The sequence below is a fragment of the Petromyzon marinus genome, chromosome 3 (genome assembly GCF_048934315.1).
Source record: "Petromyzon marinus isolate PM22_M1 ecotype Great Lakes invasive population chromosome 3, UKy_Petmar_22M1.pri1.0, whole genome shotgun sequence".
NCBI lineage: Eukaryota > Metazoa > Chordata > Hyperoartia > Petromyzontiformes > Petromyzontidae > Petromyzon > Petromyzon marinus.
The window spans coordinates 11,960,003-12,032,091 of record NC_133669.1 but is presented as its reverse complement, the minus strand read 5'-3'; the positions used below and the strand labels follow the sequence as shown (position 1 = coordinate 12,032,091).

Sequence of the window (72,089 nt, the reverse complement as noted above, 5' to 3'; positions counted from 1 at the left end):
ATAAACCAATTCTCACGACGTTTCGACGTTTTTCACACCTGATGATGACCGTTTGTGTTATGGTCGAAACGTCGTGAGAATTTGTATTGCTTTATATATTATTATTTTATTGTTTCCCTTCAACGTGACTTTACCGAAAGAGCTAAGAATACATTCTACGTTTAATAGCTGTGGCAAGGGGAGAACATACAAACTCATACTGTCGGGAGTCGAGCCGTGCTGGGAGGCACAATCCAGCTGTTTACTGCATTACAGCTGTTTACTAAACAAACTGATCGAATACATCCCGAATCGCCCCGATGCAAAGTATGTTTATCTCAGAGTCAATTTGTTGTAGTTTTGTTGCTCGGGAAATAGCAATTGTCGATAGAATCCAACTTGACAACACTGGCAAGAAACAAATTCCACCAGGGAAGTGTGGAAAGGCTAATGAAGATTAGTCCCCACACGAGACTCGATTGGTTAGGGAGACACGTGGAGATTAACAGAAATGACCGGCAATTGTTGCAATTATCACTTAAAGTCACTAGAGGGAGCGTTACGACTAGACCCTGCCTGATGCATTCAACCTGTTAAAACGGTGATATATATTATCTTTAACTTTCAAAAAATCGAAATTGACTGTTGTACAATACTTTATTGCATATAATGTGCAGCGGGATAATATATTCAGATATTTGAATGTATATATTTGTATGCTATTTTTGTTGCAGTCACATGGATTCTAACAAGGATGCACAACCAGCAAAGCAACAACCGATGATTTACATTTGTGGAGGTATGAAGTTAACAGCAGCAGTACTTTGTACCATTTTACCTGGTTTTGTAAGTGTTATTGTTTGCAACCAACTTGACTGTCTTGTCATTTTTACAGAGTGCCATACCGAAAATGAAATTAAGGCAAGGGATCCAATCCGATGCCGAGAGTGTGGATACAGGATAATGTACAAGAAAAGAACCAAAAGATGTATCCTTTTTAAACTGCTCAATGTATTTATGTTTGTGCAGTGGCTTTCAGAGTGGAGTAATTTACAATCCCAATGCAGTGTCGTACAGTGAGGGAAAAAAGTATTTGATCCCCTGCTGATTTTGTACGTTTGCCCACTGACAAAGAAATGATCAGTCTATAATTTTAATGGTAGGTTTATTTAAACAGTGAGAGACAGAATAACAACAAGAAAATCCAGAAAAACGCATGTCAAGAATGTTATAAATTGATTTGCATTTTAATGAGGGAAATAAGTATTTGACCCCCTCTCAATCAGAAAGATTTCTGGCTCCCAGATATCTTTTATACAGGTAACGAGCTGAGATTAGGAGCACACTCTTAAAGGGAGTGCTCCTAATCTCAGCTTGTTACCTGTATAAAAGCCACCTGTCCACAGAAGCAATCAATCAGATTCCAAACTCTCCACCATGGCCAAGACCAAAGAGCTCCCCAATGATGTCAGGGACAAGATTGTAGACCTACACAAGGCTGGAATGGGCTACAAGACCATTGCCAAGCAGCTTGGTGAGAAGGTGACAACAGTTGGTGCGATTATTCGCAAATGGAAGAAACACAAAAGAACTGTCAATCTCCCTCGGCCTGGGGCTCCATGCAAGATCTCACCGCGTGGAGTTGCAATGATCATGAGAACGGTGAGGAATCAGCCCAGAACTACACGGGAGGATCTTGTCAATGATCTCAAGGCAGCTGGGACCATAGTCACCAAGAAAACAATTCGTAACACACTACGCCGTGAAGGACTGAAATCCTGCAGCACCCGCAAGGTCCCCCTGCTCAAGAAAGCATATATACATGCCCGCCTGAAGTTTGCCAATGAACATCTGAATGATTCAGAGGACAACAGGGTGAAAGTGTTGTGGTCAGATGAGACCAAAATGGAGCTGTTTGGCATCAACTCAACTTGCTGTGTTTGGAGGAGGAATGCTGCCTATGACCCCAAGAACACCATCCCCACTGTCAAACATGGAGGTGGAAACATGCTTTGGGGGTGTTTTTCTGCTAAGGGGACAGGACAACTTCACCGCACCGAGGGGACGATGGACGGGGCCATGTACCATCAAATCTTGGGTGAGAACCTCCTTCCCTCAGCCAGGGCATTGAAAATGGGTCGTGGATGGGTATTCCGGCATGACAATGACCCAAAACACATGGCCAAGGCAACAAAGGAGTGGCTCAAGAAGAAGCACATTAAGGTCCTGGAGTGGCCTAGCCAGTCTCCAGACCTTATTCCCATAGAAAATCTGTGGAGGGAGCTGAAGGTTTGAGTTGCCAAACGTCAGCCTCAAAACCTTTGACTTGGAGAAGATCTGCAAAGAGGAGTGGGACAAAATCCCTCCTGAGATGTGTACAAACCTGGTGGCCAACTACAAGAAACGTCTGACCTCTGTGATTGCCAACAAGGGTTTTGCCACCAAGTACTAAGTCATGTTTTGCAGAGGGGTCAAATACTTATTTCCCTCATTAAAATGCAAATCAATTTATAACATTTTTTACATGCGTTTTTGTGGATTTTGTTGTTATTCTGTCTCTCACTGTTCAAATAAACCTACCATTAAAATTATAGACTGATCATTTCTTTGTCAGTGGGCAATGTACAAAATCAGCAGGGGATCAAATACTTTGTTCCCTCACTGTAAATGTGGCAGTGCTATATTGCAAATTCATGGCCCATGTGTTGACATCAGTACGAATGGCAAATATGAAATACATTTTCCTTGACTGCTTGTACAGTGGTTGTGTTTGATGCACGTTGAGCGCAATGTCAAGGAGACGTCTGGATTTCAATGGCTGTCGACAAGTTATGTTGTTTTTTTTGTGTATGCCAGATGCGGTCCGTTATTTTTCTTTCCTGTATTTGCGTGAATAAAATTTTTGTTGTAAATCTTGTACTTTGGTTTGATCGGTAATATTGAATGCGTATTCTCTCGTTTTACTACATTTTACAAAATAAGCAAACTTAGTTTTTCGGATGAAGATTACATGAAGATTTTCTCAGCAGGTTCAGGCTTTGTTTTAGGATTGGTTAATATGATAGTTGCAGTCTGCATTGTATATGAAACCACTGCTTTAAACCAGATGCCTTATAATAAACGTTTTGCAGAACATATTTTGCGCTTCTCACTTTTGTAGAACCCACTTTGTATGTTTTATTGTACAGTAAAACCTCTCAACCAGACAAAGTGGGGGGGGGGGGGGGGAGACACCCTTTGCAGCCATGGAAGATGTCCAGCACACTGCAATTATGTCGAGGAGGCTCACCCCCGTCTCCTCGCTCATGTGGGATCCACTGCTCCCCTCTTCCGTGTCCTGGGGAGGGTTACTGCTCACCGACTCCCCCCCCCCCCCCCCTTCGCTGCGGCCCCTCGGGGCATGATTCGGGCTGGCGCGTAGCCATCAAAATTCGACACGGCTACCTGCCCGACGCCACACCAATTGCACACGCGGGACCCGGGGTCGGGGGTCGGAGGGCAGGGGCGTCACTCGTACGCGGGCAGCTGTTTGGAGGAGGTGCCCCGTAGCAGGTTTAAAGGGCTGTGTGAACAACCTCGCGGGTACGCCGCCCGCTCGACTCCGAGGTGTAGGAAGCCGTGGAAAGGCGAGGCTGTTCGTAGTCCTTGCTGGGAACGGGGGGCCTGGCTGCGCTGCGACTCGTCTCACAGACGATCCAGTGGCAGGCACGATGACTCCCCCGATCCTTGACCCCAGAAGAACACGACTGACCACCCCTACCTTCCCTGCCCTTTTTATTGTCCCTACATCAAAGATAGCTTGCCGCTAATCCGCTGGCCTCTCGCCCAATCAGGAGCCCCGGATTTCCCGCTCCTCGCTAACCCGATCGGTGCTCTCACCGACGTCCGCTTTTTACTCTTTGAACAAGCGCACACGTTGTGCAAGGAGAGGGCCCCATGCCTTCACCCGCCACTCGCTACTCCGCCCCACCCCCTACCTGCCTGCTGACCCGTGTGTGTTGGGGGTGTGTCCTATCAGCAGTGGCTCAGCAGCCCCGTCGTGACCACGTGATTACACCCCAAGTCACGGCGCCGTGGTGCGAGTTAGCCTGGCGGGAGGTCACCCAATTCCCTGGTCGCAGGAAACCGTGAAGCTTGGTCCCATGAGAGGGCTTCTGGGTGAAAACCTGTCGGCCAGGTGACCTCCCCTCGGGGCCCTATGCGAGGGTGTGTGTTCATGTGGGGGCTCTATGTGGGGTGTGTGTGTGTTCATGTGGGGGCTCTATGTGGGGGTGTGTGTGTTCATGTGGGGGTGTGTGTGTGTTGATGTGGGGGGTGGTGAGGGAAGAGCAGCGTCGGCCCCGTCGCTCGGAGGTGGCGGCGTCGCGGCCACGGAGTCGGCCGGACGGCCTCGCTGCTGCGGCATCGCAGTGGCAGGCACGGCTCCGACGGAGCGGCTTCGCTGCTGTAGCACAATTACTCAATTGTAATCACATTTTATCATAATACCGAACACATATAACTGATTTATAATCTTAAGCTAATTATCAGGCATAATTTGTAAAATGAGACAGCGCTCATCCACATGCTTTTCTGGGGCTATGTTCATGTGCACGGGCTAATCGAATTCCATACAACACGAGTGCAGCACGTGTATATATCTTTAGAATTGCGAGTACACACACACCATCTACCACGTGGTGCTTAGCCATTATGCTTTACCCATAATCCTGGCTTCAGTTGAGCTTTGGAGGTTTTAACTGTACCGGATTACCATTCGACTAATTGCAGGCAATCTGTACGCCGTATACCAATTTAGCTATCGCGGGGGTTTTGGCCTTTCGCGGGTATATTGTACACGGAAGTACCGTCACTCGAGATCTTTCTCAAGCGATGGTGTATGTGTAGCTGATAACGTGGTGTGGGGCGGCCGGGGGAACGTCAGCCTTTGCCGTGCAAGCATCTCTGAACAGACTTGGGGCAAGTGCTATTAGCGAGCACCTACGAAGGACGGCACGGCACACAAGGGGTTGGGGTTGCCAGCACCACGCCCGGCCGCCTTTGTGTTTTTTTTAGTGAAGATATTTACACTGCACCAGGTGTCATTTAAGGCCGAGTCGACCTAGGGAAGACCCAGAACCGGTTCAGATAAGTCACTGGTGTTGGGCCTTGAGCGGGAATCGAACGCGGTTTCCGGTTTCGTAGCGCAGGGCACTAAATGCTGCACTACACAACATACACACGTGGGCGCACATACACTCCACGCGCGAGGCTGGCCCAACGTTTCCGCTGAAATAAATTGTTCTGTGGTTCAGTTTGCAAGTGCGAGTTTGTGTGTTAAGTCAATGTTACAAAAATAAATGTATGGTAGCTGGTTCGTAAGCCCGAGTGTTCGTAAGTCGAGTACCACCTGTATTTATACTCTATTGTCTAGGAATATTCTATCGAGTTTTTACATGTCTTTCAATTGTTTTGTTTTTAGTTTATTTGGCATACCGTACTTATTTCAATTGTGAAGTGTATTTTGAGTTGACCTAACCCCATTATTTAGGTAAAGCTTAAGTACGAAGAACATCACCCCCGCAATATCCAGTCTCCTGTATTTCCTTTACATTTTTCATAAGCTGATCAAAAGTACAAGAGTTACTCATTTATGATAATTGTATTACTGTATCCTAAGGCAGTACGATTTGTTTTAATGCATAGTGAATACGGCATGACCCCGGTGCTTGGGAAGAGATTCAGCATATCTCATATTTTACTCCATGTTTTTATTATCGTTGGTGGGCATATGGTATATGATGACAAATGCACCTGCAAGAGCAGTGAGCGTTTTATTATTTTGTCCTCTGAGAGTGTAAAGGTAAGGGAGATTTATAAAAAGAAGCCGCAGTATAGTTACAACTGCATTGTGGAAACATTTAAAAAGGGTTGAATTGCTGTACTTAGGATGTAAGCGTGTTTGTGATGGTAAGTGATAAGCCGCTTAATTATTTCATTCTAGCATATGGATTGTTGCGATAAGTTGATTTTGGGTGTCAGGCACGGTTGCCTACGTACGGTGCGAAAGAAGCTCTACATAAATAAGGGATATCAGCAGTCGTATAGATAATTGGAAAATTAGATAATTGTATAGAAATTAGATAATTGTATAGATAATTGGAAAATTATCTATACGATGAGTTTAATCATTTGAACAGTGTGGCTCTTGGGGCTAGAAAGCCTAATAGACGACCATCAAATGAAGATGTTTTTGCCATGACCTATTGGCTAGAGTCCTATGTGAAAGCAACACATTTTTTGACACCATCGCGACTAATTAAATTTTCATCCATCGATGTGGAAAGCGAGTGCGAGAGCACTGAATGGAGCCACTCAGGTTCTTCAGGAAAGAAAAAAGCATACCAACTTTCTAAACTCTTAAACTATTTTTTTTTAGAAGCCACGACTTAAAGAATGCCTCAAACCCTCACCACCCATGTTTCAGTCATGCCATGCAGAAATTCCTATTGCACCTGTACATGAGCCGATTGTAAACTATATTAACAAAAAAAACTTTTTTATTTTAGCAGGTAATGTCCACTGAACTATATAGCTCTTTTTGAGAAAGTGACCTGGCCACAAATGATAGCTCAACGAAGTGTCTTATATGGACATTTATAGCACCCATATACTCTAAACGCATCTTTTTAAATGTGGAGGGAAAAACTGGAGCACCCAGAGAAAAATCCACGCGACCATGGGCACATGCAAACTCGAAGTATACAGGCTTTAGGATCAGGATCGAACCTCAGTATAAATGGGTACACCACAGTTTGATCGTGAGGTTTGTATGTGATGGGGTAAAATGTGGGTATGCCCACCTCTCTCAGCACGTCTGGTCAACGTGGAAGAGAATACCAAATATCCCATAGAGGAGGCCTTCCACCAGCAGTGTGATAAGGCAATTGCAGGGCAGCACCTTTCTCTCTTCTACCCTGTACACTGCCGTAAATGTTGCAATAGCAACCTTCCGGTCATAAATGTTTACAAACTTATTGGGGGCAGTTGAAATAATCATAACACTTTCATGTAATGAGAATACTGGACATCTGTGAAAAATAGCTTCATAGCTCCTCGGATTCCTCCAGTTTAAATTAAGATTCTGATTTATTTCATTCGTTTAATATAAGAGCTGGTTGAAGGACAATACTTGCACTTCGATTATTCAATGAAATTCAATAGTTTAATTTAAAATACGACGACAAGCTGCAGTGCTTTGGAATAGCATAATATCTTGGCTACTTTTGAATCAAGACTGGTCAGCTATATGAATAACCTCTTTTAGCGGTATCACAGCTACATAAAAAAAAACAATGCAAATTCTTCCGTGAGTCTTATCACACACTGCGTCAACTACTGTCCCTCATCTAACCAAGGGTGCCCGAGTTACCCCAAGGCGGGTCGACAAACGTACGAGCATGCATTCTGGCCATTCCCAGACGTGCAAAGGTTACATGATAAGGCGACCCGTAATCCCAACGAGGCTTCTTGTGGGGTTTTCTGTCTGTTTCCCTAGAAACTTGTCTTTTTAACCTCACATCAGCCATTATATTAAGCAATCCCAAAACTGTATTACAAATATATATTATAGTTAAGCAAGCTCACAATCTTAAAGCACAGGAAAGAATGCCACTTTTGGAATTTGGCTCAGGTGTCAGTTGTTGTGCCAGTTAAAAGGGTAAAACCTATTCCTATATCTTGTTTCTGGCAAAGGAGGTCTCATAATGTTAATGTTCACCCCGAGCCCTCAATACTCTGATAGTGCGCTGTTTTTGAGTTGTACGCCTTTTGGCGTCTTCTGGTCCAACACCAATGGAGACTAGGCTCTAAGAAAAGCTGTCTCGGGTGTGGACCAATCAAATTCAAGGACAGTGCATATTATTATCAGAGTTGTCTTTTTTGTTTCCATTTTGACTGCTTGTGTTGTGGTCATTGCAAACATGATGCCTTGAATAAAGGTGTCAGTTTTTGTGCCAGTTAAAAGGGTAAAACCTATTCCTATATCTTGGCTCAACTTATATATAGAGCACGCGCTTTTTGAGCACATGCATTATACCTTATGCTAGGAGATGAGCTCGGTTTAACCAAATCGGGCCCTTTTCCCACATTAAACCATTGAATTATATTTATGGACACCAATTCACAGCGGCAGGTTGCAGAGTAATTCTCAGGAAGAGTCAATGGCGAAAATACGTTGTGTCCCGGAGTGTTTTTTTCCTTCACATTCGAGATGATTTCTAATAAACACTTGTAACACTTTGGAGATGGTTATTCTGCATGAACTTTGTGACAGATGTCTTGTGTGTTGATGGTTGTTTGCCCACTTTCCCCCATTCCCCTAGCTCCTTAACAGAATGGCTCGGACTCGGTGTGCTTTTTACGAGTCGATGTTTACAACAAAAATATACAATTCATATGCACTTGGAACAAGTGAAGTGCTGCTCAGATGTATGTATGCACTGTATGTAGCCAAGCGTGCTAATCAGAGGTGCGATTAAACAGTTATCGTTTTAATTGCCAAAAAATCAACAATTTTGTATCTGTTGAGTACCAAAGCTAATGATTTAAATATTTATTTCAAGCGCTGCAAGGTTTACACACATTACGGCTTTTCTGACGTGGTTTATCTACACTCCATAAACTTTAGACTCTATAAAGTACCAGGCTGTGCCAGGGTCACTCCCCTGTGTTATGCTGGTACATTTTGAAAGGGCGCATTGTATAAGGGTTATCTGCTCTAAAAAAAAACTATTGATTTCCATTCCCAGTCCCACTTTACTCAATGTATGCTTGCTTGTTAAACTCGGCTTAAGTTTATTTTACATAGTTTATAAACTTATGTTTCTGAATATAAATAAGTGTATGTACACTGTCAATCCACTGCTGGATGAAGGCCTCCCCACACCATGCTGGTCAGTGCTGGTTAATAAAGGCAGGGAGCATAGACATTGATGCAGAGTACAGTATACTTTTAAGTTTATGATGCTTCAACTATAACTATGCTAATGCTGTAGATTATGACAAAGCAGTACTAATACGTACAGTATTGTACATTGTGTTTTTTAATGTTTTTTTTAAGAACTGCATAATTTGACTCAATGATATGGGACAACATTTTACACAACCTGTCTGTAGAGGTAATATGCAGGCCGCAGGGCATTTTAGCCTCATGAGAGCTCAGCTAACTGCCAAGATATGCTAATGGTACTTGCCCATTAAGGATGCAACTAAATTCTATTCTAGTAGATACTAGGATCAGGGCTTTAATTAACTGGCATTTGTAAGTTACAATTAACTTTTTTCAAGCAAAAAAGTTAATTTTGTTAAAATTGCTTTACTTGCGTAGCAAGGCCATAGCCATGGAGTCAACATTGGGGGGGACCAAATCTTCCAGGGTGTCTGGGGGTCCCAACCCCCCAAAAAATAACTAAATGTGAAAACTCATTTTCTGCCTAAAATATTTTAAAATTCACGAACACATGGGATGGACTTTTTATTTATTTTTTACAATAATGTCTAATAGTGAATTGCTTTACATTGCTCTGTTTTTACTTTTTTACCATTTCTTGTTTCATTGTATGTAATGGCAGAGATTAGGGATTAATAAAGTACAACCATAACCACAATCATATAAACAGAAATCTATGCATTGATTTATATGAAGACAAGTCCAGATATTGTGGCCAAGGTTTAGCAAATTGTTGTTTTTATTTACATAGCATAGCAATTTTTTTTGCATAATATTGGGGGAGGGGACATTTTGAGCATATTTGAATATTTGGGGGGATGTGTCCCGTAATTATACTATATATTGGGGGGGGGGGACACATCCCCCCCCCCCAATATATATTATAATTACGGCCTCGTTGTGTAGTGACATCGGAGATGGCACAATACAGTGACATCTGGGATGTCAAGAGGTACGTGGATGACACTTTTGTCATCTGGCCACATGGCCGGCCTGCTCTAGACCAATTCCTCAACCACATCAATTCCATACATCCAGCCATCAGATTTACCATGGAAGTCGAAAAAGATGGCACGCTACCTTTTTTAGATGTCCTAATAAAAAAGAGACCTGATGGTTCAATGAGCCACTCTGTCTACAGGAAAGCTACCCATACGGATGCTTACCTGAAACCAGATTCCCACCACCATCCATCCCAGAAGAATTCCCTCATCTAGACTCTGCACCATAGAGCCCAATGCATATCCGACCAGGAACACATAGCCAGTGATCTCAAGCACGTACACCAAGCTCTTAAGGCTAATGGTTACTCCGACTACACAATCCGCAAAGCTATCACTCCAACCATGAAAAGGACTCTCTTGAGGAGCCTTTCAAAACCATCACTTTACCCTACATTGCGGGGATCACAAAAAAGATCTCCAAAATCTTGAATAAGATCCAGGTCGGATTCAACACATTACATAAAATCCGTGATCTGGTTCCGTCTGTAAAAGATGTGATTCCGGACATACAGTACCCTGGCGTCTACAAACTAAGTTGCCTCTGTGGTAGTAGTTACATTGGAGAAACCAAACGACATGTCTCGGGCCGCATTCGTGAACAAAAAGCAGACCTAAAACACGGTAGGACCAACACCTCGGCCATGGCAGATCACTGTTATAATTCAGTAGGCTCACATGACATTGACTTCTCCAAGACAGAGGTTATTTACAAGTCATCTGACTACCATGAAAGATTCGTTCATGAGGCTATCCACATATACAAACACAGACAATTTCAACCGAGAAGATGGATTCTGGCTTAGCAATCATTGGAAGGATTTGATAAACCATTTTGGGTCTTAATTTATTGTTCATGCTTATGGTGGCTTTCAGACCGCAGCCATTATTTTCGTCTCCCCCCTCCTCTTTTCCGAACATAGATGGACTCGTCCATTTGAATAACTGCCAAAGCGCTCTCCGTGGTGCTAACGTTAAAAAAAACGCCAACTTTTTTCAAAATTTCTTGCTGTGGTTTTCACACCTGATGATGATTGCTTGTGTTGCAGTCGAAACGTCGTGAGAATTGTATTGTTTTATATTTTCATTATTTTATTTTTTTCACTTCTACGTGACTTTACCGAAAGAACCAAGAATATGAATCCCTGCAGTCACGAAAGCTTTAAATCAAAATTTAAGCTTAAAGTAATAGACATTTAGATGTACCTAGCACAGACTCTTTACCATCACTCACCGTTGACTTAAAAAACTTTTTTGATTGGGGATGACAAAAATCGGGTCACGTTCAGCTAAAAACCCAATTCAATAATATTAATATCCTGCAACTGTCAATATCACAGATTACATCATAATATTTAACCATGATTTTCTTATCCATCATCAAACAAGTCATCTGCTTGGCACAACAATTGCATGTGACATCTGTTATGAAGTGGCTATATTACTCATTTGGCTCAGGGAGCATCGAAATTCCTTGTTTAGTTTCATTGCCAAAGCCTCTTACCTCTAAAAAATTATTACTCATTTACAAATCACAAATTTGGATAAAGTTGGATGGTTGTCATCTGGGGTGGTGCACTCAGTTTTTGCCTCACTGTATATTGTAGATATTCAACATAAAGGGATAAGGTTGGATGATGATTCATCACTCACTGGCGGTCATTCACCTTATCACTCTTCGATCTGTGTACTACCATGCTTACTGTTCTGGTAAACTTCAATCATTGATTCCTTCCACCCTTGTTGAGGACTCTGGACTAACATACTGACTTTTATCTCATTCATAATCCAGATCAAAACACTGCTCTTTCTCCTTTTTTCTCAAGCATTGCTCGACTTTGAAATTCCCTCCCATTGTCTCTTTTCCAAAGGTTGCAGAAAAATAATAATCACGACATTTCGATCGCAACACAAGAAATCGTCTTCAGGTGAAACAATACAGCAGGCGAATTGCTGAGGCAGGATAAATATAGCGAGAGAACTACTGCAGCAAGAGGTTATATAGGTTTGAGATGGGTACAACCCAAGGGTAAGTGGCCGGGGCTAGAGATGGAATTTACAAGTTATATACCTCGGCCATTGTATTGCTGGAGATTAGCATGTCAATCTGTTAATGTAACCCCACGACTACGGTGCTGAAGAAGCCATTGTATTGCTAGAGATTAGAGATTAGCATGTCATTGTGAGATGGCTCCCGCAGCAGCGGCTGTGTTAATGAGACACATTCAGCCTATTAAACAACGAGCACCACCGCCGCATCGAGGAAAATAGAAGCAGCGGCTATGTAAGTGAGACATTTAGCCTGTTAATGTAAAGACATTTTACAAGGTAATGTGACTCAGAGAGTCGAAAATAACTTAACATCGGCAGGTAGGATGGAAGCATCACAGCCAGTTATGACTTTACATGGTTGATAACATCCTTCCAATGATTGCTCAGTTTGTATCCATCTTCTCGGTTGAAATTGTCTGTGTTTATATATCTGGATGGCTTCATGAACAAATCTTTGTTGATAGCCAGTGGGTTTGCATAGTACCTTTGTCTTGGAGAAATCAATGTCACGTGTGCCCACAGAGTTAAAACAATGATCAGCCACGGCAGAGGTATTAGTCCTACCGTGTTTGAGATCCGCCTTGTGTTCACGAAAACGGTCTGTGACATGTCGCTGTGTTTCTCCAATGTAACTACTGCCGCAGGCACAGCTTAGTTTGTAGACACCGGGGTATTGCATGTCAGGAATCACATCCTTCACAGATGGGATCAGATCGCGAATTGTATGTACAGTGTTGAATCGAACCTGGATCTTGTGTTTGCTCATGAGTTTGGAAATCTTTTTGGTGACCCCTGCTATGTATGGCAAGGTGATGGTTTTGATTGGGTCCTCAGGTGGTTCCCTCCCAGCGATTGGGGTGACAGCTTTACGGATTGTGCAATCCGAATATCCATTCATCTTGAGGGCTTGGTGTACGTGCTCCAGTTCACTGGCTAGGTGGTGATGGTCGGAAATGCAACGAGCCCTGTGGTTAAAGAGTTTTGATGAGGGAATTCTTCTGGGCTGGATAGTGGTGGAAGTCAGGTTTTTGATAGGCATCCGTGTGGGTGGCTTTCCTGTAGACAGTGTCCCAATGAGCCATCTGGTCTATTTTCAATTAAAACTTCCAAGAATGGTAACTTGCCATCCTTTTCCACCTCCATGGCGAATTTGATGGCTGGGTGTATGGAATTGATGTGATTGAAGAATTGGTTCAGAGCTGGCAGGGCATGTGGCCAGATGACAAACGTGTCATCCACGGATCTCTTCCACAAGGAAGGACGTAGGATGGATGTCTGGATGGCATCTGTCTCAAATTTCTCCTTGAAAACATTGGCTATCACTGGAGATAAGGGAGAACCCATTGGGGTACGTTCAACTTGTTTGTAGAATGTACCATTCCAGGTAAAGTAAGTGTTGGTGGGGCAGTGTCTCACCAGGGCCGGTACATCAGCATTTAGTCCTTGTTGGACCAAATCTTCAATGATTGCCATGGTGTCAGGCACAGGAACTTTGGTAAACAAAGAAACTACATCGAAACTGACAAGCAAATCACCTAGAGATAGTGAGATGTCTTTAATTAGAGATACCAAGTGAGCTGAATTAACACTCAAAATGGCACAAAATATTAATTAAGTAATTAATTAATCAACTAAGCAAAAAATTAATTGTTGAAGTAATCAATCAATTAATTAATTAAGTGTGCGTTGCCTTTTTATGGGAAATACTATAAACGGTTTCGAGTTTTCTTGCATAAGAGGGCATACCATTAATGCAGATGCTTTGTACCAACTTGCAGAGTTGTCACCCCTGAATGTGGAGTAGTGCATCAGCACTGTCTCATATTCTCGCCGCTTGTCAAAGTAACCGTAAAGTGTCCTCCTGTAGTAGTTTAAAAATACGCACCATAGTGTGCATAATGTCCATACCTTCCTGCGTGCTCACTGTTGGTCATTACACATTTACTTTGCATTTGTGCAAATAATAGCTGTTGTTTGCATTTCTCAGTAGTTAGATGACTGGTAATGTGCCTATCACCTGCTTTGCCTGGCACGCCTTGTTATCAGTGACGTTGTGGGGTTGGAGGAGGTGGGGGACATTGGTCGGGGGGGTGGTGGATGGTACGGATTGTGCAAACAATGGGCACCTCTATTTAAGTGGCTCCTCAGATGAACTCGAATCTCCGAGGACACGTGTTTTTACCAGAAGGCAGTTGCTACCAAACAAGATGGGAAACGTACAGGTGAGAATAAGAACTCGTGTTAATGATAACATTTGCACCAAATCGTGCATACACCCTCTTAACTGCATTGTGTTCTAGAGACTGCTGTGCTCTATGTCGAAAATAATGGGCATGTTTTTGGCTCGTAATACACAAATCTTTCCCACTTCAAATTACTCAGAGGACCACTGACAATAGGAATAAAAAAACTCAACACATTGCCTTAAAAATGCAAAATTATATATGCGACTTTTTGGGAAAAGGCCCTTCACAGTGTATAGAGAAATGCCATTGTTTAAAACTTCACCTATTTTTTTAGTCAGTGTTATTCACGAATGTGTTGAGTTTTTTTCTGTTAATGCAGTATCACCAAATATTTATTTTTACAAATGCGTGGTTTTGTTTACTGTTGTAAATTTTAAATTAATGATTTTGCCGCGACAAATCGTTAACGATTGAGACGTTCTTGCAAAGAAAAACATGCGATCTCCAAAAGCATACTTAAATGTATACTCATTACAGTTAAGATAATATGCTGTAATTTAATTATCTCACTGCATACGTACAGTCTCAACGTCTGAATGTAAAATGGTAATACAATCTTAGTGCTCTGGACCCTCAGTTACCCTATGAATCTGAAGTCCAGAAAATATTCTCATGGGATATTTTTTCCATATTTCAAAAAACAACGAGAACAGTAAATCAAATGTAACCTTTTTTTAAACGGTCACAATGTGCAGAATGTTTTAATGGACAACAATAATTTCAGATCCTCTCTACTCGTAATGTGTCTCCACCTGAGTAGCTCAGCCTGATTTTTTTAAATCTCATTTACACATCGTAGGGTGGATGAAGGAGTGCTGGTTTTGTTCAAGTCTAAGAGCCATTATAATTAACTTCGTTGCTTTCGTGTACGAGGGAGGCACTGCTGCCCATGATGAACCAGAAACATTTCATCCACAAAATTGTCATTTTTATTCATTAACATTTAAAATATTGTATATTTAGAATATGTGTCTTAATAAAATTGAAGGTCAGAGGTTCTTTTTTTCTCCAAGTAAAGTCAATGTTTAAAGCAGGTGAAACTTTTTTTGAAAAACAATACATACAATGCTTTTGTTTAATGTCCAGTGTAACCTCAAAAAGAAACAAAAAATCAAGCCGAAGAAACTTCTGCTGGCCGTATGATCTTTTTTTAAACTTAGAAGTGACGATGATCGAATTAATATTAAGTGTATTAATTTCATTTATGGTATCTAAATATCATAAATCTAAAAATGCATTCTTCCTCTATAGTTTACAATGAAGTCACATTTTCACTGAAAGTCTCTGATTTGCGTTTCCAGAAGCTTGTGTGTGCTGCTTTCATTTTTTGCGGGTAAATGTTCCATTTGCTACATTTTTAGTTGAGAGTGTGAATGTTCTCTTAATCATTTACTTTGATAAATGATTGTGATTTGTTGTTATATTCAGCTTTAAGCAGCTTGAAACCTGCTTAATGTCGCATGATTGTAGTTTGAAATAAACGGTGTGATTTACGAGCTGAGTTTTATAGAATGGGCATCCACGTTGGAAGAATCACCTGCATTCCATGGGATGGTACAAACCACGAGCAGCTTTAAGCCTGTTTCAAATTGCTGCTTTTCATGCAGTAGTTGCTTGCTCTTAATTGCAGTGTGTCTGGAGTGGGTAATTATTGGCGCTGGATTTGTAAAGGCAAACTCGTGTTCGATGCTTGCCAACAATATTCCGTTTTGTGTTCTGCTTTAATAATTTTACAACAAATGATGCAACTGATTTGGTGTTAAAATGGATGTGTCTTCATGTGTGCGTGTGTGTGCGCCCACCTATCTTATCTTGATACACACACACACCTGCCTTTCTCTCGTGCGTATCGCAGCATGTTTGCCCTTTTTAAAATTGCGTGACTGTTTTTAAGGGAACATCGATCGACCACGTTACCGTAGATACAATTCAAATGCATATATGCTCGTTGAGCAAAAAAAATAATGACATTAAAAAAGTATAATTAATGATGTGGTCCCTAAGTGATTGACCTTTTATAACTTAAAGCTGTTAAAAGTTTGTAAAAACATTTTGTAACTGCTGTAGTCGTAGACTTTTTAATAGCACCAACTTTTAAAGATGGGAGTTGATTGTGTTTTGATTGAAGTCGTTTGCACGTTTGTATTCTTTGTCTTTTATAACAGTTTGTGTTTTGTTACTGAACAAATCAATTTGTAAAATATTTTATTTGGCTTCGGTCCTATTTTTATTTTATCTGGTGAGTTTGTTTTATCTGAGAGTCACTTCGTGTAAAAAGTTATCGCACTCCTTTAAAAAAAATGCATACCTGTTGTGAAAACATGCAATCACAACATAGTCATAACCCATGAGACTATTTAAGCTTCGAAGAATTTGAGCAGTGGGTCGTTTAAGTCCCTGCCCTTTGGGTGCAGTGACTGTTTGATCAGCACGCACGATATCGATTCATGAAAGCCCTGATGGTTTAAGCATTTTACCATGGTTTGACTAAATTAAATAAAGCACATTTTAGGCAATTTTCTTTTTTCACCATCCGCACAATTCAACCTACAGATTACACGACTGTAAATTGACTTCAAAGTATCCTGTAATAAAAATCCAGTCAACTCTCTGCTTTATTACAAGGTTAGGCAAAGGTATAAATCGCATGTCCTGATTTAGTGCGTGAATGACTGCATGTGGATGTGTGCACCCATTTGCTTTCTTTGTCTGCAGCCTACAATTCACCCCTATGCTGACTTCGATGCAGCCAAGGATGCTAAAGACCTTAGGAAGGCATGCAAAGGACTAGGTAAAGTATTTTCCCCACTTGTGTACATTTTAACTTGTAGTAAAAAAAAACACCATTTATTACAGTCATTGTGACAGCCAATATATCCTTTTTTTATTTCATCAATGTTTTAAAAGGTTTTTTTTTGCATTTTAGGCACAGATGAAGATAAAATAATTGAGATTTTGGCAAATCGCACTGCCAAGCAACGTCACCAGATCAAGGAAGAGTACAAGCGTTCATATGGAGATGTAAGTTGCTACTGTGACGCCTTGTGTTCAAATCATGATGCCATTCATATTGACTGTGTATGTTTAACAATAAGATATTTATAGTGAACCTGGCAATGCAGGTTTAATACCTGGCCACGGATAACTTCAGTGGCAAGTCATAAATATCATCTGAACTGGTCCTGGGTTCCGCCTTCACCAACTAGCACTGAACAGCGTGGTGCATTTTGTATTTTTAAATAACCCCCCATTACCAAAATGGTGTGAGAAGGCCTTAGCAGTGGGTTGACACATGGATTAATTTCACATAGAATATTGTCAGGGTCGTTGGTAGACTGGACTAGGCACATGAAGAGTAGCCACAGCCATAGCTAGATGTGGCATGCCAAGTTCATAAATATGTTGTACTCGATCACTCATTAGAGAAGCATTGGTTGGTAATGGCCCTACCACCAACTGATGCTGTTCCTTTAAATGTGTTCTATAAAACCATTGAATAGCGATGGTAAAATCAGACAGCCATGGTCAACTCCAGTTGCTGTCTAGAACCATTTCCCCAGATGTCCACCGATGAGTACTGTACTTTGCTTCTACACTGGTGACCGGTTTAATTCCAAAGACAGAATTAAGAACAGAAGGATTAGACAACATGACACGGTTCATGACATCATTCAAACAGCTCAGGAAAGTAATGTGCTTGGGCAAAACAGCGTGAGAAGGCCGATAAAGAACCATATTGCCGTGGCAGCCAAGGAATAGAATGCACCACCGAGAAGTAGTGGAGCGAGAAGAAGTTGAGCAAGGAGATGGTGCGATGACATCAGTGCATTATGAGGTAGCAGTGACTTTGGGACACTTTTAAACAAATGCATGATAAGGTTGCATTCATTGCACACAAAGTGCTTTCCACAAATGAACCACAATACCTTGCTGATCCCGTCAAGGAGCATTAACTATCACGCATACTCTGGGCATCCTCCCATCTGATTTTGGATAGCCATCGAATGATGACGGTCACTGCATTGCGCGCTTTCAGATGCGCTTCTGTGGCCGTCTGGCACGCTCTTCCTTCCCTTATTATGAAATCACTGGATCTATGCACTTTTAAATATAGATTGAAAACTAATTTCTTTAGAACTGCTTTTTTCTGTTTAGTTTGTTGTCCTTCCCCCGCACCTCCGATTTGCCAGGTCGGTTACAAGCGAAAGAAGTTCAAACATACATAGATACGAATTATGTCTGATGATGATTGCTATTAACTTTGTACATTGTTTTAGCCATGAATTTGTAGGTCTCATAAACTATGCTTCCATGAACCAGCGTCCCCCATCTCTTTCTAAGCAAACATTGCATTGAGCTCTTAGCGATATGACGACCACATTAACAAACGGACGCATCCGCTGTTTAAGCCGTTGCTGCGATACACCTGCTGACAGGCGTGATATGGAGAATGTTGCTAGGCTTGACGCAATGCCTTGTGATAGGGGTAACAAGCACTAGGTGGAGCCAAGGTAATACGGTGAGTCATTTGTGATTCCAAAGCAGTCGCTGCATGTATCGTGTTTACATGATCAATATTGGAAATACCCAATGTGAATATTTGCTCAGCTGAAGTTAATTAAACGCAGGTATGCAATTAAATAGAACTAACATTATTTTTCTTGTCAAATAATCACACGGTGGATTCTACGTTGATCTAACACTAACGAATTGATTTGTCTGCTTGAATGTCTATTATAAACAGGGTGGTGGTCCAGATGCCTGGTCATCCCCAATTCATTGACTCCTCATATGTTGTTGGCTTATTCATTACTGTTTTAACACCCATTTGTATATATATAAAAAAAAACACATATTAACATGTATAGAATAAAATGGGAACCACACGGCATCTGGACCACCCTGTACATAGTTGGGATGCATTTTATGAAGACGAAAATACGCAGTAGGATCAAAGTGGCACGTTACATTATTCATATAAAAAAATACACACGTATGTTTTTATTTCCTTCTGAAATGATCCCTGCATGTTTGTGTAGTTTGGTAAATAAATGAAGGGATAACAATGAAAAATGCATCCAGCTATATCAGCAACCTGAATGTCGTACTACTATACACTGGCCGCATATGGAAAGTCATTACATGCTGTAACTTGAATGGTATTAAATCGAATAGCTCCACTTATATACTGATCTTGTTTTTTATCTTGTTTTTTTTGGTTCCTATGTGTCATTCACTAAAAGCAGCGATTGTCCTCTATTGTTGGACTGTTGACAAGGCCAAACTAACATTGGCCAAGTTACGCCATTTATTAGCACTGTTGTGCCTTCAAATGCTTATAGCAACGAAATATGTCATGCAGTCATGATGGAGCGACAACATAAGCGATTGTGTTAGCGAGCTGCAGAGCTGTAATGGGAAGCCCAAGCAACAATTGCTCTATTATCACTACGTAAAAAAATCATTACCATAGAGTCGTGGTGCAATGCTCAGTGTACTGTCATATGATCCTGAAGATTTGAGTTCGAATCCCAGCCATGGGTAATATCAGTGGCTAGTTATGGCTGAAACGATCCTTGCCCCTCCGTTACCAAACCACGCTGACTAACGTGGTGATGTCGTGGAGATGTGGGCCAGGGTTGTTTTAGTTTTAGGGGGTCTTGTTTTTTTATATTCGAATTCCTTACCCTTATTTTATTACCACTACTCATACCCGATGCCAAATTACCTATATTATTGTTCACAGTACTACAGTATTGGTTTTGTTGCCATTATAAAAAAAAGTCTATATTTGGGGGTCTCTACAAATCTGATGCCCCTGCATTAATCTGGTGCTGCGTGTGGGACCAGGCTTTTTTGGTGCATTGTATCTCATTTACCTTGGCACACCTGAGCTGATCCATCATTGTGCAATTGACCATTACGGTTGGTTTACCACTGGCACCGTTATTGCTTGACATGGCCCCGGCATAGGTCGGATGCACTGTGGAAAAAAGAGGCATTCCCTTTGCTGTGACGTTGCTGTCCAGGACCTGGTCGAGGTGCTCAAGGGTGAGCTGAAGGGCGACTTCGAGAAGGTGGTGCTGGCGCTCATGGACCTGCCGGCTGTGTACGATGCCAAGGAGCTGCGCAAGGCCATGAAGGGCGCTGGCACGGACGAGGACGTGCTCGTGGAGATCCTGTGCACCCGCACCAACAAGGTCTCTCCCCGCAGTCAGCCAACCACAGTACACCGCGCCACTCGCAGTGGACACATCCACTTTACCAACTTTACCAACTGCCTTTTGGTTTTGTATATCGATTTCATTCCCGTGTGCTATCGGTATCACATCATGGTCATTATTTGGAAAACTCGCAGGGAAGTGTGACCCCCGTTTGTCCGAATATTGCTATGCAAGTTTCACAGAACTTCTGAAAAATCCTTTAAGTGGCTTTTTTTATCTTCACAAGACAAACAGCAATATCGTGATTCGATGTGTTATATGTAGTTTAGTCACATGCCCGCTGCAGCCATTCGAGGTGCCATAGACACTAAATTGTAAAAAAAACACAACACATATTGCCGAAGTGAAATTGCAAGGGGGTTGTGGAGGGCGGACGTGAGGTGGGGGGGGGGTCATTATATGCTGTATTCCATCGATGGTGCCAATTTACTGTTATTGATTACACATCAAGTTATTTTCATTTTAAGAACTACAGACGGATATTAGGCTCCGTAAAACAACAATAACAGTTGAACAATACAACAGAATAAATCTGAAATTAATAGGCCATAGCTTCCGGCATAGGAATGTGGACTTTCCTGCACTGGGCAAGACACCAATGGAGACACATTGACATGTTTTCATCCAGTTAAATATTGAGATAATGCCCAGTTTACGTCTACGAATGTATATTGGAACCACATTTAGAATGCAATGTTTTGTATCACACAAGCTCAAGAGAGTCATTTAAAAACCTTGTATGCTGCAGTAGGCTTGCTAAAACATGGGCTGGCTGTTTATCACAAATGTTTTCAATTCCTTTGTTCAGAACCTTTAACATTCAACACTCGGCTTTATGCAATTTATGTTCGTATATAATTAAATATAGGTTGTTGTTTTCTCTTATTACAAATATGTACAATATGTACAGATACTGTGCAACGTTATGCTTTATAAATTATCTTAGTGGTGTTTAACGAAGGGATTTTTGGGAAAATGGGATGTGGAAACGGGTACAAATGTAATCTAAATATATAAAAGGGAAATTTGTGAATGTGTGTCTGTTCGAAATGTTTAGCATACTTCCCGACATGCAACAAACTTCAAATTTGGCATGTGGTTAGCTTCCAGACTGTACACAATGCAAAAGTATAAAAAGACTTAAACATTTTGGGGGGGGGCTCAATAATGGATATATTTTGCACGGCAAGTGAGCGGTGACGTCACATCTGTGATGTCACCCGCATGCGGCAGCGTCACGCAGTGTGCCTGCTGACGTCACGCACCCCCCCCCACCCTCCGCGTGTGCCGTGTATTAATCCAAGACAAGAATCCAAGTCCCGGGCGAAGCCGGGTAGTAAAGCTAGTCAAAATATAAAAATAAATCGTGGAACAGTGTCACATACTGCGCTATGAACCCATCTCTCTTAATTAAATTCCCCACTATGGCTGATGTAGCTCGTTCGCCCTGTCCCCGCTCCTCCCGTCATGAATCCTTGCGAGGGGGACAGGTGGGGCAAATAGACAGCAACAATACATAATATATATTTAGTAAAGTTCGGAAACGATTAGAAAGTAGGTCCTCTGCGTTGTGTTCTGCCTTCTGGAGAAGTGGGCTACTTCAAAACAACCCCAATAATATATATTTAGTAAAGTTCGGAAACGATTAGAAAGTAGGTCCTCTGCGTTGTGTTCTGCCTTCTGGAGAAGTGGGCTACTCCACAACAGCTGAGCACCAAGAGGCTTTGTGAAACGGCGAAACTTTATTTCGAAGTGTTCCTCAGAAGGGCAAATTGCGTATCTGCAATAGCGATCAGAGACTCCCTCCACGTCACAACATCGCAGCTGAAATCCTCACGCACCAAGTGCGGGAGTATGCCTCGTACTCAACTGGGTGCGAGTTGGGCTGGGGGTCCAATCAATGATCAACATTTCCTTCTCCTATAATAACCGCACCTGGATACCCGTAGCGATTAGCAGAGTGCGCAATTATACGTGTGATTAATCACAGGCGAGCTCACACCGACTACATTGACATCAATATGCGAGTGACATCAGAAGTACAGTCAAACAACCCCACATGACTGACATGGCATGGGAAGGCCTTCATGCAGTAGTAGATTGACCATTTTTTTATATTATTACTACTACTTTAGTACTGTATTATAAAATTTAAACGTTCGTAAAGAAATGATTTAAATTATATTTTTGGAATAGTTAAGAGACAGGATTTAGTCATGAATCAAATGATGGAATAATAATAAAAAAGTTAGAAAATGTATGTTTACCACTTTACCATGACCTTAGTATGAATATTTGTCTGAACTTGCAAATTTCAAATAGCGAATCACATTTCATACACTGGTGTTGATTAGCGAGCAATGGAAAGGAATGCAAATACTTTTTCCAATTATCCAATTCTTGACCTCATCAAAACCCAATCATTTATTCATGAGTGTAATAATTCAGTGATCCTTAACATTTCAACATCCATATTGAAAACATCCAACATAAATGTAAAGCGTATATTATTCGTAATTTTATGAGATTAAAACATTTGTTCCGGCTATTCTCAATGCACGAATGGATGAAGGCCTCCAAATGCCATGTCCTTAATGTGGGATTGTTGTACCATACTTCACAATGCTGGTTAGTGCGTGTCGGTGATGGACGAAGAACTTAAGCAGTTATGATATAGCTCATCACCGATGTTAGCCGTGGCAGGCATTCGAATTTCAGTAGCAGCAATATAACCACTGCACCACTGGATTAAATGTCGTATTATTGCTTTCTATCTTCATTCAGTAGACAATGTTACGTTGAAATTTCTCACCGTACGTAGCCAACCGTGCTCATCGAAGATGTATGAAATAAATTGGTGTTGTACGAGCAATGGCGTCTTCTTTCCACGCTTGCCTTTGACTAACTGTCATCAGAAAATCAGATCCTGCGAACACAAGAATCAAACCATTTTGTTACATGCATATCTCATTGTCGTGGGGTATCTGGTTGTTGGTGTGGGAACCACCTTCAACGTCTTATCATTCAAGGTTATCACATTGTAACATTTATTAGCACTGTTAGCTATGGTAAACATAGGATTGTTACTGACCCCATCAAGGCTATCAACCCAAGGCTGCAAAATGTGTGTCCACAGCAGAAACAACTGCCATTCTGCCAACTTCCTATCAATCTATGGTCCAAACTCTGCTGTGACCATAATATATGTCAATAGTGTATTATAGAACGTAAATATATCGTTGCAAGTCAAACAAGTAAATTGTTAATGGTTTTGGCTTTAAGACATTTGAGTTATTTTTTTCTGCTTGGTTTATGTAAGATATTTTTTAAAAATCTCATTGCACTGCAATTCAGTTTTGTTTTACTTGGTGGCGAAATACCAGATGTGCTACAAGGCATTCGACAGTTTTGTGACAAACTATGGATAACAATAATAATTTGCAATGAGTCAAAATGTGATGGAATTTATGACGAATAAAAATGTTATATGTAAACATTCAATGCTAAAATACTTTCACATCTCAGCCATTTGTATACACTGTACAGCACTCTTTATAAGAATACACTGCTGGATGAGGGCCTCTCCTGAGCCAGAGCCAGTGGTGGAAATTCCACATTTCTGTGGTGGGGTTCAGATTGTCCATTAGAAAACCACAGTTGACTTCACAAATTGTCACTCATTTGATTGACTCTGGAGGGATTAAGGCACCACGTTGGCCCGAAACTGGATTTCCTTCCCAAGCCACACACTCCACCCACAGACTTCCATGTATCTGATAGATAATAATGAAAACAAGTTTGCAGTTAAGCTAACAATGAAGCTAACACTTTATTCTTTGTCTCTGCTTCCAGCAAATCCAAAAAATGCGCTTCGTTTACAATGAACGTGAGTATGAGATACGCAACACGGTTAATGTTTGTGTAATAAAACACTGATTTTTGGCATTGACAATTTGTGACAAATGAAAAAAACACACCACGCGACGTACTTATTTCAGACTGAATCGACTCAGGGAGAGGCCCAGGACCGATTCAGATAACCGTCACTGGTGGTGGCCGTAATTAGGAATCAATCTCGGGTCGCCAGGTTTGTAGCGTAGCACGCTCAAGATTATACTGGCGCTTCTCACAAAATAGCATACACACACATGCACACTGTACATTAGACTAATGTTTGTGAACCTCCGTTTAGTTTTTGACAGGGACCTTGAGTCAGACCTGAAGAGTGAGACCAGCGGTGCGGTGGAGAAGCTTTTGATCGCCCTGGTACAGGTGAGGGCTTGACTCGCACGCAGGTGACAGGGCACGATGACTAAAATAGACTTCCATGGATCATAACAATGGATTATTCATGCACCGGTATATTGGAAGGTAAACCCACAACATTTCCAATTCGAGTTTGCTAAAGTAGTAACTAATTGGCACGTTTTGTTTACGTAACAAATCTAACGAATTGGCTGTCTCGGGTGGTGGCGGGTTTAATGACATCTTTGTGTTTACGCGATTTAACCCAAAAAACATCGGTTGTAAAAGCCTACGTGTTCAACTGATTCAACTATTATGTATATCTGTCATTATGGAAATGTAACATGTTGAATTTGCATATGAATGGATACATGTTTTATACATAAAAAATAATGTCCAAATTAATAGCAATTGTGCTGATGGCATCATGCAATGAGATGGAGAATCCCAAAAATATATATTCTTGAGTTTTTCGGTCAAGTCACGTAGTTAGTTTCAGAGAAAAGAATACAAAATAACAGAAAAGTACGTTTCTATCGCAACGCAAGCGGTCGTCTTTCTGAAGCTTGCTTTGCGATCGATACGTCGTAGTTGTCTGTTATTTTTTATTATTTTCTTTGAACCTATCTACGTGACTTTACCGAAAGACCCAAGAATATGAGTTCCTGCAGTCACGAAAGCTTTAAGTCAAGAATCCCAAAAATCTTGCACAATTGTGTGCCCTGTCTCACAGTGGACGACTCCAGATGAGATTTTTGACAGGATTAAAGAAAAAAACTTCAAGTATCTTTTTTGATCCTAAAACGTTTCTGTTCACCTTGCTATGAGGTTGCCACATAACAGTCAAGTTGATCTATTTGTATTCCTTAATTAGCATGGCTTGAATTGATCAAAATAAAGTGTGAAACCAAATGTGCCTTAAGGGGGTATTTGTATTATCTTTCGTGACTGGGCTTAGACCTATCAACTTGCTATGCTTGAGAACCTGATGTAATTATGCATTGCATTCTGGATTCAAACCCAGGTTTCATCAGCATTGTGAGCCATGTGCTCTGACCTCTGAGCCACCGAGCCACCTGTGAAGAGAAACATTTGGTAGACATAAACAAAAACTCCACCATTGGAGAGGAAATGGAGATGAATATATTTAAATCTGTTCAGTAACTGCTGGGTTACAACCCTTAGATTTTACACAGCACAAGTTCTCCAATTATCACGTTATAGTAAAACAATGGTATACGCATTACAAGAGAGCATTAAAAAAGTTAAATTACTTCAGTAGCACCGCTTCATTGGGAGAGGAAGAAACGTCACCTGAGACAGAGATGCACGGTGGGGAGAAGAAGAGTGTGTCGCTGAAACTTTTAGTCGGCTGTTGAATGTCGCAAATGTGAAAATATTCAATGCTGTAGTTTCCAACAAACAGGAACAAGTCACCAATACGTTTTCCCGATTGTTTTTTTTTCTTCAATGAAAACCCATTACTGAATAGCCTTGCGATTGCCATATGGAATGCAACAAATACGTGTTCAGTAATTGGTATTTCATCTGAAATAGCAACAGAGTTTGCAAAAACGTATGTCTGCCGTCCTTTTGGCAGGAAAACAATTTACCCTTCTGAAATGTTTTAGCTGGGTGCGACTATATGGCTCGTGAGTATTTTATCCATTTATGTAACACATTTTTTTACGAATGGCTAATACATCAACTTGTAAAGGTTTGATATTTGTGTTCCATAAATGTTTGGTTCTGTCTCTATAGGGGAATCGTGATGAAACCACCGATGTGAACATGTCGTTGGCCAACAGTGATGCCAAGGAGCTTCACGAGGTATGCACAAGGCAAAAGCAAACGTGGTCCGGCATGGCATGCTATACATTTAAACAGCCTATTGTGCTGCAAGTTATCTGTTTTAATTCTTCACAAATATATTCCATTATTATTTAAAGGTCAGATTTGACACACAGTGGCATAATTAATGTCCCTGTTGCAAGGAAACTGCTAGTTTCTTCATAATTAGCTCTTACATTCACTAATTACTTCCCATAGATGTAATTGATTGTCCACAAATGAGTGATATGGGACATTTAAGATCGACAATGTGTTGTAACTCCAACCTCCTCATCGGTCCACTCGTGCAGAGCCAGACGTGTGCTCAGGAGCGCTCGTCATCATTTGCTGCAGATGTGCTATGGGAGCGATGTTTCGCGGTGGCCGCGCGTGTTGGTGGAGTTTCTCACTTTGGACCTGTGTTGCAGGCAGGAAAAGGGCACTGGGGAACGGACGAGCTGGCATTCAACTCGGTGCTGGCAACGAGAAACATGATGCAGCTGCGTGCCACCTTTAAGGCTTACAAAACGGTGCCTCACATAATCATGGCACCTCACCTCTTTTGCCGTGACGTTTCCTAGCGTGTGCTCTCATTGGGATATTTTTTTTTTACGGTCGTATTTCTCTGATGGTTTTCATGGTTGTACTGTGTGTTGTTTAGCACGGTGTCTGACATTTAGCCCCACGTTCTGGGAGTTTCTTCTGGAACTGAATATACTCCCAGCTCCCGGCACACGGAGCGACATCAAACATCTTGCTGAACATATACATACACATCTCTGTGTCCTGGGTTTGATATCAAACTGCATTTATCGATGATGTCACCTGAAAAATTCCAAGGAGGAAGACAGCGAAAAACCATCTCAACTCTTTGGTTCATGGACCAAAGCATAAATCGGTACCACCTAAAATAGCAACACTTTAGTTGTACCAAAATATGTATATGGTTTATAAGAGTTAATTACTTGAAAACTCTTTACTTTTCAGTGGTTATCACATAATTCACATAGATAAATTGGAAACACGCGGTACTGTCAAGTGAGAATATTTGGTTTTGGGGCTCATGGACTAGTTCATCTCTTTGGCTCAAGTAGTGTGGTTACGCAGATTTGCGTTGCCAGGTGAAGATTTGCGAGGTATGGTTGGGAGTGATAGAGCAGCTGCCCTTGGTCAGAGAGCTTAATAGAAGATACGTCACCATATATATAAAAAAAGCCTTTTTTATATTATATCATGACTGTATTAATTTATCATTCACAGCCATGTGTCAGTTCCTTGAAGGGTGTAATAACTTATGTTTTCCCGTGTTATTTTGCACATATGTCTTTGCGTGTTCTGGAAACTCTGCTATATTGACCATATTTTAGTATTAAGATACATTTTCTGAACAAGGAAACTTTCTAAATTACAGGTATAATGATATATTGATTCATACTATCCATGTTTAAAGCTCATGATGCATGCACTGAATTACAAGAGTAATCATCAATGTGTTTTTACAATCCGTTTACATAACCCCGACGGGCACGGGATGAGAAAAACGGAAAATTATTATTGAACTCAATGGATTCTGAATCGTTAAAATCTCCATTAAATGATGCATTATTTCAGATATGGCAGCCGATTATGTAATGTACAGGTAATATGAGATATAGTCTTGCGTAACATGTATCTTTCTAATTCATATTCTGGGTTCTTTCCGTAAAGTCAAGAAAATGAATCCCTGCAGTCACGCAAGCTTTGAATAAAAATGTATCTTTCTATTGTTTTGTAGAACTATGGAGAGGACATTGAAGATGTCGTCAAGAGTGAAACATCTGGGATGCTCCAAGATGCCTACCTAGCTATTGGTATTGTGTTACCTGCTGTTAATTCCAAACTATGTCATTGTTGATGTTTAAAACGCCAGACTTAACATTCACTCCTTTGGCATGGTGAATAGTATGTTTGTATACCAGTAGATTACGCCAACTTTTTGAAGTATGCGCTATATTTTCACACGGATAATTTACAAAGCTTTGATGTCCTTCCAGTCCACTGTGCAATGGATGCGCAGGAATACTTTGCAAAGAAGCTATACAAGTCGATGAAAGGGACTGGCACAGATGATGACACACTCATCCGTTGCATTGTCAGCCGCTCCCAGGTAAGTGGCCCTGGGGGATAGTGGTGCATAAGTGCAATGACAACATTGTTTAAGGGCAGCGGCTTTTGGCCAGCCGTCAAGCAAAGACGGTCACTGCATTGCGCGCTTTCAGATGCGCTTCTGTGGCCTTCTGATATGCTCTTCATTCCCTTAGAAGGGAAATCACTGGAGCTATGCACTTTAAAATATAGATTGAAAACTCATTTCTTTAGAACTGATTTTTCTGTTCAGTTTGTTGTTCTTCCCCCGCACCTCCGATTAGCACGGTTGGTTATGTTCGGTGTGAAAGACGTTCTACATATATTCTCGTGTCATCATACCACAAACAGCACTGAATTGGTAATGGCCAAAGCCTTTTGCTTGGATGGAGGGATGGAGGGATGGGGCTGGGGCAAAGTACAGACTCCCTCGTGATAGGCGTTATGTACGGAACATTTCATAATCGGAGCAGTCACCAAGAAAGGAACAAAATGACACGTGAAATGTGTTCTGTTCACAATTCATCAGGGGTGTAATGGAGGTGGGGGGGGGGGGTATCTTGGGACTAGAAACTCTGTTAAGAATCCAGTGAGATTTTTTTTCGTGTAAAGTAGGCGCTTTAGCAAGTCATTGCTTAGGCCGCTGCTCGTTGAATACTATGACATTTGCAGCAGCTAATGTCGGGAAAGTATTAACGAGGGGTCATTTCTATTCAAATCTCACTCGTCGGGACCATCGGCATACGTGCAGAGTATCATTAATCGATTGCCTGTGAATCTATGTCTGCATGGCAAATTTTGCTGCGTGCCATTTTATTAATGAAACTCGTGCCGAAGGGTTTCATACAAGGGCTGTTCAAACTCCAGCCCAAGGGCCCCATCCTGGCCCGCCGAGAGCTTTATTCCAACTCACGACGTAACTCCAATTTGCTATTAAATACGGTCCACCTTCACTTTGGAATTGCATGAGTCAATTATTTCACACAAAAGTGTGGAGAATATTTAAGTGAACCATTGTGGTAGGCCCTGTAGTGACGTAGGGGGGCTGAAGGTGGGGGGGGGGGGGTGGTGCGGGGGGGGGGGGTCAGCTTGGAGACTGTGGACTGCAATTTGATGGCACAAAGTGTTGTAAAATACTCTTCGCCTCTTTCTCTTCTCTCACAGCACTGCGCATCACATTTTCTTACCCTCTCATCTCTCTTCTGGATACACATCTTATATCTCGTATGCATACATCTCTTATCTTTATTTACTTATTATATGCCTGTGGCCTACCGCTGGGTTTTACACGTTTACATTTTCCATGGCCTGTTATGAGATAATGTTTTTGGTCCAGTAACACGTTGTAATTGTTACCCCTGTTTCTAAGCCATTACAATATTTGCCAGCGTGTTCAAACGAAATGCATGTCAAATTGTTGCAGATTGACTTGGGCACCATCAAAGAAACCTTCCAGCAAAAATATGAGAAGACACTTGCCTCCTTTGTTGCTGGCGACTGCAGTGGAGACTACAAGAAGATACTGCTGGCTGTCATACATTAAACCTTGCACCGAATGTTTAACCTGCAGACCGAATGACAATACATCCATTCAACATGTTTTTTTTACAAATGGCACAGGGCCAATTTCCATAGCTCCCCAGTTAATTCTCTTGGCCGTTTTTAGTGCACTGAGATGATAAAGCAGAAGACGAGTATTGATTGTCAGTCAAACGTTTGACGATAAACTGATTTGAGTGTGATTTTTTTAAAAGCATTAAATGTATTCTGCATATGAGTTCCAATAAAATGCTCAAGCCCCCATAAGCCGTTGATGTCATTTATCGCTAATTTCTCAGGACATTTTACAGGTTGACACATTTGATTATGTGCATTTGGCCAATTACGTGGGGCTACAGGAACACGTGTGTGTATATATATCATAAAAAAACCCTTTTTAATGCACTGCTGGATGAAGGCCTCCTCACCATTCCGTGTCAGTAATGAGGGTCGTTTGACCATTCTTAACCATGGTGGTAAGTGTGAGTTGGTGAAGTAGAAGGGTCCAGCATCAGTTGGGCAGGTGCATAGCGCAGTGTGCCACTACTCCACCGCACTCTTACATAGTAGCATCTTCTTACCTCAAAGCTTTAATCACAGTGCACAAGATATGTCAACTACTTTGGTGAGCTTTAAAACGTTTTCATTGTGGTACTCACTTAAAGAATGTTATTTGTGTGCAGTAGCTCTTTGTTGACGGGTCTCCACCGGTTGTGAATGTATAAAGGAAATAACAGATGTACAGATTTAAAAGTTTATTTTATTCATTCACAAAAAAAAGCTAAGCAAAATGTAACACTGTCATTGCTATCATTTTCACAGAAAATTCACCAAGAGAGAACATACTACTATTTTCACAATGTAGTTCAGAAAACAACCCTAACGCAACAAAAACTGTGCAAAAAATATGTAATTGTATTATCATACCCAACAAATGCAATGTTTTGGCAACTTAGATTGGTATTATGGTCACATTTATATATTTGAAAATATGTTTACTAATAATGTCACAGTTTCATACACTTATATAAACATACTGTATTACTGTACAGGCGTGTCTCGCTTAACAAGCGTTGTTTCCACCAGCATTTGCTCAAACGACCAGCTTTCATTTAGACAAATTTGTTCTCAAAACGAGCAAATGTTTGCATAACGATTGGAGACCGATCGATCGAGTGCGTTCCGTGGCAGCAGGGGGCGCACTGCGGCCCGAAGCTGTTTGTTTACCAGCTGCGCTGTGTGCACGAATTTCATGGTGTGGGGGAGGAGGGCCTCATGGTGCCACTGCAATGGGTCGGTGGGGGAGCCGTTGGATGGAGAGGAGGGGTGGATGGCACCGCTAATTAATTAACCGCAGACGCTGAGGACAGGCACCTGCAAGCACTGTGGTTATTCAAGTGTGGTAAGTGTTACATTTTATGTTGTATTACTTTATTTTAATATAATTTCTATTTCTCACGTTTATAAGTTGTCCAAGAGCAGGAACATTTTGGGGCTGAAACTCAGCTTTTCAACATGGGAGTCAATGGGAAAACGATGCTCATTTGAATAATTTTCACTGAACGAGCAATTTTCGCGGAACGTATCTCGTTAAACGAAACACGCCTGTATTTCCATTAATTAAAAACTGAATTCGTGGTATGGACAACATGACATTTAAGCTTACTCGAATTGTATGTTTGAAAACGGTTACACGTAATATTTTAGATACATATGTTAGATTTTCCCATATATTACAATATAAATAAATTTTGACTTTACTTTCGTGACTGCAGGAATTCATATTCTTGGTTCTTTCGGTAAAGTCACGCCTGATGAAGACCGCTTGTGTTACGATCGAAACGTCGTGGTTTTTTGCTTTTATTTAAAATTGTATTTTTTTTCCTATCTACGTGACTTTACCGAAATAACCAAGAATATAATATAAATAAAGTGAATGTGCACGTACATTACCACTTCAAACCATTTTTCAACGATTTATCACACGTGAAAAACTATTAAAATATCAGCATGCGATCAACATGTGTGAAAAATAGTCACTGAAAGTCATTCAAATTACGTATGAGTTGTGCTAAATAAACAAATGACATTTACAATATTACAAATGTCTGGTTAGAACCGTAACATATGAGATGTGCATCTACATTCTCAAAAATACTTGGATGCAACTACAGACGATCCAACCTCATCACCACCGTCTTCTATGCACAGGTGTCCAGATGCCGTAGAAATGTAAGATATATTTAAATATTTAAAATTCTAATCTTCATTTCCATTTTTGCACATGCATCGATAGTATATAGCTATTTACAATGTAAGAAACGGTTACACTTCACAAACGCTAGTATTCGAATATATCTAAAATTATACATATCAAAACACATATAGTGTCTCTTTTCTACACAATAGTACAATATCTGAGCTGCTACCTCTTAATAATGAACATTCATATGTCTCCAATTTCACAAATTACATGTATACGTTTAATTAGAGAATCTGGTAGCAAATATAAAGTAAGTGGCTTTTCCACTCTGGCCATAGTTCTTTAAAAAATAATAAAGCAACCCCTTAGATAACCATTTGCATGAGAATGAATGAGAAGCCAGTACAATTTGAAATTTCAATGTCGTGGTGCAATCTGGGATCTGTATGCGATGCATGAACTGTAAGCATTATTTTAAACGGTGCTGTAAAACATGCAATCAAATCAGCCTTAAGTGTCAGATCTCGGATGGGTGTTCCCAACCAGTCCATAGCAGGTATTGTATGCAAGGGTCTGCGAGATAGCCGGGAGATGGCAGTATAGGAATGGGCTCGGTTCACATATAGATTTCATGAATTAGGTCCAGTCTTTACATTTGATTTATCTGTGTGGAGTTTTGACGGTATTCACCTAGTATGTACGGTGAGTTTTCTCTTGGTATTCTGGTTTTCTCCCACACAGAGCTAAGCTAATTAATTGCATTGACCAAATATCCTAATTATGGACCCTCCTGTAAATGAGTTTTGAGAGTGTGAGGATTTCTTGGCTAAATATATGGCATGGTTCATATTATTTATATTGACGTTTTCTACATTTGCTAGTTTCAAATAAATGAATTTTTTTACATTTCCAAATTGAGTCTGTAATTTATATTTTAAAGGCCACAAACTAACTATTTTTTAAAATAAATGTTTCCACATTGTATCAATTTCTAAACAGTAATTATGTTTTAGAAAAGCAATCAGTATGCACCACGAATGATTATGCGCCCATAGTAAATGTATTTGTGAGCTTATTTTCTTTGGAATGGAGTGTTAATGAGAAAAAAGGTAAATAAAAAACCAAATGAACCACATTCACATCTGGGGAAAACTTAAAAAAATAATAAATAACAGAAAAACTAAACAAAACTTAAGAACCTTCAAAAGAAAATATAAAATAAAATTAGATAAACCATTTGTGTGGCATGTGCAAGTAGTAGAGCTCTCTATTCCTCAAAGTGATGGGATTTGCATGCACTAAGGACATGTGCAGGCAGACATGGAGAGCAAGCTTGTAATGAAACTGAAGATGTCTCTGGTTTCATAAGGTGAGCAGATTGGTTCCTTTTAGTAACCTGCCATGTGAAGCTTTAATAGTTCAACTCCCCCTGCAGAGTCCATTAATTGTGACGATTCTGGATTTTCAGTTCTTCAGTTCAAGAATAGAGTCTTATTTTTAGAAGGTGGTGCATTGTAGCACCTCCAATGGCTACTGAGGTCATGCGAACCAATTCCATACATGCATGTACTGACAATAATCAATTCTTACCCGCCTGAGTCGATACACATATCGTGAATGTTAGAATATTTTAATCAAAAGGTCAATGATGCATTGTTGTACATGCAGGTTTCACTGCAGAATATCTGAATCCTATGAAAAAAGTGCTGAATAATCATTAATTCAGAAAGGTAGATTCATAACTGCTTCTGATATTTCATGGTTATTTCAAGTAAGTCACTTTATGGGTAAATTCCAATCTATGAAATGATCATTTGATTATCAAAAGGGTACGTTTTTCAAAGGGTTAATGTTAAAATGTTCCATGAAATACTTAAAATACCGGTCGAGTAACACCTCCATATTTGCCAACACCATGTAATGGTTGCAAATGAGTAATTACATTTTTACAAAAAAACATCCCTATATGCTGTATCAAAATAACTAAAGTAAGCTTCACTATAAATCGTGTTTGATTTCCGATATCGGGGAAAAAAACTGCCAAGAACGGAAATGAAAAGAGGAACACGTTTTTATATTGTTATTATAACAGATATTAATAATCTTTATAATGAAATGTCAATTATTATTATTACAGTTAGCATCTACATGTCTTATGCTAAAGAATGTTGGTCAGTCGGCTCATTGGAGACAATGGTAACTCAACTAAACTATTCCTGTGTATTGGGAAGAATAATGCTGGCTTAATGAAAAATAATCTCAAAATATATTGTAAATGTGAGAAATACCAGTGTGAATGGTATTTTCATGCTTAAAATGCAGCCAAAAGTATATTATTTAACAGATTTATAATCAATATTTTTGAAATCTATGATTATGGTTATGGCTTTTTTTAGATTCTGGAAATATATTTTAAAAGTAGTTTTTATTGTCTTGTTGGACAGTCTCTCTTGTGCACAAACATAGCATAAAACAAACAGACGGTTTACTCTTTATATATTTCCAAAAATATTGCACTCTCGAGGACTTATAATAACCTCCCCCAACAGACAACTGCTTAGGAATGGTATAACAGTGATAGTTAACCTCCATAATTGTATCTACAGTAACACTCACAGTACTCCACTAGCATTGAAACACATAAGAACGTACACAATATTGATGACATTACATTTCGTGTCATATATACTCGATCTACTCTTTAAAAATAAATTACGGAGTCCGTTTTTCTCCATGAGGGTGGGAAGTCATACTTCCCATGCAGCAACACTGGAAATGACAGGTCTGATGTCGTGGTATCAGCTCACCAGAGCTGAGAAAAACCTCGAGTCTTGCAGGTAAAATATCCATCCACACCCAGCAGGGAAATACAAGGAAATGTGTGTGTGGGCTTCATTCCTGCCTTGTCTTAATCATTTTGTAATATCTCAATGATTAATTGCTCTTCTTACAATAGTAATAAATAACATTTATGTACAGCCCTTTGTCAAGTCACTGCCGGATGAAGGCCTCCCCACGATGGGGATTGTTTGAGTGGACTGCTCAGGGCAGGTTGGTGAAGGGGGCCTCGGACTGATCCAGATAATATTCGCGACTCATGTGAGCCGTGGCTGGGAGTGAAACCTCGGGTTTCCGAGTTTAGCCATCACTGCCCCCAAAGCATGATATTTAGCAAATAATAATAATTGGATAACTTTACTTTTTGTAAAAATGGGAATGAAGTCATACACATATTTTACTACTTGTTTCAAGAAACAGATTTTTGTATTATATATAAAATATACTATTGAGAAAACAGCAGGGATTTTTTGTCATAGTAGGCCATGTATACATCCAAACATTGAAACAATAGAGACAAATATTTCTGAAATGAAAGGAAACTGCGAAAACTATTTCCTTTTGACAACTGAGTACGCTGCAGCTTGACGATTGAATTTATTATGGTGGGGTAAAGATGAGATATATCTCCAAACTTATCTGACCAGTGTTCAAAAGCAGGCCAAACACATTAAAAGTAAACTAACCTCTGCTACGAAGCTAAGGTCAGATAGTGCTGCCTTGGTCAAAATCAATGTGCAAACAGAAGTCAAAATGATAATGAATTTAGATGCACTGTGATGTATTCATACTCTGCAGACACAGATGCAAGACAAAAAAAGAGTATAGAGTATGTACAATTCAAAAACAAATATTTATCAATGTGTGGTGGTGTTTTCTGGGTTGACTTAGCAGTCATTAATTAAACTCGGGCAGATGCCCACGGTGCGTGGTGAAAGCTTGGGAGTAGATGTACAGGTTTTCCTTACTTTACGCTGTAGATGCGGTCCAAAAAAACAAAACACAGGGCGCACAAAGCGAAACAGCACGAGACATCTGCATGCCGACAAACGCATACAGTACACACAATATTGCCCCACCTCCAACCACACAGAGCCGCATGTGAGCGAATTCAAACTGCGTACGAGCGGATTTTTGGTAGAAATGGATTAGCCGCATATGCAGTGTCAAATCGCACAAACTGAGCCTGCATGAAGCCAGGGAAACCTGTACTCACGATGCGGCCCAGCCCGGAAAACCGCACTTGGAATGTTTGTTTAACACGTAGGCTTTCGCGACCAATATTATTCATAATAAAGGTTTTTGGGTTAGATCGCGTTATTTATAAATGTGTCGTAACCCTCCACCACCCGACACGGCCAATCATCAAAAAAAAGTGTCACGTTGACAAAAGATAAATAATTCACTACTTTAGCCCACCGGTGTGTTGGAGAGTGAATCCACAACATTTACAGTTTGAGTACGACGTTTCGCTGGTAATTACATCGAGCATCATTCACAAGGTGTACTTGCTAAACATTAGATTTGCTCTAAGCCTAATTTCTGTAATATTTACCGAGACAATAAGTATTAATGCTCTGAGTTTTATACGATGAAGGCAAAATAATACACGTGAGTGTGAAAGTATCGTTTACACACCTGTTAAAAAATGTTTCGGCTATCAATGAATCAACATTTTCTATTAAGATCGTATAAGCTAGTTAGAGATACACTGTTTATACCAGACACTCATGAAAACACGAGCAAATTGTTCCTTTTCATGATTCTCACAGAAACTACAAATGTATATCTAGCAACAGCAGCAGCAAGATCATTGAGACTTGTTCGAAATGACTTTGGGATTATAATACATGTTGCACTTAAGCACTCAATTCTATCAAGTGAAGGGAATTTAATAAATGATAAAAGTTATTGCTAGATTTATTTAACAAGCAATGAATATAAACATGATAGCGTAGGCCGTGTACTGCCTGATAATTATTAAAATTATTTCAATTAAGCATGAAGGGTCTTTATTTCACCTAAACACTCAGTATGCATTGTTGTGTAATCTTTATTTTTTTTAACCAAACATATTTAATGCATGGGAATAAATCTAGCATTTGCTAGGCTTCTCTTCTGACTAAGATATGCATGCACATACACATTAAATTATCTGGATGTCACTGGAGACTCCTGGACATTTTACCACATCATCACGTGTGGCCCATAGAAAAAAATAGCTGCTGTTTGAAGCAACCACACAATATTGGGCGCTCTCAGATCATTCATAATAATATATATCCACATGTTGAAATGTATAATATAATTTGAATGGAAACATGGCTTACGAATACAAGTTGTAAACAGACCACTATATGCTAGACAGATAATTGCAATGCTTGTTTACATTACAGCAAAAATACATCTGTAACTATTACATACATATTGAACACCAACTACTTCAACATAGCAATGTCCTTAGGCTGATTAGAAGAAACATCATTGAGCTGTCATGTCTTAGACAAGATAAATACCGCGCAATTTTCAACAAGTTATTAGAGAGTTTTTATATCAATTTAAACTGCCATCCGCATTATTTCCGTTAATATAGATTGGGAAATGTAACTGTGCGACTTCCAAACATAGTGTGTAACTTCAAATAAGAGGGCTCTGTCACGAAAGTAATGTTTGAATAACAAATTCCCAGACGGTTGTGTCACGTCACTTACTTTTTTTTACATTAATCCCAAGGGAATGTGCAGAATCTTCCTCGGAGATACCAACTGGATAATAGCGGATGTCGAAATGTTTTTATAATGGGACGACAAAAAGAGTCACGTGAACTGAACTGTTATGCTCTGTTATGATAATTAGAAACCGATATCTTTCGCAATAATGTCAGACAATATAGAGCAGTGACACTGATAAGTCTGTAAACATTATGCAGTCGTCCCACTAAATAATGTAATCTGCATTGCAGGGCATGCATCATTTACACAAGAAATTCAAAGAAAGCTTCGACTCGGCTTTGTGGTCACTAACATTAGTGGTCACCGTAAAATCGTGCTTTTAAAAACCTTTTGACGGCGCTATAATGTGCGCATCGTATTTCTCATGCGTACATATGTGATGTGCAAATGTTGTTGACTGCATTATTATTATTGGATTTAGACACAACTCCTCATTGTAAAATGTCTACAAACTACCCCCAGGGTTGCTCGAGCGTAGCATGGGATGCAACAAAAGTGTCGTTCCGTGTAAATCGGTCACAATGTCAAACAGCCTAAGGACATCGCTTGTTTTGGGGAGCGTTCCATTAGTGCAGCTCGGATTTGCGGGTTCGTTGTGTTACGAGTTAACGTGTTTTCATTTTTTGACACTCCCCCACCCAACTTTTGCAGAAATGGAACACTCCAAAAATAAAGGGGCTGCACATTTGCAGCCCCTAAGCCCTTGTGTACACTTTTATTGAGCAGAATGAAACTCCTAATAACGACTGACGAGTCTGGACGCGTTGTGCATTTATAATTCATCTGCATTACAGTGCACGATTCAAACAGACCCGATTGCTTTCAAGTTCAAGGAAACACCGTGTATTTCTAGGTTTAAAATACAAGCCGCAATATATATTTTTCAATGATACATTGTGGGAAAATTTACATTTGCACATTTCCGTTTTTGTATTTGATATATTATATTTTCCGTCTTGATTTTTCATCCCGTATTCTTTAAACTTTATTTCATTAAAACAATATTTGTTGGACTAAAATGTGTTATATATTACGAACCTATTCCTATTATGACTTACTGTTTATTTTTGAAGTGAGGATTACAGCCACATAAAGTTTAAATATTTGTCCTTCAACGTACAAAGGCCTCTTGTTTACAGGATAAGTGCTTCAGATGTTTGTATTTGAGAATAAAATGGTCATATTTTATTTCTTTGGTTTGTTATGTTGCTCCAAAACGTCCTTGGCAATACCCTGTGTTAACATAATGATACAGTATTGAACTTAATAAAGGGTGGTAAAATAGATTTGACGAAAAGGGAAGCTTAATCCTCACTTAAATATGTATGTATGTTGAACTTCTTTTGCACCATACGTAGCTAACCAAGCTAATCGTAGGTGCAGGGGAAGGACATATTGAATACAGTGAGGGAAAAAAAGTATTTGATCCCCTGCTGATTTTGTACGTTTGCCCATTGACAAAGAAGTGATCAGTCTATAATTTTAATGTTAGGTTTATTTGAACAGTGAGAGACAGAGTAACAACAAGAACATCCAGAAAAGCGCATGTCAAAAATGTTATAAATTGATTTGCATTTTAATGAGGGAAATAAGTATTTGACCCCCTCTCAATAAGAAAGATTTCTGGCTCAAAGGTGTCTTTTATACAGGTAACAAGCTGAGATTAGGAACACTCCCTTTAAGAGTGTGCTCCTAATCTCAGATCGTTACCTGTATAAAAGACACCTGTCCACAGAGGCAATCCATCAATCAGATTCCAAACTCTCCACCATTGCCAAGACCAAAGAGCTCTCCAAGGATGTCAGGGACAAGGTTGTAGACATACACAAAGCTGGAATGGGCTACAAGACCATTGCCAAGCAGCTTGGTGAGAAGGTGACAACAGTTGGTGCGATTATTCGCAAATGGAAGAAACACAAAATAACTGTCAATCATAATTTAGCTCTTCTGTAACCTGATGATGGCTGCTTGTGTTGCAACCAAAACGTCGTACACTATTATGTTATTTTATTATTTCCTATTTATACGTGACTTTACCGAAAAAAACAAAGAGTAATCCCTGCAGTCACGAAAGTTTCAAATCTAGTCTGAATTGTCAATCCCCCTCGGCCTGGGGCTCGATGCAAGATCTCACCTCGTCGAGTTGCAATGATCATGAGAACGGTGAGGAATCAGCCCAGAACTACACGGGAGGATCTTGTCAATGATCTCAAGGCAGCTGGGACCATAGTCACCAAGAAAACAATTGGTAACACACTATGCCGTGAAGGACTGAAATCCTGCAGCGCCCGCAAGGTCCCCCTGCTCAAGAAAGCATATACATGCCCGTCTGAAGTTTGCCAATGAACATCTGAATGATTCAGAGGACAACTGGGTTAAAGTGTTGTGGTCAGATGAGACCAAAATGGAGCTCTTTGGCATCAACTCAACTCGCCGTGTTTGTAGGAGGAGGAATGCTGCCTATGACCCCAAGAACACCATCCCCACCGTCAAACATGGAGGTGGAAACATTATGCTTTGGGGGTGTTTTTCTGCTAAGGGGACAGGACAACTTCACCGCATCAAAGGGATGATGAACGGGGCCATGTACCGTCAAATCTTGGGTGAGAACCTCCTTCCCTCAGCCAGGGCATTGAAAATGGGTCGTGGATGGGTATTCCAGCATGACAATGACCCAAAACACACGGCCAAGGCAACAAAGGAGTGGCTCAAGAAGAAGCACATTAAGGTCCTGGAGTGGCCTAGCCTTTCTCCAGATCTCAATCCCATGAAAAAATCTGTGGAGGGAGCTGAAGGTTCGAGTTGCCAAACGTCAGCCTCAAAACCTTAATGACTTGGAGAAAATCTGCAAAGAGGAGTGGGACAAAATCCCTCCTGAGATGTGTGCAAACCTGGTGGCCAACTACAAGAAACGTCTGACCTCAGTTATTGCCAACAAGGGTTTTGCCACCAAGTACTAAGTCATGTTTTGCAGAGGGGTCAAATACTTATTTCCCTCATTAAATGCAAATACATTTATAACATTTTTGACATGCGTTTTTCTAGATTTTTTTGTTGTTATTCTGTCTCTCAATGTTCAAATAAACCTACCATTAAAATTATAGACTGATCATTTCTTTGTCAGTGGGCAAACGTACAAAATCAGCAGGAGATCAAATCCTTTTTTCCCTCACTGTACATACTTTGATATCAATGACCATGGTATTCGAAAGTTCAGTATGTAAAGGTATTTTCTGTGCACACTTCATAACCTACTCTAAAAATAACGTGACCATCCTGCATATTTCGGGCAAACACATTTGAAAAATAAACCCCATTGGTTATATGCAGCTCATAATAATATCACCCCATTACCTTTATACAATGCTGTCTATTGCAATTGTATACATTTTCCAACGATAAACACCTACTCGAGCTTATGTGAAACGTTGCTGATTTGCACATCGCTTACACACAATCACTCCCATGATCAGCATTGGAGGGTTTGACAAACGAATCAGGGCACCACAACATGCGGTCCTCGATCTTCCGTAAGAAATTAAAACCAAACCACAACGGCGCGTAAAATTTGCCGCAAAGCCGCCCGCTTTACAACCGAAAAAGGACCAAACGCTCGACGAGCAGTCGGCGCTCATCAGAGCTCAGAAGGCGCTCAGAAGGCGCTGGTTACTTGAGTGACGTCGGTGTCATCTCCCCTCAGGGGGCGCGTCCGGTGGCCCCGCATCTCCACGCCTAGTCAGGAGTTGTCGTTGCTGCCGTCCAGGTTGTTCATGGAGGAGGCCTCGCGGGCGATGCTGCGCACACGGCTCGTGCTGGGTAGGTCCAGTCGGAAGTTGCGGCGGAAGCAGAATTCGCGGAAGCAGCGCTTGAAGTTCTCGTCGAGGAAGGCGTAGAGGAAGGGGTTCATGCTGCTGTTGACGTAGCCGAGGGCGATGCACACGTGCCAGCTGACCGTCACGACGGCGCTCTCGGGGATGCGCACGATGGCGCGGACGATGACGTACAGGTGGATAGGCGTCCAGCACACCACGAAGGCGGCCACCACGACGAGCACCATGCGTGTGATGCGCCGCATGGTGCGGTCCTTCTCCTTGGAGCCCGAGAGCACGCGCACGCTGCGCAGGCGCGTGATCATGAGGCCATAGCAGACGGTGATGACACACACGGGGATGAAGAAGGCGAACACGAACACGCACGTCTTCAGCATGTTGTCCCAGTAGATGGGGAACTCCAGCGTGCAGTCCACGTTGCCTGCGGCACGGGGAAATACGGGCAGTTCATCAGCGACGCAAGTGTGTGTCCTCTCTGAGAGGTGTGACAGCGCATCGAGTCCGTCGATTTGCAGAGGCGCTGAAGCTCACAATGCGCTAATGCGTCCAATCGGAAGAATTTGTATATTTTATGTCTGCAGCCACTAATGGAATAAATGCGAGATTATCCCCCAGTGGTGCAAACTTATCCATTGAATGATGTTGTAACACACCTTGAGTTAGATGCTGGGATATTGCAAATAGCAGATCATATAAACATCGCCAGTCAATAAGTCAAACTTGCTTAATTGGTAGGTAAAATGCTGCATAAATGGTATTTAATAAGGTTACAAAAATGACACCCCATTCATTGCAATTGGTGGTGCGGTCAAGAGGGTGTTCTCAAGACAAACATACACACGAGCTGAATATTATTATTATCATATAGATGCAGCGATGTGAACCCACAAAAACAATTAAAGTAAAAAGAGTTGCGCACCGTTCTTATCCTGCTTGGTCACCGCAATGATCATGACGGGCAGGCCGATGGCAGATGACAGCGACCAGATGCAGATATTAACGAGCTTGGCCTTGACGGGCGTTCGGAAATCCAGCGCCCTCACCGGGTGGCACACGGCGATGTATCGGTCGATGCTCATCATGGTGAGCGTGAAGATGCTCGTGAACATGTTATAATAGTCTATGGAGATGATGAGCTTGCAGAGGACGCGACCGAAGGGCCATGTGCTCATGAAGTAGTTGACAATCTGGAAGGGCAGGGTGCTGGTGGCCAGCGTGTCGGCCAGAGCCAGGTTGAAGATATAAATGTTGGTGGCGGTTTTCATCTTGGTGTACCTGCAGACGAGATATAGCCAGAGTGAAAGAACAGCGAAACACTCAACATATGCTACACTAAATTCTTGGTTCTTTCGGTAAAGTAACGTAGAAGGGAAATAATAAAATAATAAAAATATAAAACAATAATATCATCACGACGTTTCGACTGCAACACAAGCAATCATCAGGTGTGAAAACCACAACAAGAAAATTTGAAAAAAGTGGCGGTTTTTTTCTTAACGTTAGCACCACGGACAGCGATTTGGCAGTTTGTTCAGATGGACGAGTCCATCTATGTTCGGAAAAGAGGAGGGGGGAGACAAAAATAATGGATGTGGTCTGAAAGCCACTGTAAGCGTGAACAATCACTTAAGACCCGAAATGGTTTATCAAATCCTTCCAATGATTACTAAGCCAGAATCCATTTTCTCGGCTGAAATTGTCTCTGTGTTTATATATGTGGATAGCCTCATGAACGAATCTCTCATGGTAGCCAGATAGCTTGCAGAGAACCTCTGTCTTGGAGAAGTCAATGTCATGTTCGCCTACTGAATTATAACAGTGATCTGCCACGGCTGAGGTGTTGGTCCTACCGTGTTTAAGGTCTGCTTTGTGTTCACGGATGCTGTCCGATACATGTCGTTTGGTTTCTCCACTGTAACTACTACCACAGAGGCAACTTAGTTTGTAGACGCCAGGGTACTGTATGTCCGGAATCACATCTTTTACAGACGGAACCAGATCACGGATTTTATGTAATGTGTTGAATCCGACCTGGATCTTGTGTTTATTCAAGATTTTGGAGATATTTTTTGTGATCCCTGCAATGTAGGGTAAAGTGATGGTTTTGAAAGGCTCCTGAAGAGGGTCCTTCTTCATGGTTGGAGTGATAGCTTTGCGGATTGTGTAGTCGGAGTAACCATTAGCCTTAAGAGCTTGGTGTACGTGCTTGAGATCACTGGCTATGTGTTCCTGGTCGGATATGCATTGGGCTCTATGGTGCAGAGTCTAGATGAGGGAATTCTTCTGGGATGGATGGTGGTGAGAATCTGGTTTCAGGTAAGCATCCGTATGGGTAGCTTTCCTGTAGACAGAGTGGCTCATTGAACCATCAGGTCTCTTTTTTATTAGAACATCCAATAAAGGTAGCTTGCCATCTTTTTCGACTTCCATGGTAAATCTGATGGCTGGGTGTATGGAATTGATGTGGTCGAGGAATTGGTCTAGAGCAGGCCGGCCATGTGGCCAGATGACAAAAGTGTCATCCACGTACCTCTTCCATAAGGTTGGGCGCAGAGTGGCAGTCTGGATGGGGTCAGTCTCAAATTTCTCCATGAAAATGTTGGCTACAACCGGAGATAGGGGGGAACCCATTGGGGTGCCCTTAGTTTGTTTGTAGAAAGTTCCATTCCAAGTGAAGTATGTATTGGTTAAGCAGTGTCTCACCAGGAGGGGTACCTCAGTGTTTAGTCCTTGATGAACCAAGTCTTCAATGATTGCGATGGTGTCAGGTACAGGAATTTTGGTGAATAAGGAAACTACATCAAAACTGACAAGCAGGTCGTCTGGGGACAGGGAAATACCCTTGATTGTCGATACCAGGTGAGTAGAATTTTGAACCGCAGAGGTGGCTTTTCCAGTGAAAGGCCGCAGGATTTCAGACAGAAAACGAGAGTTTGTAGGTGGGGGAGTTGATAGTAGAGACGATGGGACGAAGGGGTGTATCTACTTTATGTATTTTTGGTAATCTTGGTGGCCTGGCAGCAGAAGGTTTCAACGAAAACTGTTTGTTTTGATCAATTAATGTGGTTAAATCAGAAATGATTTTGTTTGTATGACGAGGCTTTACTGAAAGAACCAAGAATATAAATTACTGCAGTCACGAAAGCTTTAAATCAAAATATGCTACATTCTTAACAAAATATGTCACTTCGATGCTCCAATGCGTTACAGTCATAGCCGGTGCTTTATTTCGGCTGGAACAGACCGAAATGGTGTTCGGGAATTATGTTAGCACCAAGCGGCATCAATTTCGCCTTATTCGGTCCTACAGCTGTTCATCAGATTATAGGAATACAGTAAAGGTTGCAATAACATGGATTATACAGTGAGGGGAAAAAGTATTTGATCCCCTGCTGATTTTGTACGTTTGCCCACTGACAAAGAAATTATCAGTCTATAATTTTAATGGTAGGTTTATTTGAACAGTAAGAGCCAGAATAAGGACAAAAAAATCCAGAAAAACGCATGTCAAAAATGTTATAAATTGATTTGCATTTTAATGAGGGAAATAAGTATTTGACCCCTCTGCAGAACATGACTTAGTACCTGGTGGCAAAACCCTTGTTGCCAATCACAGAGGTCAGACGTTTCTTGTAGTTGGCCACCAGGTTTGCACACATCTCAGGAGAGATTTTGTCCCACTCCTCTTTGCAGATCTTCTCTAAGTCATTAAGACGTCGAGGCTGACGTTTGGCAACTCGAACCTTCAGCTCCCTCCACAGATTTTCTATGGGATTAAGGTCTGGAGACTGACTAGGCCACTCCAGGACCTTAATGTGCTTCTTCTTGAGCCACTCCTTTGTTGCCTTGGCCGTGTGTTTTGGGTCATTGTCATGCTGGAATACCCATCCACGACCAATTTTCAATGCCCTGGCTGAGGGAAGGAGGTTCTCACCCAAGATTTGACGGTACATGGCCCGTCCATCGTCCCTTTGATGCGGTGAAGTTGTCCTGTCCCCTTAGCAGAAAAACACCCCCAAAGCATAATGTTTCCACCTCCATGTTTGACGGTGGGGATGGTGTTCTTGGGGTCATATGCAGCATTCCTCCTCCTACAAACACGGCGAGTTGAGTTGATGCCAAAGAGCTTCATTTTGGTCTCATCTGACCACAACACTTTCACCCAGTTGTCCTCTGAATCATTCAGATGTTCATTGGCATGTATATGTGCTTTCTTGAGCAGGGGGACCTTGCGGGAGCTGCAGGATTTCAGTCCTTCACGGCGTAGTGTGTTACCAATTGTTTTCTTGGTAACTATGGTCCCACCTGCCTAAGATCATTGACAAGATCCTCCCGTGTAGTTCTGGGCTGATTCCTCACCGTTTTCATGATCATTGCAACTCCACGAGGTGAGAACTTGCATGGAGCCCCAGGCCGAGGGAGATTGACAGTTCTTTTGTGTTTCTTCCATTTGCGAATAATCGCACCAACTGTTGTCACCTTCTCACCAAGCTGCTTGGCAATGGTCTTGTAGCCCATTCCAGCCTTGTGTATGTCTACAATCTTGTTCCTGACATCCTTGGAGAGCTCTTTGGTCTTGGCCATGGTGGAGAGTTTGGAATATGATTGATTGATTGCTTCTGTGGGCAGGTGTCTTTTATACAGGTAACAAGCTGAGATTAGGAGCACTCCCTTTAAGAGTGTGCTCCTAATCTCAGCTCATTACCTGTATAAAAGACACCTGGGAGCCAGAAATCTTTATGATTGAGAGGGGGTCAAATACTTATTTCCCTCATTAAAATGCAAATCAATTTATAACATTTTTGACATGCGTTTTTCTGGATTTTTTTGTTGTTATGCTGTCTCTCACTGTTCAAATAAACCTACCATTAAAATGATAGACTGATCATTTCGTTGTCAGTTGCCAAACGTACAAAATCAGCAGGGGATCAAATACTTTTTTCCCTAACTGTAGGTGCACCTTGTGCTCTAGTGGTGGTGCCTTATGCTATTAAGCCCGACTGCATATCAGCCCAGCAGCTTACCACAAAATATTGGGTGAGAAATTAATCCCTGATAATAAGAATAGCTTTTTATTTTCTTGGGAGGGCAAGGGTTTAGATTTGAGATTTAATGAACTTTGGTAGTATTTTAATTTATATATAAACAGTGGCTCATATGTTGTACATCAATGCCTTCTCCTTATGAAAATATTAACGATGTAGCATGTAAATTAGGTGTTTGTTTGCTCGCTGGTTATAAACCACTAGTGTTTGTCATGTCTAAAGAGGTAAAGAGTTTATATTTAAAATCAGAAAAGCAAAACCAGTGCTACGGAGCAGTTTGCACATGTATATGAGTGGTCCGATTGCGCGCAGCAGTGTAATTGCCTTCTAACTTTTCACCTTTTTTTAAATGCCAAAACTGAAAGTATAATTTATTATTTAGGGCCAGCATTTCTACCGCGATAATATAGAGTGTGGTTATTCATTCTTCAAAATTACAGCATGCATATTTTATGTTATGATATTACGTGCATTGCAATAAGACCATTCAGCTGACTGCACAGATTGCTACAGTGGCCCACATTTCTGTTGAGCACACAATTTCAATAGAACGCTGCACAGATTGCTCCAGTCAGTCACATTACCTTTGCAGAGCACACGTATAAATGGCCTTCATGCAATTGTCGGTATGTGTTTTTGTTGAGAAAAACCCAGATAGCGATGTTGTATACAATTGATGTGGGATAACCTCCGTTCACAAGCAAATACACCACCGCCTTCAAGATTGCTTTAGACGCTCCCATAAGCCGTGAATGATGAAGTCCATTGAAAGAGATGTATTAGACCAGCGGTTCTTAACCTTATTGGAGGTACTGAACCCTGCAAGCTTCATCGGTGCATTCACCGAAACCTTCGTAATTTGAAAAATATAATATTATTTCTTCAAAACATAGGTATATATTTTATTAGTGCACAAAATGAACCATGCATCAGTTGCACACAAAATCACTGTGTTCAAAGAACAAAACCAACAAAACATAAATTTCACGCAAAAACATAACTCAATGAATATTTACTGCAAATCAATGTGACTTTTTCTGTTGCCTTTCAGATACAAGTTCAGAAATGCGCGGCTTCACCTTGGCAAGTGCCACTCTCATATCATTTTCGCAACAAAGTCTGTTCCTTTTCTTAGTTTTTATGTCTACCATCCTCGAAAAAGATTGCTCGCAAAAATACGTTGTAACAAACGGTGTGAGTATCTCAAGGGCTTTCTTAGCAATAAGAGGGTATGGTACGATTTGGTGACACCAAAACGTTGAGAGCGATGTTGTTCTGAAGAGTTGCTGTTGAAGCTGGCTCTGCTAAAGTTCAATGATTTCCTCGAGGTATTCATCGGTGACCTCTGCTGTCGCAACACTAAACGTGAACGGCTGTCTCACCCATGCTGGAAATGACTCTCTGGTGGGGAAGTATCCATCGAGAGACTGTGCGAGCTCATCTAAGTGCATGGCAATTGCTTGCTTCAGCTCCCCAGGTACAGAAATGTCTCCAATTCCAGACACGTCTTCGATCTTACTTACACAGTCGTCCAGCAGGGGAAAGTTTGCGAAGTTATCATTCTCTGTTAGTCGTTTCCATAAAGGTAGCTTTTTTTAAACGCCTTCAGGTTTTCTTCCGCTTTGATGATGTTGACTCCACTGCCCTGCATCAGTCAATTGAGATGATTGAGAGCATCGAAAATATCGGCCATGTACGCCAAAATGAGAATGAACTCAGAATTTTCGAAGCAATCTGCGTGACAATGTTGGTACTCTCGCAAAAACAGGGCTAATTCCACACCCATGGCAAAAACACGATTCAGCACCTTTCTCTGGGATAACCACCGAACGTTAGAATGGTACAGAAGTACCTCGAATTCAGAGCCCATTTCCTTACACAGCTCTTTGAAGATGTGGTGCTTCATAGCACTATTTCGCACGTAGTTCACACATTCAACTACAATTTTTAATACTTCTGCCAGTTTTGGAGGCAAGGTTTTTGTTGCCAACGCATGCCTGTGCAGAACACAGTGCGTAACAATGATGTGTGGTGCATCGGATTTCACCAGTGCTCCAAAACGAGAGTGTCGTCCCAGCATGGCTGGAGATCCGTCCAAACAAACTGCAGAAACCATATTCCACGAAAGATCGTTGTCTCTGAAGAAGTCATCCACGAGTTTCTTCACATCGACTGCCTTGTTTGTTGTTGTAAGAGGCTTACAAAATAAAAAAAAAATCTTCCTTTATCACGTCGTCTTTCATATAGCGCGCGAATACAACAAACTGGCTTAGATTGGAAACGTCGGTGGTCTCGTCGAGTTGGAGGCTGAATTTTGCTGGGCTTGAAATCAGATCTGCAACTACTTGAGCCAAGATGTCATCGCTCATGTCGTCTATTCTGCTGCTGATCGTGTCATTTGAAAGAGGAATTTGGGATAACTTATCTTCAGCAGCTTTTCCCAGCATGATATTCGCCATCTTCAACGCAGCTGGTTTTACGAGTGTTTCACCAATGGTGTGTGGTTTGCCCTGCTTTGCGATCAGGTACGCAACTTCGTACGATGCTGTGAGGATCGGTTTGTTGATGGGTACAAAGCCGAGAACAGGCAAAGTAGCCTTTTTATCGAATCTGGCTCTCTTCACCTTGAATTTAGCGAGTGTTGTGTTCTTGTATTTCCCATCTCCATGCAGCTTTAGGAAGTGTTCCTTTAGTTTTGCCGGTGCTAGACTAGAATTGCTCAACTTGGCATTGCAAATAATACAGTGAGGACGCTGACTCCCATCACGTTCCTTTATACACGTGAATCCATATTGTACGTATTCGTCCAACTACTGTCTTTTTTTTGCTCGACATAGCATGAAGGGATTAGAAGATTAAAAGAAAATCACAAATGACGTACAATCACAACGGCCACAAGTCGACTACTGAGCGCACCAAGTTCCTGATCACGCAACGTGGCCTGATCAGCTGCAGCCAATGATGGCCAAGATGAGCGTGACGTCACGAATAATACACGTGGGCTGAATTTATTTTGTGTAACACATTTTTTACTAAGCAACTAAATATTTGTCATCTAACACGGCGAAGAAAAATTGTGCGTTGCCAATGTTTTGACGGCCGAGGAAAAACGGTCCGACATTGCTGGTGCGAACCGGGCTGCTACACTGCTTGTGTCTTGACACCTGCCGAGGCGACGCGATATTGCCTCTCCTCCCATGCATGAATCGTGTAATGTTGCTACAACTACGGAACCAAAGTTGAGGCAATCTCTGGGGAATTTCTCCACGAGAGCACTTGCCTCTTTCTGCCGTTTGATTAATGGTTGGCACTGTGAAGAGCCGGACCTTTTCCCTGTGGTAATCTCTAAAGGTAGTTCTTCACGAGATGAGCTACGAGACTTGAGCCTTGCAGAAGAAGAATTGCACGCATTTTCAAAAGTAACTGCAGTGTGTTTCAACCAATGGAAGTGTTTATATTTCAGATTATTGATGTGAAATCACATTGTTACAAATTACAACTTTGACATTGTTTAAGTTTCTAGATTTAATGCCTGAAATGAAAATATAGTTTTATATATATGATTTTATTCTACTTTTAAATTAATCATTATGGATGAGTGTGTATACCGTATAGCTGTATGAGTGATGGACAGCGTGGGCTTGCCTTCTGGCTTTAAACGATGTTTACATTTGGAGTCCTAAGTGGATCCATCTCAAATGGCACATCGCTAAATAATTAGAAAATTATAATATGCAGTTGAACAAAGAGTGTCATGGGATCATGCAGTGGTGAATGAGGAGAGATTATAATGAGTTGTATGAATATTTTAATAAACACTTCAGAAACACAAGGGCAGCCAACAACCCGCACTCTCATTTGGATTTCGGATTGGGTTCTTTTTCAAAGTCAACTGTTCCATTGTAGTGGGTCGGTACGAGACGTTCAGCCGCTCGGATATTGTACGTAAGATTGAGCACCAGGCATTTATGAAAGTGGCTTCCTGTCAAATGGGAGATCTGAAGGATTACTCATGAGTTGTGTCCATACAGATGGCTTTCCTGTGTGGGTTTATTCACATTTACAATGGACAGAATTCAACAGTCTAAGAGTTGTTGAGTAGTGTAGCATATATCATCACGATCATTATCAGCATCATCAATCGTGATTCATCCAAGGCCTCCCCAAGCTATTGCCGTCTCAGTAATGTAACGCAAAAATGTAACGCAAAAATCCATCTACCACCCGCATACACAAAGCTGACCCCATTGCTCCAGCTCTGTGGTGGACGTTCTCTCAGACGTGTCTCCTTCCTTTGGATGCCACTCCAACATTATTCTTGACCTGAAGCAACCATCCCACACAAACCCAAACCCAATAGTTTTCTTCACAGTCAATATGATGTCTCCATAAGAGGTGTTTTTTGGGTTAGATCGAGTGAATATACATGTGTCGTTAAAACCCGCCACCACCCGACTCAGCCAATTGGTAAGGTTTGTCACGTAAACAAAACGTGCCAATTCGTTATAAGTTCAGCACACCGGTTGTGTGTTCGAGAGTAAACCCACAACATTTATCATTCGAGTATGATGCTTCGCCGGTAATTACAACTAGCATCATCAAAGCGGAGAGCCAGAGTTGTGGATAAATCCTCCTGCTTCGGTTTTAAATAGAGGGCTAAATGAGATGTCGTCACTTGTGAGCCACTCAGGTGCGAACGCCAGAGGTTGGGGGGGGGGGGGGTAATGTAAGTACGGTACATAAATTACAATGGATAACCATTACAGGTTGGGTTATTCATAGGGTAATCCAACTACATTATGCATGCACACCATGCCTGTACATCCTGACGTTTTTGGCCGTGTCTGTTGGTGGCAGGTTTAACGACACATAACCCAACATCTCTATAATGATTTATATTGGTCGCGAAAGCTTCCTGTTAAAATGACATCTCCATCTTGCGTTGGTTCTCTAACCCATGTGTTCCTCAGTCTGTCCCCCAATGCAATTCCAGATATGCACCTCTGCATGTGTCTTTGTGAATGTTTCAACTTTTGTTTATTAACATAAATATTTCAGATCCATTCACTGATTAAAATCTTCCTTTCTTTGGGTAAATAATAAAAGCAACATATTGATGTAGTACATTAACGTAATTACCCATGAAAATTTGCCAAAAATATTGTTTACATTCTCTAAATGGAAAGAGTAATTACATTGATATCTATGTTATAATAGATTGAGGTGAATTCGTTAAAATAGGGATTGCATTATGGCTCATAGTAAAATATATCATTTAGCAAAAAAACATCACCATCTCATAACAATACAATGAGTGTCACACATTGAGAACAAATGAGAAATGGTCAATTTTTTATAAATTAAACTACCATCTCAATTCTATATTTTAGAGAACATTTTCTCATTTCCTGTTATTAAATAATGCAATCGACTATGTACTGGGTTTTGCATTGAGATCAAAAAAAGAAATTAATGTAATTTTAAATGAAATCAGTTTGGAGCTAATATAATTTCAAGTTCTCTTGGACGAGACTGGGAAAAGTAAGGTGACATTGATAATTTTATTACAGTATGATTCATGTATTTTTTTTACTACTGAGATTAATGGTAGTTTGTGCCCAATCATATAAGCATTTAGAAACGGCATACAATTCTACTCATGAATGTTGACGAATGGAATGAGCTTTATTCTAGCTCTAATGCACCACATTCCTAATGTTGATGCAATATTTATTAAACGTATTTGTCATTAACTCCTTATGAACCATAACATTATTATTCGTTGCAGTGTTCGGTTTCCATGGGTTTTAAAATCCATTGATAGATACGTCGTGGAAACTGTTTAAAGCTGGAGATATGCTTGAGGTTGGCTTTTCAAAGTGTTTTCATGAAAGATGTGACCACTGATGCAGTCGTCAAATTCAAGCCCATTCAATCTTTACTTCTGGTGGAAGGTGGGATGGATCACTGCAATGAACATTAATGGCAGGAATGCTCATCACAAATGTCTCCATCTCCTTGGACTAATAGGAAATTGAACGTGAATGTCCTTACCATTGTGCACACATTTCGAAGCTTTCGTGACTGCATGAATTACTCTTTGGTTCTTTTGGTAAAGTCACGTAGAAAATCAAATCAATTAATAATAATAGAATACGACATTTTGGTTGCAACACAAGCAACCATCATTAGGTAAAAATGAATGCTAAAACACAGACACGGGAACAGCATAGGCAGACACACATGCAGAGAGAGACACACACAAAGACACACCGAGAGACACACACAAAGACACCGCACACACATGCAAAGAGAGACACACACAAAGACACACCGAGAGACACACACACAAAGACACACCGAGAGACACACAAAGACACTGCACACACATGCAGAGGGAGACACACACAAAGACACACCGAGCGGTGTCTTTGTGTGTGTCTCTCGGTGTCTCCCTCTGCATGTGTGTCTGCCTATGCTGTTCCCGTGTCTGTGTTTTATCATTCATTCTTACCTGATGATGGTTGCTTGTGTTGCAATCGAAACGTCGTATTCTATTATTATTGATTACATCGGTTTTTTCAAAATGATTTTCAGTCCTTTGCAGTCTACTGCTAGATAAAGGTCTGGCTATATTCTGTCCACGATGATATTGTTCCATACTTCACCACACTGGCCATAACGAGTTGGTGAATGTGGTCCCAGGAGCAGTTCATATGTCACTTGCCACTGACGTTAACTGTGTATGAATGTTGAACATCTTTCCCACCGTACGAAGTCAACCGTGCTAATCTGAGGTGCGGGGGAAGGACAATAAACTAAACACAAAAATCAGTTTTAAAGAAATTAGTTTTCATAGCTCCAGTGGCTTCTTAATATCGGAAGGAAGAGCATTCCAGACGGCCGCAGGAGCACATCCGAAAGTGTGTGATGCAGTGACCGTCTTTGTTCGATGGCAAGCCAAAAGCCGCTTTGGGGTTGACCGGAGCTCGTATGGCGATGGTTTATGCTCCTTAACGATATCAGCAAGGTATTGTGGTTCATTTGTGGCAAGCACTTTGTGTAGTAATGAGTGCGACCTGATCATGCATTCGTTCAGCAACCGGAAGCCAATGCAGCTCAGCGAGCACTGGATGGACATGATCGGATTTTGCAGTACCCGTCACGAGATGCACCAATTTTTGTTTGTACACGCTGCAGCTTGTTAATGTTTTTTGCAGACGTCCCGTAAAATAATGCGTTGCAATAATCGAGCCTTGTTGATACAATGCGACACGCCACCGTGACTGGGAATTGCACTGAGGTCGCTAGGTTCATAGCACAGTGCAAGTTACTCGGTTAATACAATAACTCATATTTCTCCATTGTGGAACATTATGGGTAATACAATTATAAATGCGCAAAGGCTATTCTTATTTAGTACATGAGTATGGATCTTTTTTATTATTGTCTTACAACAGTATAGGTACTATGCTGAATAGGATCCACGGTCCTATGATATCTGGACAAGCTAAACAGCTTTTGCTTTTGGAAAAATAGCGGTTATGCCGCAGTTTGTCATAAAAAAAATCAACCGGGCTCTCTTGAGGTATGAGCAACTTAGGAGAGATTGTGTTACTGTCTATTGGCTATGAGCAAATAACCCAGAGTGTTCCCGGAACCCTAGCAGGCTCGAGTCTAGACAGTTCTTGAATGGGATACCAATATGCATAACGGCTGCTGTATGAAGTGGGGTTACTGCGTGGGCAAGCAGATTTAATTACAGCCAAATCCAATGTTGTATACATGGTGACGAGATGTTTATTACCTCGCCTGGTCGTGGGTTTGATCCCAACCCTGACGCCTGTATATTTAGAGTTTGCATGTTCTCCCCGTGGTCGTGTAGATTTTTCTCCGGGTCCTCCAGTTTTACCATCCAAATTTAGAACATGCGTTTCGAGTATTTGACTGCTATAAATGTTCACATGATAAGCCACTTCGTTGCACTATCATTTGTGGCCAGGGAGTTTCTGAAAAAGAGCTATATAGCTCAGTGGGCCTTACCTGGTAAAATAAAAAAAAAATAGTAAAATAAACAGTAAAGTCTCACACATTTATGCCTTGACCAACCCGCACTGAGCAGTCTGGTGAAGTATGGTCAAAGTACCCCTTACAACCCACAGAGTGTGGGGAAACCTTCATCCAACAGTGGATTGCGGATTGACAAAAGGCTGTAAATTATTGTAATTACTGCCCAGTAATCCACGTGACACATCTTTTAATCTATTATTGAGCTCAGTGGTACACAGTGGAGCCATTCACAATCTTGCATTTGGATTTTAATTGGTAATTAATTCAAATTGCACATGGCTCATGTCTCAATACTTAAGGAGGTAATACATCATATTTGTCTTTATTCATATTCAAGGACGGGGCTTCATGTCAGCTGGCACAAATGATCACGTGACTGCAGATGTGTGTCTGTTCGTAGGAGGCGGCGGGGTGGGGGCATAGTGATTAGATACGAGCCTGGAAACCGAGTCTCTCACGATTAACATCAGCGACGAATATCTTAATCAGTCCTGGGTCTCCCATTGGGTGACTCAGCCTTAAATTAGTACCTGGTGCCGTTTGTAACACTCATCACTGGCGTGGTGCTGGTCATACAACCCAATCGTGTACCGTACGGCTTTCATGAGCACTTGCCACAATAGCTTGTGCAGGTTAGAGGAGGAGAGGGCATCTTTGTCTTCATTCGTAGCTTATTGGCTGGAAAGACTCCCTTGCCTCCTAGCGAGCAGTGCAATTCTATGTCATGGCACATTGCGGTCACGAAATGAAATGTCCATAAAACACCATGGCCACGAGTGAAACTTTGAACAAGTCACACGCTAAGTTCTCTTCGATCTTGACACTGAATCGGTCACAACAGGCTGCCTCCAAAGAGAACATTTTTCCCCTTGTACCCAACATACGCCCTGCGTCATCATCATCACCATCATCACCACCACCATCACCGCAGAAGCTCATGCTTCATATGCTCAACTGCAGTGGTTAGTGATGGCCCATAAGGGAGTCCTGAGTATGAGTCATTCTTTTTTTTCCCTTCAGCCCTTCAATTATTTAAACTCCCAGTGAGACGGTAAACATTTTACAATTTCAGCCCTGCAATTGCCACTCCCACCACTGCCGGCAGAAGGGCCCCCACTGGAGAGAGTTGATGGAAGAATGCGACAGGATAGAGAGGTGAGAGAAATGTGGACAACAGATATAAGCGTAATGAGATGAGAGAAGAGAGCTGTAGACAAGAGATGAGAGATGAATGCATGTTTATGTTAATGATAAGTTGTATGTTTATTAGGATCTGATTTCGAGCTCATACTTGGTGCATTCCGAAGGTTTCCACGAATCTGCAACATATGTTGCCCCTTGGGCCACTTGGGGCCCTCATCACGTGCTTCGTTGGGTGTTGCCGAGCACGACTGTTTGCCAGATCAGCCCAGTCGCATGCTGCAATGAGTAACGAGCCCGGTGCATTAATTGAAATGAAAAACACACACGAGCTACAACTCCTCATATGAACCCAAATTTGACGCAAACCTTTAGCATGAACTTGTGTAATGCGGGGTGGAAAGGCACGTCACAGGTTAATGTTGATTAAACACGAGGGCAAGATGTTAATGATCTCGCCTGGTATACAGGAGGTCGTGGGTTCAATCCCAACACTGGAGTTTGCGCGTTCTCCCTGTGGTCGCGTGGATTTTTCTCTGGGTCCTCCAGTTTTACCATCCAAATTTAGAAACATGCGTTTCGAGTATTTGACTGCTATAAATGTTCACATGATAAGCCACTTCGTTGCACTATCATTTGTGGGCAGGTCGCTTGTGAAAAAAGAGCTATATAGCTCAGTGGGCCTTACCTGGTAAAATAAACAAGAGTTTAGTTTATATAAAGAGGAGTTGAGTTTTTAATAAAAATAAACAATAGTTTAGTTTAGTGTAACGTAAAACAGTGTTAAACGCTAATCAAATACAACTGAATTATGTTTTTTTGCTTTTGTAGATCATGCATTCTAGCTCTCACACCCTAATTATGAATGATTTTCTGTTGATAAATATTGAACGACCCCATCACCTCCCCTCCTCCCTTAAGAACAAATGACATCAGTGCATATGGCACAGCGAAGGAATTGAACCTACAATCGAACCTGTTCCCCAAGGTTCAGTCGTGACATGTATGAACCATTCAACTTTCCGTTTCTGTATAATTACCACGCACGCCCACAGAATGAACGTAACATGAGCTGCCAATTTAACGGGCGCGCATTACGATCCTAATTACCTGGATCGTTATCCATCATAGCGGCTACTTAATTGGGAGATTTCACATTCGTTAATTATGTCTAATGATATAATTTCTAAGCAGCCAGCTTGGCCCAAATTAGTCAATCGCTTCAATATAAAAGTGGTGTAATGCAAACATTGCACAGCACCTTGGAGGGGAGGAGGGTGGGTGATGAGATGTGTGCTGATCGTGAATTAACAAGTAGACGGGAGGGATCATTTAACCAGCAGAAAAAAAGGCAGCTTTGGAAGCTGGGCAAGATGAGCGCAGAGCTGCTTGTAGATGGCTATTTCGATTTACATTGAGTTGCTTTGATCCAGTACAAAGCAAAAAATAGCATTTGGATTGCAAGCTAAGAACACCGTTCATGCATAGAATAATCACCCGTATATAGTATAAATGTGTCCTCCATTATTAAAGAATTATAATTAGGCTGCAGGTTCAACTGCTAGGTTGATATGTTAGAAGCATATTCGGGCTTTTACACATCAATTCTAGATTTGAAACTTGCGTGACTGCAAGAATTCATACTCTTTGGTTTTATTCGGTAAAGTCTCGTAGGTAAAAAAACTAATTAAAATAAAATAAACAATTAAAACACGACGTTTCGGAGGCAACACAAGCTTCCGTCTTCAGGTGGAAACAGTCACAGCAAAAAAATCGCTGCACAAAGTTTTCCCATTCGAAACAAACGTAGTTTTCCCAATTGATTTGCAGATGGAAATTTTTGAAGCTATCATTCTATCACTTTTTCACTGCTGTGACGCTGTTTAAAGATCAGCTACGGATGAAGCACTGAACAGACAAAACCCACTTTATCATTCTTCTTTTGGGATTTACCATACAGAACCCACCATTGTGACCACTACCTAAAATCCAATCGACACACATTGCTTGATGCAAGAAGACCTCTACGTTTGGCCCTGTTCATCCGATAAAATCTTCATTGGAAAATTTGAGCTATACTTAGCTAATTCATGAACCCCATTATAAAACCCAAGAAACCTACGACGTACATTTAATAGCCTTTGTTAACTATCCCTAGAATAAGAATTGGAAAAGGTGACGAAGCCTTTACCGTTGCAGCACCAACGTTTTGGAACAACCTTTTTTTTCCCTCCCTAAACTTTCCTTAAAAAAAATATCCCGAAACAGAAGATTAGTGCTGGATGGAACCACATTTGCCAATGTGATTTGTAACGTTGATCCTAACCCGTGTGTTCCTGATAGTTCAATTTTAGTGTGCAATTGTATCGAGTGACTGTGTGTTGTGGACTGTGTGATGTCTTGGTGTGGTCTGGGACTGTTTTTGTTTTTATTTTGTTGTCTTGCCCCAAGCTTGCATTTAGTGTTGAAAAATATGGAGGAATTTCTGTACGTATGTCACTTGTACTTGCATATTTTATTTCCTTTTTGTGACTTGCCTTTTCTCAACTTTTTCACTCCTTTAGTTTGTTTTGTGTTTGCTGTAGCTTTCTGACCCGCCCCTATTGGACATCTGTGGGGGAAAAAAAAAGCTTCACAGCTCATCATATTCCTCCAGAATAAATAAATATTCCAATTGTACACCGTGGTTGACACACGATAAGGACGAGACTCCTATGATACACCCTTCATACTACCCAGCGTGTGCCCAGCTTTATTGACGACTTTCTCAAATTGTAATTCCGTCATTGCAGATTGCATCTTTTAAGGACCTCATGAATTTACACAAAGCCTCTTCAGTCTAAGAACATAACACGAATCCCAGATTAAGATGACATGCACCAAGATGGCCATCTACACGAACGTTTTGTTGTGTGTGTGTGTCCGCAAGTTACCCTGCTGAACGACATACTGGACAATGCTGTTTTCAAGTTGCCCAGCCGATAATGACATATGCTCGGGCAAGTCTGCGATGTGGATGGTTAAATTACTCCAGAGGAGTAATGAACGCGCCTCCAATCTGGTTACAAAATATCCGTCAGGAGCCCATGTCGGTGCAAGAAAACGAAAGCTCCATCATTGTTGCGTCTCAATATTCATTTTAATGCTCTCCGTGTAGCGCTGGTGTCCTGCCGGAGTCTGCAACTGAACTTCCCATGGAAGGTTCCAGTCCCATGCAACACACCCACCACTTCCCGTAAAGTGGCACTTATTGCATTTCCTCTGGAGGCATGATGGGGATGAGTAGAACGTTCTAGATTTAAAGCTTTCGTGACTGCTAGGATCCATACTCTTTGGTTCTATTTTATTGGTTCTATTTTATTTTCACCTACGTGACTTTACCCAATAGAACCAAAGAGTATGAGTAGAACGTGTTTTGTGTTTAGTTTGTTGTCCTTCCCCCGCAGCTGCGATCGGCACGGTTGGCTACGTACGGTGCGAGATAAGTTCAACATGCGTACATGCAGATGGCTTACGGCTTCGGAAAGCCTCTGTTCAACAGTGGATAGACCATGGCTGATTAAAGTGATGGTTCGGTGTCGTGTCGGTGTTGATGCGCAACGTGGACGCAAAGGGGACGGCTGTTTCGTGGTGTGGGTTGGGTAAATAATTAAAAAGCAGCAGATTCAGCGCGGACCGCCAGGTGGCGCAGATTGCTCTATCTCAACGAGATATTCCACGCGTCATTACCTTCTTCCCTTCTCGTCGATTTCCCTCGGTAGTTTTACGAACATTGAACTCCTGATGACTCCATTTACAAGGAGCATCTGATCTATCCCGAGCGGAAGATCAATCCTCCCACTCCCCCATAGCCGGCGAGGTCTCGCCGCACACAACACATGTGCAAGATGTACACGACACAACACAACGTGGGAGTGGTGGTGCGAGTCAAAACAATGTATGATCATTTTTGCACGGTTAATATCTCCACCGCCTCCCCCCACCCTTACGGTCTCCCCAACCAGAGAAGACTTCATCCGGGACCCCTGTCTGCGCATATTGGGGGCACGGAGCTCGTCGTCAATCAGAGACGTTCCCGCTTGCCTTGCCCCGCGGGCTGAGTGTCGAAAATAGATCCGGAGCAAATCACAACCGGGCACATGAGCTCATTCATTGGGGTGGGGTGGGTGGAAGCAACCCACCCACGCTCAACCTGTTGCTGCTCACGGAATCCTCACGGTCGATAATAGAGACGGTGGGGGGTGGGGGGATGATATTTCTATCCACGAGCCTGGCTGGGTGCGATGGACCGCGGCGATATGTGGAGGAAAACAACATTCCAAGCGGCCCATCGATGTCTGAGCGACGACTCCGAATGCTCACGGTTAATGACGCTCGCGTTTTAAGAAGGCGGTTCACAGTTATTATATTTGCAATGATTGGAGCCGTGGCTCCAGTGGTTTCGCACTGCATTATGAACTTGATCTATCAATGGATTGACGAGGTCTTTACAACTCTTGGCAACGTATATGTTTCGGCGGTGGCAGTCAACGGAAGGAGAAGAGAGGATGGCCCTCCGCGGAGATCGAGGGATGATGATGGTTCGATCGTCGCATCACAACGCACGTTTGTCTAGCAACGAAGAGACCAGGGATGACGATAGTTGTTTTATGATGTCTCGTGTACCTCGCATGCGGGACATTTTGATGCCGCGTTGGTCGTGATGCACAAGAACGAATGACGAAACTCGACACATACGTCAATAGCACTGCTTTTAAAAGGAACACATAATAATCAGCCGCAGCGTTTTGTGCTAATACATATTACAACTACAATTGCTCACAGAGGAGACACATACTAATTCACTGATTACTAATCTATCATGTAATTACAATAACCCCCCCTCCCCTCTGATCTCTGCACCTGATGGGTTCAGTGATGACGTCGTCCTGCTCTATTTAAGACCCCAAGCAGGTGGATGGCTTCACTATTCTAGCAAATCGCCCGATGATGCTGGATGCAATTACCAGCGAAACGTCGTACTACTCAAATTGGAAATGTGGATTTACTCTCCAACACACAGGTGGGCTGAAGTAGCAACTATGTGGCGCGTTGTTTACGTGACAATCCTTACTGGCTGTGTCGGGTGGTGGAGGGTTACGGCATTTATACTTACGCGATTTAACCAAAAACCTTTATTACGCATAATATTCATCTTCTTTGGTTCTTTCGGTAAAGTCACGTAGAATGATAATAAAATAATAAATTGATAAAATAAAATAACACAATAATATTCTCACGACGTTTCGGCCACAACACAAGCGGCCTTCATCAGGTGAAGGGGGCGAGACTGTCTGGTAGGACAGTGCTGGAGTGACCCCTTCACCTGATGAAGGCCGCTTGTGTTGTGGCCGAAACGTCGTGAGAATATTATTGTGTTATTTTATTTTATCAATTTATTATTTTATTATCATTCTACGTGACTTTACCGAAAGAACCAAAGAAGATGAATCATTGCAGTCACGAAAGCTTTAAAACGCATAATATGGTCGCGAAAGTCTACGTGTTAAACTGGGCTACGGCCCTTCTTCATAAAACATGTGCTATGGGCCATAGCGCACGCGCCCCAAAATGTCGCCTATTATTATAGACATGTATCATTTAAAGGCCTTTATTGACGAACGTGAGAGGCTTTTTTGTACATTATATTCAGAGATTTATAGAAAACGATTTCGCCAGTGGGTGGCGCTACAGTAGTGCCGGAGTGCCGTACCATTCAACTGTGACACATTTGTTGATGTGTGTAATTTCTCACCCGATATTTTGGAACGTCTTCCTCGCGCGCATGCTTTCGGTGCACGTACCTTCGTGTCAATGATGGCGATGAAATAATTCAAACCGATGATTTTTTTTATTAATGAGAATCGTAAGTGAGCTTGGGCGGGACACGTCGCTTGAAGGGAATTAATTATTGATGGTAGACTGTGAAGAATGACTGGAGTGGCAGCCAAGGAAAAGAACGCGTCTGCGAGGTCATAAAACCGAGGAGATGGAGCGATGGAATCAGGTTGTGTACAAGCGCTGTGTGGATTATTACTTCGCGGTACCGTGGAAGTTGTTTCTGGGGTGGGCGGGAGAGGACTTCATTCAGCAGTGAATTTATCATGGCTGATGACGATAACCTCGGGCACATGACGTGAGTAAATATACATGATGAAAAATAAGAAGAGGCTTTTCCCCTTTTGGCAAAAAAACCTGGTGTTAAGATGTTCAAACACCAAATGGATACCTATTGCAAGGCATCAATTCGGCATTAACCATAATTACTTGTGGCAAAAAATGCAAACAAACATGATCTGATAATATATGCATTGTCTTTGAAACCGATCGGCAGACTTGATCCCTTGCAATATATTTTTATTTGGTGTTTGAACAACTTAACACCTGCTTTATTGCCGGAAAGGGTAAAGCCTATTCTTTTTTTTCCATCGTTTCGATTCTGGCGAAAAGGTCCCATAAATATATGTATATAAAACAATCTCACGCTTTTAACAAAAGCTCGTCACATTCGTCAATAACACTGCCTTAAAAGGAAAGAAAAATATAATAGGCGACTTTTGGGCAATGGCCCTTCTTCAGAGCAAAGCGGCCAGAAATGTCGAGTGGATAAGATCTGGACACGGCACAATACGGTTGGGTTCACCAACTCCTTGAGATCGATGAAAAATGTTTCGGCTGAAAAGGTTTCGGGAAAGGCATGTTAAATCTCTCCAGGGTCTTCAATGAGGAAACGCATCTCTGGAAGTGCCCCAAGAGCATGTGTGGGCTATACGCGAGATCTTTGTAGCAGTGGAGTGGTTATAATTATCAAACTGCGCTACAAACCTGGCCGCCTGATTTCGATTCCCGGCCACGGCTAACATCGGTGGGGAGCGATATCAGAAACGGCCCCATGGACTCCAGTAATGCGACTCCGCCTTAAATGAGTACCTGGTGCAATGTGTAGTAAAACATGAATCCCTAATGGGGAGACAAAAGCGACCGGACGTTCTGCTGCAGATAATATCCCCTCGTGCGCCACGCCACTCTTAATAGGCGCTCGCTGACAGCACTTGCCCAAGCCAAGGATGTGCCGGTGGAATGCATGATGGACAATGCTACACGGCAACGCACTCAGAAGTGCTTTTACCACGCTCCCATTGAATTGATATGTCCCTCCACTTAGGCGATAACATAGCACCCTCGCGATACAAATTGTTGTGAAGGATTAGCTTCACAAACGTGCGTGTATGTCTAATGGGCCGTCGGCGCAAACGCAGGCAATAAGAGCAGCGTATGTGTCTTTTTTTGGGTTTCATAAATGCGATCGTGTGTCCGATGCTGCTCGTTTTCTGTTATGTATCGTCACGTAACATCATCACCACCATCACAATAGCCATCATCGGGGAGAGAAGATGAAATCGCCTTGGGTGGTGAGCTGACACGAACGGTACAGCACCCGCTGTGCAGATCGGCAGTGCGTGTATAACGGTGCGGTCAAGATGTGCACACGAAAGCCGTGTACATGCATGCACCAGCGTGTTGCATACCTTCACTTCCGAACATGTGTTATGATAATTTACAGCCTTTTTTGTAAAGCCACTGCTGTATAAAGGACTTAACCACGCCGAGTCGGTAAAGGTTTTTTTTTAATTATTATACTTCACGTTTGGTTAGTCCGAGTTGATGTTCGGTGGGGGGAGGGGGGGTGTCTACATGCATTTACATAACCAATATGCACAAGTTAACAATATGCACAAGTTTACGTTGGAAACAACTACAATAACAACACAACACTCGTCATCTGAAACGATTGCCCATACGGTTCGGTTCACTTGAATGTAGGCACACATTTAAATCCCAGCAATGTAAAAGACGCGCATCATGCGCACACGCGCGCTTGTAGCGAGCGCCCTTTTGCGCAATTTTATCGCTTCTTGGGAACCGGCTGCGTGTTACGAACTCCGCGTGGGCAAGCGCGAGATTGCTCACGTGTGTCAGTGTGTGTGTGTGCCAGTGTGTGTGTGTGCCAGTGTGTGTGTGTGCCAGTGTGTGTGTGTCAGTGTGTGTGTGCCAGTGTGTGTGTGTGCCAGTGTGTGTGTATGCAAGAGAGGGAATGCGAGTGAGAGGAGTGAGTATCGGCACCCACCTTACGATGACGTACATGACGAGAACGTTGCCCACGAGGCCGACCACGCACACGAGCGAGTAGAGGATGGGAATGACTATGGCGATGGTGGACGGGGTTGCCGGGTTGTCGATCTCGGGACCGTCGTCGTCGTTGTTGGTGTTGTGGCAATGCCATACCGGCGCGCCAGGCACGGGACTGCCGCTGCTGCCGTTGTGTGTGGCAGGCGGCCAGTCCCAGGAGCAAGCCAGCAGGCTCTGGTTTGTGGTAGCATTTTCCACGTCTAATTTCGGGTTAAAACTATCCATGTTAGAGCCGATATGTTTTTTTTTAGCCTAATTTCCTAAAGCAAAAACCAAACCCCCACCCCCCCTCCCCCCAAACTAATACTCCGTCGTGATAATTACGCACACGTTGTGAGACCTAGAGTTGAAACATACACGTGGCATTTAAAATGTGGATATGTATAGAGCACGCACAGCACTACGCTGTGTATGTAACGTGGACTTATACAGCCTGCAGGAAAAATGTGACAGCAAACCCGTCGCTAACCAGCAAGTTCTACAGAGAGCACCCCCTCCTAACTTTTAAATGAACGGTCGCTGCAGTTAAGCGCCGGTGTTGAGTGATGGCGGTAGAGGCTACAGGTTTCGGAGGCGTGCCGCACTTTCAGATGAAACCATTCGTGGGCAAACAAAAGGACGATGACCAACAACCACCACCAACCGCAACTGCCACGGCCAAGACTTTACAGGTGTCACGCGCTTGGTCACTCGTGGTGGCAGTGTCTCCTGCTACCGTCTGGAAGCGCATAAATTGCGAAGGAAATGATAATGCGCTGTGACGTCGCGTTGATGCGTTTGGTAATGGGTGGGAAGTGTCTCTCGCTTTTCCCACCCCCTTTACATTTCACATCCCTCCAAGCGTCACATCTCGGGGTGCTCCCGTGAGCCCAACAACAACAACAACAATCAATCTCAATGACATGTTAACGTCCTCCTAAAATTCGCATTGCAACGAATTACAGTGATCAACTGCCCTTAATTCATGAGAATGCCATCACTTATATTACCAAAATTTTATTTAGCTACACGCATGCATCTTACAATATACGACGGATTGTGTAATATGTTTTTGTAAAGTCGTAAAATAAAATTCGGAAATTTAAAATGCTCACTGAGAATCCACCATATATATGGCAGACTGCGATGGGTTTTTTTTTACTTTTCCATTGCGCACAAATAAATAGAAATGATCACAAGGGGTCCTCCTCCTCCCACACGACCAGCCGAAGAGACGCAGCATTTCGCTACTCCAGGCGCATCGGTGCAGCCTGCTCATTGCGCTGCAACAGGATCAACATGAATCTGCGGCGGAATGAACGATACATTATGTTAATGCTTTAGGCCCGTATAGGGGTAATTGGGCGTAGCTTTGCCCATATAAGGCATACTGGAACGGGAAAATACGTATTTTTAACGGTGCAATGCTCGATGAAACGAGAATCGACCGATTTTTAACGATTCAAAGCTTGATCCATGCTTGATCCAAAACGCCCATATTAGGCTGTGCCTTGTTGACGCTGATTGGCTTCCTTCTGTATTAACAAAATGTATCATTCCATCTGTTGCAGATTAATTGTATCCTGTTACGGCGCGTCTTTGCCGTCCGCTGTCCAATGTCTATACAATCGCCGTATTAGTAGCCGTCACTGTTGTTTTTAAAGCTGATGTATTTTCAATATTTCGGAAAAAAATAAATCAGGCGTGCACAGTTGTGGTGTTTCTTTGCACGTGGTGCAGTATTGCATTTCGGAGTGGCAGCACGACCTGTGCGTAAATAATTTTAGTTAAAAAAATAGTTTTTTGTCATGGTCAGTCATGTATTAAGTGGACTCTGGTGGGACCACGAGGGGGAAGAAAGGGTGGACGGGGGATTGGCAAAGAGGCAATTCCCCCCGTCCCACCACCCCCTACTAAAAAAAATCCCGTGAACGGGGATGTATAAAACTATTTACTCAACGGTAAAACAACAGCAAAAAGTGTCTTATTAACACCGAGACAGAGGAGCGTGGATTGGAGAGCATACACAAAGTTCGATATATCATATTGACTGTAAGCAAAGTAGATGGGCCTGGGATGAACACGTGTCGCTCGAACGGGTGGTCGAGTCTCATGACGGAATGGCAGCCAAGGGAATGCAGCGCATATCCCCACTCCCCTGCCCATGGAGATGGAGTGGTAAAATTGGATCGTTTGCAAGAAGTTAGGTGAATTGTTACAGCGCAGAAAGCTGAGAGCTCGCTAAAGCTTGATGAACTCTTGACTTGAAATTTCGTGACTGCAGGAATTTATATTCTTTGGTTCTTTCGGTAAAGTCACGCAGATAGAAACATAATAATAAACTATTAATGTAGATTGTAGCCTAGTTCTTAATCGGAGTGAGTGTACTGTAAGTCTATAATGTAGACTGTAGCCTGGTTTTTAGGCTTGGTGAACTTAATAAACAGGCTACCGTCTATATTATAAACTGCCAGTAAGTACACTCACTCCGATTAAGAACCAGGCTAAAGTCTATATTAATGTTTTTTTTATTCTTTTAAGTTTTTATTAAATTTTCATCATTTTTTATTCACTTAATTTTTATTATATTTTTTCTATCTACGTGACTTTACCGAAAGAACCAAAGAACTTGAGACACTTGTTCAACGGTGGATTGTTGATGGATTATGCTTAACACGTGCTTCTCATATTAAATGTTCCACATTGCCTAACGTTACAAACCGCGTGACATCAAGCAGACATCCCATCGAGTGTCCTCATCCAGCCCAACCGCCTCGTTCCCGATCCCACGAGCCACAGCGACCCCCCCTCCACCTCGCTGAACGCGATCACGCGTGTCCCTTAATACGTACGCAGCGAGACCCCTTCGTCGCTACGCCCTCCGTTGTAACTAAGGTTCTTAAGCGGCCTCAGTCACCGCCTGGTACATTTAGCCTCGTTGGGGCGCAGCCCTGCAGTTGCTTGCTCGCTCATGCCACACTGCTGGCAGAAGGGCCTTCAACTTGAGAGGGCTCTGGAAAGGTAGGTCATCCCTCTTTACACGGCAACTGGAGATGCGGAATTTCACGACAACGTAAATTATTGATCACGCGCGGTGTTGCACTTTTCAGGATTTCGCCATTTTCAACGTTCTTCAGTAAAAGTAAGTCACGATGTTAGAAAAGTGACCATTAAGTGCAAGTGATAGCAGAAGCGGACAATATATGGTAAAGCAATGTAGATATATTGTCTACATATTTTTTTTATTTTACGACTTATTTTGAGTATTATTAACCTTTTATGAAGTTATAGTTTTCCCAGTAAATATGTGCTTCATGAAGGTTTGCTGTATTCCTCTCAGTGTGATATTATTACGTCGTGAGGCTAATTTTTGCTCAGAGGAACGCATCTCCAAATATCTAATGAAAGCCGATGGAGAAATAGAGTTCGATATACGGAATTTGGCTTTATGGACAACTATTCAGGAATGTATCTGCTCCGTATATCAAGTGATGCCCTATTTACAAAATTAGTGTTTTATATAATTCACAAGTGCCCAGAAAATCTATCACTATCTCCCACACAGAAGGTTGGAAGAAAACATGACTAAAGCAAAATAAATAATAATGCTATTGCTGAGGATATTCCTGGAATATTGTCAGATTTCAGAATTTTCAACGTTTTTTGCAATTATTAATGGCTGCATAATAAAGGTTTTTGGGGTTAGATCGCGTTATTTATAAATGTGTCGTAACCCTCCACTACCCGACACGGCCAAACAGTAAAAAATGTGTCACGTTTACAAAGGACAAATAGTTCACTACTTTAGCCCACCGGTGTGTTGAAGAGTGAATCAACATCATTTAAAATTTGAGTACGACGTTTCGCTGGTAATTACATCCAGCATCATCGGACAATTCGCCAGAATGGTAAAGCCCTCACTTGCTACAAGTCTTAAATAGAGCAGCAGGGTGACGTCATCATTTAACTCATTCAGGTGCAGTGATTTGAGGCGGAGGGGGGGTATTGTAATTATATAATCGACACACATTACAACTAATTACCAATCTACAACTCATTACTAATCATAACCATTGACTGATTACCAATCGATTATATAATTATAAATAACGCGATCTAACCCAAAAACATTTATTATGAATAATATTGGTCGCGAAAGCCTACGTGTTAAACTATTAATGGCTGCTTACAAGTAGGCCAGCGAGTGCCGTTGGCAAAGGAAGATGCTACCACCATGCAAGATTTGTCATCTACATAAGCCCATGTGAACCAACGTTTTGCAGGAAAGTTCAAGCAACCAGGAAGATTTCGGTGCTCTTAGTTGGATCACCTTCACAATTTATCGTAGTAGAGTCCAGTACGTACTCTTTGGTTCTATTGGGTAAAGTCACGTAGGTAAAAAATAAAATAACAAAAATCACGACGTTTCGGCCACAACACAAGCGGCCTGGAGGACAGCGCTGTCCTCCAGACAGTCTCGTCCCTTCACCTGATGAAGGCCGCTTGTGTTGTGGCCGAAACGTCGTGATTTTTGTTATTTTATTTTTTACCTACGTGACTTTACCCGTCCCTTCACCTGATGAAGGCCGCTTGTGTTGTGGCCGAAACGTCGTGATTTTTGTTATTTTATTTTTTACCCACGTGACTTTACCCAATAGAACCAAAGAGTATGGATCCTTGCAGTCACGAAAGCTTTAAATCTAGAATAGTCCAGTACGTGTTCGTGTAATGCTGTTGCAGATGCATTCCGAGGGGGTCATGTCACTGAAGTTATATGCGATATGTTATCTTCATCGTCTAGTATGGAGGAGGCGTGGGTTCAATTCCGACCCGGACACCTGTGTATTTGGAGTCTGCAGGTTCTCCCCGTGGTCGCGTGGGTTTTTCTAATGATCCTCTAGTTTTTCCCTCCAAATTTAGAATCAAAATGTATTTCGAATATTTGGCTGCAATACATTTCCACAGAAGCCACTTCGTTGAGCTTTTACACTATGTATCACAATTTTTGTTCCTGGGTAGTAAGTGTTATTTCGTAATTGCTTATGCCTTAAAAGTACAGAAAATGGCTATTATTATTCCCCACGAACTTTGTTTTTGTGACCAGGACAGTGATGTTTTTGTTATTTACCTATTTTCAATGAGAAAACGGGCGAATTTGTGTCTTTTCGTTCACATAAAGTCAGAAAACAACAACATGAATCAAAATGAACATGTATTAATACTAAAGTAATACAAAAATGACTACAAAAGATTTGGAAATGAGTAGTTTTTCGAGATTTACGATTATACTGTAAATCACTTTCACGCATCAGCCCCAAATGTAGTCTCCCATCATGTTCTCGTTATACTGTCCTTGGTAGCGGCATTCAAAGTCCAGTATATCCTGGTGGAAGTGATCGCCTTGCTCCTCCGAGTACACTCCCATGTTCTCCTTGAATTTATCAAGATGAGCATCAAGGATATGGACTTTGAGGGACATCCTACAGCCCATTGTGCCGTAGTTCTTCACCAGAGTATCAACCAGCTCCACAGTTTTTGACCTTGTGATTGCCCAGGAAGCCACGAACCACTGCGACAAAGCTGTTTCAAGCCGCTTTCTCCTTACTAGTGAGCTTCTAGGGGAATTCATTGCACTCCAGGATCTTATTTATCTGTGGTCCGTCGAAGACATCGGCTTTGGCCTTTGCCTCAGACAGCTTAGGGAATAAATCTTGAAGGTCCTCTTTGGGTCTTTACCGAAAGACCCAAAGAGTATGAATTTCTGCAGTCCCGAAATCTTTAAGTCAAGATTTAAGTCTTGAAGGTACTTGAAGGCTCCCGACTCCTTATCTACAGCTCTGACAAATTGATTCATAAGGCCCAATTTAATGTGCAGTGGTGGCATCAGCACCTTCCGGGGGTCCACCAGTGGCTCCCACTTGACGTTGTTCCTCCACACAGAGAACTCGGTCCGCTGTGGCCAGTCCCGCCTGTGGTAGTGCCCCTTGGTCTCTAAATCTTTGGTAGTCATATTTGTATTACGTTAGTATAAATACATGTTAATTTTGATTCATATGTTTTTTCTGACTTTATGTGAACGAAAAGACACAAATTCGCCAGTTTTCTCATTTAAAATAGGTAAATTTCAAAATATCACTGTCCTGGTCACAAAAGCAAAGTTCGTGGGGAATAATAATAGCCATTTTCTGTACTTTTGGGGCATAAGCAATTAAGAAATAACACTTTCTACCCAGGAACAAACAACATTTTTTTGTTACACAGTGTTATTTGTGGCCAGGGCACTTCTGAAAAATATCAATATAGTTCAGTGGGCCTTACCTGGTATAATAAAAAATATTTTTAAATCTTTTTTAAATATCCTGTGCAAATGCAGGGGTGGTACTAGTCTCTTATAAAGCATCATTAGTGACGATAGTGTATTTTTTTTATCAGTTACCGGAAATTACAATTTCCAAAGGTTCCAAATACAATTCCACGTAGAGAGTGTCTGACAGAATTCTAAATGTGATTTTTTTTGCAATGTACAAGGTTAATTAAATGCATCACAATTTACAGTGCATGAATAGCGGTGGCACTGTGATGAATTCGGTGACCTGAGTCAAATCCCGATCATGGCGAGCGATATCTGACCTGCTTCCAGGCTCCCCCCACAATCACCTCATACTGACCAGCATGGTGAAATATGATCAAATAATCTGCGTGATTAACACGGGAAATAGTAGTGGGGTGGACAAAGGGTTGACCACTTTGTTGGGGTGAAACATTGAAAAAATAGTCAGTTTTGTCAACCCACTGCTGAGTGAGGGCCTCCCGATGTCTTTTGACCATGAGAGATATTTGACCACAGTTGGCGATGAGGGATGGGAAGAGCTCTGAACAGCAATGGATTTCAATGCACTGCCCTCCACTGCTCGCAACGCCTATTGCACCTGTTTCTTGATGCATGGTGGTCAACCATCCGAGCACTATCCAGGCTCAAGCCCGTTTAGCTTCAGAGATTTAATGAGATCGAACGCATTTCGGGTGATTTGGTCAAAGGCATACAACGTTCGTTGCACCGTACATACAAATCACATGGCTGCAGGAGTACACTTTGTAGGCTTGCCGATTATTCAGCACAAGGTGTTTTGCCACATCTACAGCTGCTCTTGCTGCCGTAGAGGTGTCACTTTAAAGCCTTGACTTCTTGTAAGATCTCACACTTGCAAATAGGGAGACCTCCCAGAGAGAGAGAGAGATGTAGTGGAGCTGCATCCATTACATGTCACCTACCACCTCGACCAGAACGTGCAGACCTCGCGCAAGCAAACATCTATAATTGGCTGCCGCTGTACCAATAGTTCACGCTCGTTGCGATACAATTCACGAATTCACAATCGCGTTTGGAATAATAACAGCGTCTAAATCCAGCCGCCATCTCAAGATGTTGCGCAACAAACAAAAATAGAGGGTGGGTAACATTTATTTTCGAGGCAGTCGCGGACATAGGCAGAGGGGGGTGGGGGGAATGGAAGGGCCTTTCTGAGAGCCCCGTTCTGTGCGTGAACCCGGGGAGGGAGGCGATCACGAGACGTTGGTGGGGGGGGGGGGGGGGCGGAAGCTTTGCGAGTTTCAAACCGCTGAGGGCAGCAGAGGCGGGGAAGATGCGATCACCCTGCGGCGTATGCGCCCCCTGTTTAAATTCATCTGAATTTACAAGAAACCACGACCAAAGGAGATATATATATATGCGCAGTATACCATTAGCAAGGACTAATCGTTAAATCGTTTATGGTGTTCTGTAATTACCTATAT

General features: G+C 41.8%; 3 protein-coding genes across 5 annotated transcripts in view; 2 read left to right on the top strand and 1 right to left on the bottom strand.

Moving 5' to 3' along the window:
* The window catches only part of LOC116953892 (DNA-directed RNA polymerases I, II, and III subunit RPABC4), a 5,920-nt gene extending 3,022 nt beyond the window's left edge, over positions 1 to 2,898 (top strand). For both annotated transcript variants that reach the window (XM_076074151.1, XM_032974192.2), the window contains exons 2-4: positions 714 to 778; positions 875 to 967; positions 2,741 to 2,898. In XM_076074151.1, coding sequence (XP_075930266.1) covers positions 714 to 778; positions 875 to 967; positions 2,741 to 2,763 — 181 coding nt within the window. In that variant the 3' untranslated portion in view covers positions 2,764 to 2,898. The remainder of the gene's footprint in view (positions 1 to 713; positions 779 to 874; positions 968 to 2,740) is intronic.
* Positions 2,899 to 14,087: 11,189 nt separating this feature from the next.
* On the top strand, positions 14,088 to 30,496 carry LOC116953878 (annexin A13-like). 2 transcript variants are annotated; one of them, XM_032974168.2, is made up of 12 exons: positions 14,144 to 14,243; positions 15,354 to 15,404; positions 16,983 to 17,058; positions 17,194 to 17,288; positions 20,297 to 20,467; positions 24,344 to 24,377; positions 24,684 to 24,763; positions 26,498 to 26,566; positions 26,995 to 27,096; positions 28,341 to 28,416; positions 28,600 to 28,712; positions 30,114 to 30,496. In XM_032974168.2, the coding sequence occupies exons 1-12, from the start codon at positions 14,229 to 14,231 to the stop codon at positions 30,231 to 30,233; spliced, it is 1,002 nt and encodes a 333-aa protein (XP_032830059.2). In that variant the 5' UTR covers positions 14,144 to 14,228; the 3' UTR covers positions 30,234 to 30,496. The 2 variants fall into 2 exon arrangements, with proteins under 2 accessions (XP_032830067.2, XP_032830059.2); XM_032974176.2 differs by lacking the exon at positions 15,354 to 15,404 and having other exon boundaries at positions 14,088 to 14,243.
* A 475-nt stretch (positions 30,497 to 30,971) lies between these two features.
* Positions 30,972 to 65,019, bottom strand: LOC116953870 (delta-type opioid receptor). The gene is made up of 3 exons (XM_032974159.2): positions 64,255 to 65,019; positions 42,752 to 43,107; positions 30,972 to 42,253 (listed from the first exon to the last, which is right to left on the bottom strand). The coding sequence occupies exons 1-3, from the start codon at positions 64,539 to 64,541 to the stop codon at positions 41,739 to 41,741; spliced, it is 1,158 nt and encodes a 385-aa protein (XP_032830050.1). The 5' UTR covers positions 64,542 to 65,019; the 3' UTR covers positions 30,972 to 41,738.
* Positions 65,020 to 72,089: the final 7,070 nt, after the last annotated feature.

What these genes read in the sequence shown, in the direction of transcription:
- LOC116953878 (XM_032974168.2), top strand. An exon ending in GAAGGCATGCAAAGGACTAG is followed by an intron (nt 17,059 to 17,193) that starts GTAAAGTATTTT and finishes TTTGCATTTTAG; the next exon opens with GCACAGATGAAGATAAAATA. An exon ending in GCATTGTCAGCCGCTCCCAG is followed by an intron (nt 28,713 to 30,113) that starts GTAAGTGGCCCT and finishes AAATTGTTGCAG; the next exon opens with ATTGACTTGGGCACCATCAA.
- LOC116953870 (XM_032974159.2), bottom strand. Translation starts at nt 64,541, where the DNA reads ATGGATAGTTTTAACCCGAAATTAGACGTGGAAAATGCTACCACAAAC. An exon ending in GTCATGTACGTCATCGTAAG is followed by an intron (nt 43,108 to 64,254) that starts GTGGGTGCCGAT and finishes TCTCGTCTGCAG; the next exon opens with GTACACCAAGATGAAAACCG. An exon ending in GACCAAGCAGGATAAGAACG is followed by an intron (nt 42,254 to 42,751) that starts GTGCGCAACTCT and finishes CCCGTGCCGCAG; the next exon opens with GCAACGTGGACTGCACGCTG.